The following is a 72,089-nucleotide window of genomic DNA, read 5'->3' as shown; positions in this document are numbered from 1 at the left end:
GTCTATGGTGATAGTAGATCCACCTATTCTATAGGTTTCAGAGGATGCCCCCTGTTTATAGTGATGGTAGAACCACCTCTCCTCTAGGTGTAGAGGATGCCCCCTGTCAATGGGGATGGTAGAACCTCCTCTCCTCTAGGTGTAGAGGATGTCCCCTGTCTATGGTGATGGTAGAACCTCCTCTCCTCTAGGTGTAGAGGATGCCCTCTGTCTATGGTGAAGGTATAACCTCCTATCATCTAGGTGTAGAGGATGACCCCTGTCTATGGTGATGGTAGAACTCCCTTTCCTCTAAAAGTAGAGGGTGCCCCTGTCTTTTGTGTTGGTAGAACCTCCTCTCTTCTAGGTGTAGAGGATGCCCCCTGTCTATGGTGATGATAGAACTGCCTCTCCTCTAGGTGTAGAGCATGCCCTCTGTCTTTGGTGATGGTAAAACCTCCTATCATCTAAGTGAAGAGGATACCCCTGTCTATGGTGATGATAGAACCTGCTCTCCTCTAGTTATAGAGGATGCCCTCTGTCTATGGTGATGATAGAACTGCCTCTCCTTTAGGTGTAGAGGATGCCCCCTGTCTATGGTGATGGTAGAACCTCCTGTCCTCTAGGTGTAGAGGATGCCCCCTGTCTATAGTGATAGTACAACCTCCTCTCCTCTAGGTGTAGGGGATGCCACCTGTCTATGGTGATGGTAGAACCTCCTCTCCTCTAGGTGTAGAGGATGCCCCTGTCTATGGTGATGGTAGAACTCCCTCTCCTCTAGGTGTAGAGGATGCCCCCTGTCTATGGTGATGGTAGAACCTGCTCTCCTCTAGTTATAGAGGATGCCCTCTGTCTATGGTGATGATAGAACCTGCTCTCCTCTAGTTATAGAGGATGCCCTCTGTCTATGGTGATGATATAACTGCCTCTCCTCTAGGTGTAGAGGACGCCCCCTGTCTATGGTGATGGTAGAACCTGCTCTCCTCTAGTTATAGAGGATGCCCTCTGTCTATGGTGATGATAGAACCTGCTCTCCTCTAGTTATAGAGGATGCCCTCTGTCTATGGTGATGATATAACTGCCTCTCCTCTAGGTGTAGAGGATGCCCCTGTCTTTGGTAATGGTAGAACTCCCTCTCCTCTAGGTGTAGAAGATGCCCTCTGTCTATGGTGATGATAGAACCTGCTCTCCTCTAGTTATAGAGGATGCCCTCTGTCTATGGTGATGATATAACTGCCTCTCCTTTAGGTGTAGAGAATGCCCCCTGTCTATGGTGATGGTAGAACCTCCTCTCCTCTAGGTGTAGGGGATGCCTCCTTTCTATGGTGATGGTAGAACCTCCTCTCCTCTAGGTTTAGAGGATGCCCCCTGTCTAAGGTGATGGTAGAACCTCCTCTCCTCTAGGTGTAGAGGATGCCCCCTGTCTATGGTGATGGTAGAACTCCCTCTCCTCTAGGTGTAGAGGATGCCCCCTGTCTATGGTGATGGTAGAACCTCCTCTCCTCTAGGTGTAGAGGATGCCTCCTGTCTATGGTGATGATATAACTGCCTCTCCTCTAGGTGTAGAGGAAGACCCCTGTCTATTGTGATGGTAGAACTCCCTCTCCTCTAGGTGTAGAGGATGTCCCCTGTCTATGGTGATGGTAGAACCTCCTCTCCTCTAGGTGTAGAGGATGCCCCCTGTCTATGGTGATGATATAACTGCCTCTCCTCTAGGTGTAGAGGATGCCCCCTGTCTATGGTGATGGTAGAACCTCCTCTCCTCTAGGTGTAGAGGATGCCCCCTGTCTATGGTGATGGTAGAACCTCCTCTCCTCTAGGTGTAGAGGATGCCCCCTGTCTATGGTGATGGTAGAACCTGCTCTCCTCTAGTTATAGAGGATGCCCTCTGTCTATGGTGATGATAGAACCTGCTCTCCTCTAGTTATAGAGGATGCCCTCTGTCTATGGTGATGATATAACTGCCTCTCCTCTAGGTGTAGAGGATGTCCCCTGTCTATGGTGATGGTAGAACGGCCTCTCCTCTAGGTGTAGAGGATGTCCCCTGTCTTTGGTGATGGTAGAACCTCTTCTCCTCTAGGTGTAGAGGATACCCCTGTCTATGGTGATTGTAGAACGGCCTCTCCTCTAGGTATAGAAGATGTCCCCTGTCTATGGTGATGGTAGAACCTCCTCCCCTCTAGGTGTAGAGGATGTCCCCTGTCTATGGTGATGGTAGAACCTCCTCTCCTCTAGGTGTAGAGGATGCCCCCTGTCTATGGTGATGGTAGAACCTCCTCTGCTCTAGGTGTAGAGGATGCCCCCTGTCTATGGTGATGGTAGAACCACCTCTCCTCTAGGTGTAGAGGATGCCCCCTGTCTATGGTGATGGTAGAACCTCCTCTCCTCTAGGTGTAGAGGATGTCCCCCGTCTATGGTGATGGTAGAACCTCCTCTCCTCTAGGTGTAGAGGATGCCCCCTGTCTATGGTGATGGTAGAACCTCCTCCCCTCTAGGTGTAGAGGATGCCCCCTGTCTATGGTAATGGTAGTGCCTCCTCTCCTCTAGGTGTATAGGATGCCCCCTGTCTATGGTGATGGTAGAACCTCCTCTCCTCTAGGTGTAGAGGATGCCCCCTGTCTATGGTGATGGTAGAATCGCCTCTCCTCTAGGTGTAGAGGATGCCCCCTGTCTATGGTAATGGTAGTGCCTCCTCTCCTCTAGGTGTAGGGGATGCCCCCTGTCTATGGTGATGTTAGAACCACCGCTGCTCTAGGCGTTGTGGAAGCCTCTGTCTATGGTGATGGTAGAAACTCCTCTCCTCTAGACATAGAGGATGTCCCCTGGTCCAGGCCACAGGCATAAAGATAACTAAACTCATAGAAGAAGAGGGGGATCCTTTATGGCAGGGCTTTCAACCTACAGTAGGGTAGGTGGAAACAATAGGTAGGTAGAAGATACATATTTGGTAGTGTGGTGCCAGCTGGGTCACTGTGTATTTTAGTTTGGACATTTGAGAAGAAAAAAGAGACGCCTATGGTCTTGTGAGGATCGTAAATTACATGTGGGACAATGTTGGGTGGTAAGTACTGAAATATGTGCAGAAGACATATGAGGAGGTAGATAACGATTCCCCCAGGACAACATTGGAAGAGAGTTAAGATTATTAAAATTACAAATAAAACAATGTAACGGAAACAAGATCAAAAAATGTTCTTCTGTTGTAGTTACAGAAACAGTATAAATAGTCTCAACTTGCAGCTTCACCTTTGTCCGGAGATTCCACCACCCTCCATCCTGTGGTCCATATGGCTTGTTATGTGGTTACTTTAAGCTCATATTAACCGGTTAATGAATCTATTGCTTTCGCTCCAGCCTTGGAGTGAGACCTCAAAATGTATCTGGTGGTAAAATCTATTATTAGACTTAATATAGATATTAGAATAATATTAGATTTAATATTAACCCCTTCATAACTACCAAAAGTCTATATATGCTGTATTTTCCCATGCCATGAGCAGATAGCATGTAAATGATATGTCATGATAGTGTCCCCGTGTAAAATATCACATCTCAATACATATCCAATATATATCAGGATTGTGTTTCTATGTGAAAGAGATATGGAGATATTCACTGATAAAGTTGCTATAAAAAAATGTGATTTTTAAATAGAAATCTGAATTCTGGACTAAGTATTACAAGTGCACATCTCCTGCTTTGTTTGACCTAGAAACACAATGGGAGGTTCTTCTCTTCAATTCGACAGAGAATTGTGTTTCTAGGTGCCAGGGATCCGGAGATCTGATTGTTAGCTGTGAGCCCTCTCCAACCTGTAAGCTGAAGGCAGAAAACCTGAGGTATTGCAGAAGAAACTTTGGAAAAGTACATGCACCCTCTGCGTCTGTCTCTGAACCAGGAACATGGTGATGGATTGACACTGTTCATATTTACACCATATTTTGATAAATGATTATAAAATGTTACTGTTTATTAAAAAAAAGTTTTTGATGGGAAAAATAACAGCATATTTTTTTACATGTTTAGTTATTTGTCTGCTTATTCCCAAAAAAATTATATGAATTAAATTAATTAAATTAATTATATGAATTAAATTAAATAAAATTATATGATTATTATGATATTATTACGATATTATGATATTAAATTAAATTATATTAAATTAAATTATATGAATATTAAATTAATTATATGAATTACATTTTTTCCATCAATTTAAAGTCTCATGTGTTAAGTAAAGATTGTCCTGGAGATTCAGGAACCAATGCCCTTCAGCCATGAAGAGGCTAACTCTCCCATCAAGAGACTCAGATTTGTTTTCATTGTTTGAGCTCCAGAATTAGATGTATGAACAAATGAACATTTTATTTTTACCTCCAAACAATACTTCCAAACTCTTTACTATGAAACCCCTGGGTGCACCATGACACACTATGGTTCTGTAAAGGGTGTATAAACCCAACTATGGCACCTGCACAGCAGTCACGATGTGTAATATCAGCCTGGGAGGTGCGGAAGGTTTGAAGTTGAAAATAAAAGTTTCAAGTTGCCATAAAAGTTTCCATTAAAAAAAAATTCTAATAATTATATAAGCAAATAAGATCATAAATAAATTAGGTACATAATCCCTGCATCCTGGGGAAGGGGGTGGGGAGGCACATCAGATCTGAAAGTGTGTGTGTAGATGAGATCTACTAGTGTATAGGTAGGGATCCCTGGGAATGAAGGATGGGATGCCCATGAGGGTGTACAGCCAGATCCAGGGATCACTCAGTGGCACTTTGGTGAAGTATAACTTACAGTTCTTTTATTGGAACAGGCAAAAGCCTTAACAGTAGCAAAACTTCAGCTGGAGGGAGGTAGCTGGTTGGAATTCAGGTCCTCAGGAGGGTGTGCATGCAGCCAGGTAAATAGCTTCAAGCTGGGCTGGTACAGATGGAACAGAGTCCTGATGTGGACCTCTGCTCTGGGGCTTAGTCTCCTGACTGGCCAGGGTGTCAGGCAGCTTGCTTGAGACACCTCTGCTTGCTGGGTTGACTTCTGAACTCCAAAATGACCTCTGCGCCGAGGTCTGCCGGAGTACATCATCCTATTCCTGGTGCATGTAAGTGTGTGTCAAGCGACACTTTTTTTTCAAAATAGCGCAATTTTTCCGAATCCGTCGGGTTTTCTGGTGGCCACGCCACCCGTTTTTCGTCGCATGCAAGTCGGCACCGATGCGACACGTGTGCCAAAAACCAGGGGCAATTCGACGCAAAACAGTAAAATTTGGAAAACCCGGCGGAAAAACGCGATTCGGAACTTTAGTAAAAGACCCCCATAATGTTCAATTGGATAATACAATTAACTCTTGACCTCCCAGGCAGAATCTTAAAGCTACAATTACCAAGTCATACTAGATACCTCCTAGTGAGTTGCACAGGCTCACCAGAGAGCTACCTATCCCATGCATCGGCAGGGGTGTTGCATATGTATGTATCTCATGAATCTCATCATCTCTCATGTTGGATCTGTCTCGTCCCTCTTTTTATGTGTCAGATACTAGTACAATGTTCAGAAGCTAAATAAAAGTGTAGATAAACCCTGTACCCTGCACATTGTTAGCTCACATCATCTCACAGCACAGAGGGATCAGAAAGTGTCTGCTCAGAGAGTCCTCTGGAATCTTACACTGACCATCACTGAGTGATAGGAGCTAAAAGAACAATAAAACTAGTAACATTGTAAAGTAAGGGGTTAAAATGATCTTTATTGTGTAAACACCACTAGGGGATTGATATTTGAGAATTTTCTATTATGGGTAAACCCCTTTAAAGGGGTTGGCCACTTTTTTAAATTTAAGTTACCTACTTAAGTGAATACACAGAGCATGGAACAAGAATCAGCACCATACTCTTTGTAGTGGCCAGAAAAGGTTACTGCAGATCAATCCCTAGATCAATCCACAGTGGCTGTTATGTGTTATTGTAGCTCAGTTATTATTCGTATATATAGGAACCAGTCTGGGTCACTACATAGAGACACATAGAGGCTGATCGATGAAGGGGCAGGGGTAAAACCTCTAATTAAGGGGGCAGGACAGATCCATAGAAACCCTTTAATATATCTATTACAAAAATTGCAACTTTTTAAAATTATTTTCTGTAAAGCACAATTATATTAATTATAACTTTATCTTTGATTATATAATTTCCTATTTCTATTACTGATTGTATCATTGTCATCATTGTATAGTATTGTTATTACTAATAAGGCTTCTTCCAATCCTGACCAATTACATTCATTTTGACGAAGACTGTGGAACTAGATGTGCACAGACCCCCGAGCAGAGGGGCTTCCTGTTTCCTGTGGAGATAACACTTAGTGATGTGTGGGTTGTTTCGGAAGTCACCCTGTGGTTATCAACCTGATATTTTTGGTCAAAGCTGTTAGAAACAATGAATGTAGATCTTTCCTTCAAAGTTTTATTTGTAAGTGAATAAAATAAAAAAACACAAAACTAAAAACCATAAAATATTAGTATCTCATCCAAAATAGTATCAAAAAGTCAAAATGTGTTAGCTATTAATCTAAAGGCAATTTCTCAAAGGTCGATGTGATTTGGAGCTCCATTTCTGTGCTGAAAACAACTAATACTTGGAGAGTCCTTGAGCGGGAATCCTGATATCCTTGCCCACCCAGGATGATTAAAAGAGGGAATCCTGATCACCCCGCCCACCCAGGATGATTGAGACTGAAAATCCTGATCACTCCACCCACTCAAGAGGACTACGATTGAAGATCTTGATCCCCCCGTCCACTTAGGATGATTGAGACTGAAGATCCTGATCACTCCACCCACTCAAGAGGACTACGAGTGAAGATCTTGATCACCCTGTCCACCCAGAATGATTGAGACTGAAGATCCTGATAACTCCACCCACTCAAGGGGACTACGAGTGAAGATCTTGATCACCCTGTCCACCCAGGATGATTGAGACTGAAGATCCTGATCACTCCACCCACTCAAGAGGACTACGAGTGAAGATCTTGATCACCCGGTCCACTTAGGATGATTGAGACTGAAGATCCTGATAACTCCACCCACTCAAGGGGACTACGAGTGAAGATCTTGATCACCCTGTCCACCCAGGATGATTGAGACTGAAGATCCTGATCACTCGTAATCCTTTTGAGTGGAAAGAATTATCAGGATCTTCAGTCTCAATCATCCTGGGTGGACAGGGTGATCAAGATCTTCACTCTTAGTCCTCTTGAGTGGGTGGATTGATCAGGATCTTCAGTCTCAATCATCCTGGGTGGACAGGGCGATCAAGATCTTCACTCGTAATCCTTTTGAGTGGGTGGAGTTAAGATCTTGATCACCCCGTCCACCCAGGATGATTGAGACTGAAGATCCTGATCACTCCACCCACTCAAGAGGACTACAAGTGAAGATCTTGATCACCCCGTCCACCCAGGATGATTGAGACTGAAGATCCTGATCACTCCATCCACTCAAGAGGACTATGAGTGACGATCATGATCACCCCATCTGCCCAGGATTTTTGCTCTAATAATCGCTGCTCACTGCATTGTTCATACACGACACAAGATGACCATCGTTTTAGATACAATCCTCTTGACTACTTCGTACATTATGGTGACTTGTAACTATTTAGCATATGATAATTTACACAAATTCTTGTCATGTGACTGCATTGTTACCATTTTTCTCCGTTTGGTGGAAGCATCTTTTTCTTCTTGTATATTACATACTACAATGTGATCTCACATTCCCTCGTAGCTCAGTGTGTTATCGGGTTGACTCCCAAGTAAAATGTTTGAATAGAGGAGAAGCCATGAAGAGGATTTCCCAAGAAAAGAGCAACAGCATCATCCAGCTCATCGATTGCGATCTCTCGGCCAAGAAAATGGTCAAACTTCCTCATCTGAGGACAAGGACATCTGAAGGACTACGAAATGTAGTCTGTCTATTGATTCCGAAGCCAAGACGTGGATGTCCAGGCAAAATATTGGAGTCAACAACTTTGGTTCATGAAAACTTCAGTTCTAGCTTGACCAACAAGGTTGTGGAGGCCGATCATATGCTACATGTGACGCCCAGTACTCAAGTTTGGAATGGTGACCCAAAGACTCGACTTCAATGTTGTCATAAGAAGCAAAAATGTACAAAAAGTTGACGTGGAAGATTCGAAATGGATGATTGGGGAGATGAGATGAAAATCAATATATTGGGGCTCATTTACTTACCCGGTCCATACGCGATCCAGCGGCGCGTTGTCTTACGTTGATTTGGGTCTGCCGGGATTCACTAAGGTCATGCACCCGATATCCGGTGTCGCTGCTGCGCTGAGGTCCGCCGGAGTTCACCTTCTTCGTCCTGGTGTATGTGAGTGCTATTCTTGCGACACAATTTTTTTTTAAAATTCCACATTTCTGACGGCCACGCTCCCCGATTTCTGTCGAGTGAAAGCCGGCGCCGATGTGCCACAATCCGATCCCGTGCGCCAAAATCCCGGGGCAATTCGGGGCAAATCGGAAATATTCAGGAAACCCGATGAAAATGCGCGATTCGGACCCTTAGTTAAAGAGCCCCATTGGGTTTTGATGGGTAGAAATGGGTCTGGAAGAACCAAGGGAAAAAGGGTCAATAAATCGAAGGGACTGTCAAGTTTGGTGGAGGACGTCTGATGATATGGGGTCGTTTCATAGCCAAAGGTGTTGGATACCTTAGCATGGGTGATGGTCTCAATACTAAGCTATAGGTGAGGATCCTACAAGAGGAGTTTCCTCATACACTTGAGCATTAGGTGTAAGACAAAGGTGACAAGTCTTCCAGCAGAACAACTACCTCGGCCACAGGGTGACATTAGATCTCAAACATAGGACCAGATTCCAGCTCCGCAGAGAAAGGCAGCAGGGAAGTGAAAATCCAAAACTTTATTTAAAATCCTTTAAAAATTAGCAAACGGCATGGAAACATGGAAAAAAATTTTAAAAAAAGCCCTAAAAGTAGGCAAGGCCTGTGCGTTTCGGGTTAGACCTTTTACAAGGCTTGAATAAGGTCGAATCTGAAACGCGTAGTCTCAGTCTACTTTTTGTGCTTTTTACTTTTTTCCATGTTTCCATGCCGTATGCTCATTTTTAAAGGATTTAAATAAAGATCTGGGATTTTCACTCCACTGCTGCTTTTCTCTGCGGAGCTGGAGTTGTTTCTAAGCTACAATCCTGGAATATAAAATATAACACAGTCCTGCTACTACTAACAACATACACGAAGGTCTGATTACAGATCTCTCCAGGGATAATACATAACACTGGCTGCAGGGAGCATAGAGCACAGCAGTGTGAGGACACACCCTCAATGCACTTGGGTGAACTACATTCCTGGAATTTAAATCCATATTTCACAGTCCTGCTGCTACTAACAACATACACAAAGGTCTGATTACACATCTCCCCTAGGACAATACATAGCACTGGCTGCAGTCTAGACCTGCTGACAGGTGCTTTTATATTTGAATGTATAATTTAGCACTTCGCAGAGTGAACATCTACAGGAAGAAGAAATAATAAAGTAACAAATGATGCCAGAATTATCTTCACACCTCTCCTTGGGGTTAGTGAGTCAGATAAATCCCCCCATGTAAGCGCCGTCCCCTCTTCCGGAGCAGCATGAGAGCGGAATATGAAAGTCATCGGGGATCGTAACGTTCATTGTATCAAAAACTACAATGTGTCCCATCGCTCATCATCGCAGCGTGAATGTTCTCTCTCCAGAATCCTTAGATAAACTATACATGACCCAACCAGAAAGTACTAATTACTAATTAACTTTCACTTTTACTTTCTAATTTTTGGTTTCAGATGATTTGTAGAAATTTTTTAAAACTTGGGCATGTTTAGGGCAATGAACACGGTGATCTTCCTATACTAAATGGCTTAAAGGAAATCTACCACCAGGATGAAGGATTGTAAACCAAGCACACTGACATACTGGTGTGTGTCCTCTCTGGCAGGATCTGCTCTTTTTTAAGCTTTTTTATTCTCTGCTTTTTACAGAAAAAGGCTTTAAAATTATGCAAATCAGCCTAAGAGGCTCCAGGCTCCATAGGTGTTAATGGAACCTGAAGCCCTCAGGCTCATTTGCATAATTATTAAAACCTTTTTTTCTTAAAAATGAGGGCATACAAAGTTTAAAGAAGAGCATATGCTGCCAGAGGGGACACACACCAGTATGCCAATGTGCTTGGTTTACAATCCTTCATCCTGGTGGTAGATTTCCTTTAAAGGGAGTTTATGAGCTGCCGATTCACCTCTAAAGTTTAACCAGCGTCAGGCAGAGCACTTTATCAGCTCTTCAGACATATACTTCCTGTTCTCCAAATATTTGTCAATATGGAGAAAATTCCATGTTCATTTCAATGCAAAAGGGGCGGGGCCATGCCTCCTGGTGATTCTGTTTTCTTCCCTTTTTACCTTCTCTCTACAAAGGATTTTAATCATTATGTAAAGAGGTGATGCACATGGATGCTGGACAACATAGAAAGACAGCAAAGTGGGCGGCGGTAAGTCTGGCCCCGCCCCTGGAGCACTTAGAAGCTCAATGTGCATCAGGAATTTTATCTAAATTGAAAGATCTGTTGGATACAGGAAAGGTAGGTCTGGTCAGCTTATAGACTGCTCTATACAACTGTGTTTGTACATGTGAGTAGATCGGGGAGGGTGAAGACCCCCTTTAAGAATCCAAAGGGATAAAAAACATACATATGGGTCAATTCAAAGGACATAATAAAACATAAAGAAGCTTAATTTGCTCCATATTATTCTGCAGATCAATCAATTGTATCAACATAGGAAGCCGCGGTCACTCACATCAGTCATCTGTTAGCAGCTAATTTTCTTAATTTATGGAATTGGAGGAATTTTTTGGGTGCTTATAAAAAACCATAAAGGGGGAATTTATTAGGGTCTAGACACTGGAGTAGAAGCCCTGATAGTGGGGATATCATGAGCGCTGACATATATCAAATAACCCCCATTAACACTATAAGACCATCCTACAGGTCAAAATCTAAAAAATTACAGTTTTTCATCGCCTTCACCATTTTTTTATATGTTTTTTTCCACCATCTTACAAAAAACTACTTATTATTATAATGAAACCACCCAGAGACTAAAATTAGAATGGTCCCTACTGTCAGATGGGTGGTCCTAGTGGTCCTAGAATGGAGATGAAAGCCTGATTGACAGGACATTACCGAAAATATTAAACATGTCATAGGAGAAAGGGGTTTCCTAATAAAGACAAATGTCTGTCCATATTCCCTTTTATGACCTATAGTCAGAGGGATGTCCCACTGAAACCAACCTCTCTGAGCTATAATAGTGACTGTATAAGAGAAGTTCTCCTCCTTAACGGTCACCATCAGGAGCGTAACTTCAGCGGTAGTAGCCATAGCAGTTTCTATGGGGCCCCGCAGTGACAGGGGGCCCGGCCAATAGATATGTCACACTAAGCAATGGAGGATGTGCACCTTTCATCTTTCACAGCACAGCTCAGATAACAATTGTTGGGGGAGCAGTATCTATCAACTACTCTTCCCATCATCTACTTCCTCCATGTGTTCAGCGGCCACTAGGATACATGAAGTCAGATCTGTTGCCTCTGATCTCCTGGCTGCTTGACAGTGAATACATACATGTGTGTATATGAGTGTATAAATTCACATAAACAACATATACACACATACAACAGAAACAGTATTTATGCTGTATTTATTCTGCTGTATGTGTGTGAATGTGTATATATGATGTACGTGTGTGCATTGTATTTATATACTGTGTGTGTGTGTATTTATACTGTGTTTCTGCTCTGTGTGTGTGTATATATGGTGTATGTGTATTTAGGATATATATATGCTGTATTTCTGTGTGTATGCGTATATATGATTTATGTGTGTGCATTGTATTTATATGCAGCGTGTAGGTGTGTATTTATGCCGCGTTTCTGCTGTATGTGTGTATATGTGTATATATGATTAGAGATGAGTGAGCACTAAAATGCTCGGGTGCTCGTTATTCGAGATGAACTTTTCCCGATGCTCGAGTGCTCGTCTCTAATAACAAGCCCCATTGAAGTCAATGGGAGACTCGAGCATTTTTCAAAGGGACCATGGTTCAGGAATAAAATGTGTTATTTAATTGAAAAAGAATGTCTTCTGATAAGTGATCAGATGTATGCAAACATCTGCAATCTATTCTTCACTGTTCTGCGCGTATATTATCTCCCGACAAGTTATCAGATGTGAAGAACAGTGAAGAATAGAATAAAAACAGTGAACACAGGATCATTTAAGTGAAAAACGCAGTGAAAAACACAGTGCAGAATAGATTACAGATGTTCGGCACATCTGCTTACTTGTCGGGAGATACGCTCCTCTTCTTCCACTGAAGTGTCCCCGATCTCTCTGCGCTGCTCCCCGATGTCTCTCCGTGCTGCCCCCCCCCGGTGTCTCTCCGTGCTGCCCCCCCCCGGTGTCTCTCCGTGCTGCCCCCCCCCGGTGTCTCTCCGTGCTGCCACCCAGGTGTCTCTCCGTGTTGCCGCCCCGGTGTCTCTCCGAGCTGCCGCCCCGTTGTCTCTCCGTGCTGCCACCCCGGTGTCTCCGTGCTGCTGCTCCCCGTTATCTCCGTGCTGCTGCTCCCCGTTATCTCCGTGCTGCTGCTCCCTGGTGTCTCTGTGCTGCTCCCCGGTGTCTCCGTGCTGCTGCTCCCTGGTGTCTCTGTGCTGCTCCCCCGGTGTCTCCGTGCTGCTGCTCCCCGGTGTCTCTGTGCTGCTCCCCCGGTGTCTCTGTGCTGCTCCACGATGTCTCCGTGCTGCTGCTGTTCCCCCGATGTCTCTGTGCTGCTCCCCCGGTGTCTCTGTGCTGCTCCCCCTGTGTCTCTGTGCTGCTCCCCGGTGTCTCTGTGCTGCTCCCCGGTGTCTCTGTGCTGCTCCCTGGTGTCTCTGTGCTGCTCCCCGTGTTCTTAAATGTGTTCTTCACACATTTTTTCGCACCGTTCCGCGCGTATCTCCCGACAAGTAAGCAGATGTGCCGAACATCTGTAATCTATTCTTCACTGTGTTCTTTACTGTGTTTTTCACTTAAATGATCCTGTGGTCACTGTGGTCACTGTGGTCACTGTTTTTATTCTATTCTTCATTGTTCTTCACTGTGTTTTTTTAATTAAATGCTCGATCTCGAGCAGGGGAAATACTCGTCCGAGCAACGAGCCGTTTCGAGTACCTTAATACTTGAACGAGCATCAAGCTCGGACGAGTATACTCGCTCATCTCTATATATGATGTATGTGTGTGTATATGTGTATATATGATGTATGTGTGTGTATATGTGTATATATGATGTATGTGTGTGTATATGTGTATATATGATGTATGTGTGTGTATATGTGTATATATGATGTATGTGTGTGTATATGTGTATATATGATGTATGTGTGTGTGTATGTGTATATATGATGTATGTGTGTGTGTATATGTGTATATATGATGTATGTGTGTGTGTATATGTGTATATATGATGTATGTGTGTGTATATGTGTATATATGATGTATGTGTGTGTATATGTGTATATATGATGTATGTGTGTGTATATGTGTATATATGATGTATGTGTGTGTGTATGTGTATATATGATGTATGTGAGTGTATGTGTATATATGATGTATGTGTGTGTATATGTGTATATATGATGTATGTGTGTGTATATGTGTATATATGATGTATGTGTGTGTGTATGTGTATATATGATGTATGTGTGTGTGTATGTGTATATATGATGTATGTGTGTGTATATGTGTATATATGATGTATGTGTGTGTATATGTGTATATATGATGTATGTGTGTGTGTATGTGTATATATGATGTATGTGTGTGTGTATGTGTATATATGATGTATGTGTGTGTATATGTGTATATATGATGTATGTGTGTGTATATGTGTATATATGATGTATGTGTGTGTATATGTGTATATATGATGTATGTGTGTGTATATGTGTATATATGATGTATGTGTGTGTATATGTGTATATATGATGTATGTGTGTGTATATGTGTATATATGATGTATGTGTGTGTGTATGTGTATATATGATGTATGTGTGTGTGTATGTGTATATATGATGTATGTGTGTGTATATGTGTATATATGATGTATGTGTGTGTATATGTGTATATATGATGTATGTGTGTGTGTATGTGTATATATGATGTATGTGTGTGTGTATGTGTATATATGATGTATGTGTGTGTATATGTGTATATATGATGTATGTGTGTGTATATGTTGTTTATGTGAAATTATATCTGTCTTCTCATTGCTTTTTTAAGACCATCTGATGACTGGGGAGACAACATTGTGATGGGGTCGTCTGTGATGTTGTACTGAGGTAGTCAAGATGATCGTGTAGGGAAAGAACATGCCATGGACAGAAGAAGACCAAGAAAATTCTCCAGTATAGTCCAGAGAGAAGTAACAATATAAATTGGAATGGAGGCTTTTCTTAGCAGTCTATTGCAGCTTTCGCTATGAATATTGAGGAAGAGGATTTTGGACACAGAGTGGTTCCTCTTCCACATCCTCTTTACCATTATGGCTGTAGCGTGGCCATCCTTGTATACAAGCCAGACATATGTTTGCATGTGGAAATGCAGTATATATGTATACATTTAGAAAAAACTGTACTTTTTAAACAACTTTTAGCTCCTTTTACTCTTTCTGCAGACTTTCCATAGATGTTCAGAGACCTCATCTGATACATTTTAGAGTGTAAAGGTGGGATCGAGGAGGGGGATAATGCTGCAGTCTTGGTGTAAAGGAGTGGTCAAGCCATTCTCAAACCCTACATAAGAAAAAGAGAAAATCAACCCCAAAGACTGCAAATATATAGACTTTTTCTTTAATACTACACCTAAAACAGGCCTCCAGAGGTGGAGGAAGTCCAGTCCTGGCTGATGCATCGTCTCTCCCCAATGTCTATGTCATGCATGAGATAACAAGATCGCAAGAAGAATGACCGCTTGAGCACTTTCACAGACTATTGTGTCATGTGCTCCTGTAGTGAGAGAGTGGAATAACCCATGACTACAAGATCCGACTACACATGGTTGGGAAAGGAGGGGTCTTCTGCTGGTTTTCAGTTCTGCATTGTGAGGACCTTTGTAGTATACATGAGCTGGCACACCACATGTATGAGGATTTCAGAGCTGGAGGTCCCTCTCTATGGTTTCTCTGCAGGGCACTTGGAGGGTAGAATGTGGTGGTCATGGGGCCCCTAGAAGTTTTGGGTCCCGGGCTGCAGATCAAACCTTCTATATTATAATCCACTACTGATCTTTAAATTTATCTCCATGTACCTCAGCACAGAAGCTGCATGCACAAAACGGTAGATGTTTCCAAATTAGGTTTAGACTTTTCCTAATACATTATATAAATATTATTTGCACACGTAATTTTCTGCATATTTTGAGACAAATACACGCCCTTAGATAATTGAGAGTAGATAAATCCAGTAACACACATTGCATCACATCGCTGTATACTTTTCCTATTATAGCATCGACTAACAGGAAGTGAAAGGTTACAGCGTTACATCAGGAACCGTGACACAACTGAAGAGAACATCACAGTGATTGTGAGAGATGTGAGCGGAGCAGCCAGTGCGGCCACCATGATCATCCTACTGCTGGTGGTCTACGCTCTCAGTCATAGGGTCTACGGGGGAGGTAGGATATTATTACATAATGGTATAGTATTGTATTACTTGTGTCATTATGTGATTTGTATTATTGTGTTATTTGTATCATTGCGTTATTTGTATCATTGTGTTATTTGTATCATTGTGTTATTTGTATCATTGTGTTATGTGTATCATTGTGTTATTTGTATCATTGTGTTATGTGTATCATTGTGTTATGTGTATCATTGTGTTACTTGTATCATTGTGTTATGTGTATCATTGTGTTATTTGTATCATTGTGTTATTTGTATCATTGTGTTATGTGTATCATTGTGTTATTTGTATCATTGTGTTATTTGTATCATTGTGTTATGTGTATCATTGTATTATGTGTATCATTGCGTTATTTGTATCATTGTGTTATGTGTATCATTGTGTTATGTGTATCATTGTGTTATTTGTATCATTGTGTTATTTGTATCATTGTGTTATGTGTATCATTGTATTATGTGTATCATTGCGTTATTTGTATCATTGTGTTATGTGTATCATTGTGTTATTTGTATCATTGTGTTATGTGTATCATTGTGTTATTTGTATCATTGTGTTATGTGTATCATTGTGTTATGTGTATCATTGTGTTATTTGTATCATTGTGTTATGTGTATCATTGTGTTATGTGTATCATTGTGTTATGTGTATCATTGTGTTATTTGTATCATTGTGTTATTTGTATCATTGTGTTATTTGTATCATTGTGTTATTTGTATCATTGTGTTACTTGTATCATTGTGTTATTTGTATCATTGTGTTATTTGTATCATTGTGTTATGTGTATCATTGTGTTATTTGTATCATTGTGTTATGTGTATCATTGTGTTATTTGTATCATTGTGTTATGTGTATCATTGTGTTATGTGTATCATTGTGTTATTTGTATCATTGTGTTATTTGTATCATTGTGTTATGTGTATCATTGTGTTATGTGTATCATTGTGTTATTTGTATCATTGTGTTATTTGTATCATTGTGTTATTTGTATCATTGTGTTATGTGTATCATTGTATTATGTGTATCATTGCGTTATTTGTATCATTGTGTTATGTGTATCATTGTGTTATTTGTATCATTGTGTTATGTGTATCATTGTGTTATTTGTATCATTGTGTTATGTGTATCATTGTGTTATGTGTATCATTGTGTTATTTGTATCATTGTGTTATGTGTATCATTGTGTTATGTGTATCATTGTGTTATGTGTATCATTGTGTTATTTGTATCATTGTGTTATGTGTATCATTGTGTTATTTGTATCATTGTGTTACTTGTATCATTGTGTTATTTGTATCATTGTGTTATGTGTATCATTGTGTTATGTGTATCATTGCGTTATTTGTATCATTGTGTTATGTGTATCATTGTGTTATTTGTATCATTGTGTTATGTGTATCATTGTGTTATTTGTATCATTGTGTTATGTGTATCATTGTATTATGTGTATCATTGCGTTATTTGTATCATTGTGTTATGTGTATCATTGTGTTATTTGTATCATTGTGTTATGTGTATCATTGTGTTATTTGTATCATTGTGTTATGTGTATCATTGTGTTATGTGTATCATTGTGTTATTTGTATCATTGTGTTATTTGTATCATTGTGTTATGTGTATCATTGTGTTATGTGTATCATTGTGTTATGTGTATCATTGTGTTATTTGTATCATTGTGTTATGTGTATCATTGTGTTATTTGTATCATTGTGTTACTTGTATCATTGTGTTATTTGTATCATTGTGTTATGTGTATCATTGTGTTATGTGTATCATTGTGTTATGTGTATCATTGTGTTATGTGTATCATTGTGTTATTTGTATCATTGTGTTATTTGTATTTTTGTATTATTTGTATCATTGTGTTATTTGTATCATTGTATTCCTTGTATCATTGCGTTATTTGTATCATTGTGTTATTTGTATCATTGTATTATTTGTATCATTGTATTATTTGTATCATTGTGTTATTTGTATCTTTGTGTTATTTGTATCATTGTATTCCTTGTATCATTGTATTATTTGTATCATTGTATTATTTGTATCATTGTGTTATTTGTATCATTGTATTATTTGTATCATTGTATTATTTGTATCATTGTGTTATTTGTATCATTGTGTTATTTATATCAATGTGTTATTTGTATCATTGTATTTCATGTACTATGTTGGATGTACATGTAACAGCGCTGAGTGTCTTGGTGCATCAAGATCTCATTCTGTGTTGTGCTTTTTAAGAACTATTTTGGTATAATTAGGACTTATTATTATTGGAATTATACATAATTAAGAAAATGGGGCTTATTTACTAAGGGCCCCCCAGCCGTATTTTCGTTGGGTTTTCCAACTTTTCGGGGATCGCATCGGGGACTGTGTCGCACACAATCGGATTTTGGCTCATCATGCAACAGAAATCGTGGGGGAGGTCGTCGGACAATCCAACAGATTTGGACAAACCGCGGGATTTAACTTTGAATTTGTGTCGCAAGATCAAGCACTTACATGCACCGGGAAGAAGAAGGTGAACTCCGGGGACCTGAGCGGGGAAGCCACACATGCAGGACATCGGGCGCACGATCTTAGTGAATCACGGCAGCTGTGCATTGGAGTTGGGGAACGCACCTTGGGGATGGCGCAGGGACGTGTAAGTAAATCTGCCCCAATATGTTAATTCATTCTGTATAATTTGTCGCCCTTCTGCCTCCTTTCTTATGCAGCCATCCCTTCTACAGGGGCGGATTTACTCATAAATCAAACAAGTCATTTCATGGGGCCCCAAAGATCAGGAGGGCCCCAGCAATTCTGGGCCAATAAGTGGGTGCTTACCTGCATGAACCCTTTGGTGCACATTACTAAGTGTCATGCTGCACTTTTGTCGGACTGTGCAGGTTCTTTGTGGCTAAAATGGCTTGCACAAATTTGCGATTTTGGCGAACGTGACCATTTTGTTGCGCAGCTGCGCTGCCTCCACGCGACACAAATTAGGGGACGGGCAGTTAGATGGTCCGACTGATACAGACTGAGTGCAGAATTTAACTTTCAAATTGTGTCGCACGCCCTATGTTAAAGGTGCATCACAAAAAAGATGGTGAACTCCGGGGACCTGAGCGGGGAAGCGACACATGCAGGATATCGGGGGCACGATCTTAGTGACTCCCTGCACAGCGCATTATACATGAACAATGCACTTACATGCACCAGGAAGAAGAAGGTGAACACCAGGGACCTGAGCGGGGAAGCGACACATGCAGGATATCGGGTGCAGGATCTTAGTGACTCCCCGCACAGCGCATTATACACGGACAATGCACTTACATGCACCAGGAAGAAGAAGGTGAACTCCGGGGACCTGAGCGGGGAAGTGACACATGCAGGATATCGGGCGCAGGATCTTAGTGACTCCCCGCACAGCACATTATACAAGGACAATGCACTTACATGCACCAGGAAGAAGAAGGTGAACTCCCGGGACCTGAGCGGGGAAGTGACACATGCAGGATATCGGGTGCAGGATCTTAGTGACTCCCCGCATAGCGCATTATACATGGACAATGCACTTACATGCACCAGGAAGAAGAAGGGGAACTCCAGGGACCTGAGCGGGGAAGCGACACATGCAGGATATCAGGCGCAGGATCTTAGTGACTCCCCGCACAGCGCATTATACACGGACAATGCACTTACATGCACCAGGAAGAAGAAGGTGAACTCCAGGGACCTGAGCGGGGAAGTGACACATGCAGGATATCGGGCGCACGATCTTAGTGACTCCCCGCACAGCGCATTATACACGGACAATGCACTTACATGCACCAAGAAGAAGAAGAAGGTGAACTCCAGGGACCTGAGCGGGGAAGCAACACATGCAGGATATCAGGAGCACGATCTTAGTGACTCCCCGCACAGCGCATTATACACGGACAATGCACTTACATGCACCAAGAAGAAGAAGAAGGTGAACTCCAGGGACCTGAGCGGGGAAGCAACACATGCAGGATATCGGGCGCAGGATCTTAGTGACTCCCTGCACAGAGCATTATACACGGACAATGCACTTTTAGTGAACTCGAGTGACTTTGTAAGTAAATGAGCCCCATTATGTTTTAATAATATCCTCTTGAGTTATTTCTCCACTGTTCTTGCATTAGCATTAACCCCTTCCCGGCGATGCCTTTTTCAATTATGCTTTTTCGTTTTTTGCTCCCCTTCTATAAAAATCCACTGACTTTTTATTTTTCCATGTACAGAGCCTCATAAGGGCTTGTTTTTAATGAAACCAGTTACACTTCCTAGTGCGCAGTATTTAATTTTCCATGCCGTGTACTTGGGAGCATGGAAAAAAATTCCAAAATGATGTGAAAATATGCAACAATTTCTTTTGGAATCTTTCACTGTGCACTCCAAATTACACCTCCCCTTTATTTTTTTGGATTAGCGCCATTACAATTACCGTATATATACTCAAGTACAAGCCGACCCAAGTATAAGCCGGGGCCCCTAATTTTACCACAAAAACCTGGTAAAACCTATATTTTTTACTCAGGTATAAGCCAAGTTTGGGTTTTCAGCACACTTTTTTGTGCTGAAAAACTAGGCTTATACTCGAGTATATATTGTGAAGAAGACGCATGTTTTTTTTTATATAGTATTGAAAACTGGTTTCCTGTAACTCTGGTTGTGGTCCATTAGTTTCCTGGTTGGTAACTTCTGTGTGAATGACTTCCTATTCTCCTTCTCTTATTAGGCCGCCCACCTAGTACTCTATTCTCTTCTGTCTAGTATCACCCCCCGGGAGCTGTGTACCAAAACCAGGGAATGTGCTGTTACAATGTAATATACTATGTAATATATGTTCTGTTCTACTTACCTGCAGCATGGTGGGTCTGCTGTGACCTTACAAGAGGCGCCAGCAGCAGCTCTGGTGTTTTATAGGGGAAGCTGCAGAGAATTGTGGGTATTTCAATTGTATAAAAGGTGTCACTGACCGGCAATCTGGGGGATTATGATTGTGGAGATTTGTGTTTTGCCTTCTGCTGGTCTGTGGAACTACAAGAGCCTGGTGTTTATTGAACCTATTGGGGCAGATTTACTTACCCGGTTCATTCACAATCCAGCGGCGCGTTCTCTGCGCTGGATTCGGGTCCGGCCGGGATTTATGATGGTAGTTCCTCCGCCGTCCACCAGGTGGCGCTGCTGCGCTGAAGTCTGCTGGAATGCCTCAAAATACACCGGCCTATTCTGGATGAAGGTGAGTGAAAATTTCGTGACACAATTTTTTTTTAAATGCGGCGGTTTTTCCGAATACGTCGGGTTTTCGTTCGGCCACGCCCCCCCGATTTCCGTTGCACGCATGCCGGCGCCGATGCGCCACAATCCGATCGCGTGGGCCAAAATCCCGGGGCAATTCAGGTACAATCGGCGCAAATCGGAAATATTCGGGTAACACGCCGGGAAAACGCGAATCGGGCCCTTAGTAAATGACCCCCATTGTGTTATATATGGACTTTTCAAAATAAACTCCTTTGGATTATTTTCATCAAGCAAAGCCTGGTTGTGCATTGAAAAGCCTATGCCTCACATATATGGTGTATGGTTTTATATGGTTTAAAAAAATAAAAAAATTAAAACATTTTGCAGAAAAAAAGGAATTTTTCATTTTTACATATTCTGGTACTAATAACGTTTTCATACTTTGGCGAATGGTGTTGTGTCTGGTATCGTTTTTTGTGGGATATGATGACATTTTCATTGCTACCATTTTGGGGACCGTACGGCCTTTTGACCACTTTTTACTCTTAGTTTTTTTATGTTTTGCAAAATTACAAAAAAATAGCATTTTGAATATTTGCCCACTATTTTATGTTCTGTTCCGCCATGAATGAAATGACGTATTTTTAGATCAGTTCTAGGCAAAGGGGGGGAAATTTAAACTTATTTATTTTTGCGACTGTATTTCTAGACTCCCTAGGATACCGTGACACTACAGTATTGTACAGTATATTGTAAATTCATCGGATCTGTACAGATCCTGCTATGACATAGAACCCTGAGTTTGGGTCTTGGCTGTCATAGCGCGCAGCTGCCGATGACATCAGTGGGGGCCCATCTGGTGCCCATTTGATAGGAGCACTTAAGTGGTTAACATGTGATCTCAATACATACATGTCACATGTTGCTAAGGAGTTAAGTATCCCCCCCCCCAGACGTTACATAGCTTGGGGCAACAGAAATTGCAAATTACGACCCTTCTGCCCATGACTTGTGTTTTTGTGCAGGAGTTGGTGAGAGTCGCCTGACATTACAGACTCTCTGGGATGGGAGAGGTGGAGGAGCAGGGCAGAAATGCCAAAAAAAGGTGCAAATAATTATCAGACAACTGAGCTCACAGGAGCTCATGTGACATAGACGGGAGCCTCTAAAGCTCATTTGCATAATTAAAGTTTAAAAACTAAGTTACAAGAAGGAAAAAGGAGATCAGATACAGTTTCAGGAGCCACACGCCGGCATGTAAGAGGCGCTGCATCCATGTGGTAGATATCCTTTTAAACCATTTCATGTGCGTAAGAGCCATTTAAGGAACTTTGAAGGTCCCGAAACTGCAGATTGAATGCTGAAGAAGAGACACATCCTCCATTCCCCAAGAAGCTGATTCTAGCACCAGATGTAGGAAGTGATTCCAGACTTGTAGTCCTTATAATATTTATACAGCGCAGGGCACATCCGCCCCTGAATCTACCTTTGGATCTACTTTGGTGAGTAGATTCCTGATGGTAGATTTCCTTTAACCTCTTCACTCTCTGCGGAGCTGCTACCTCTATTTGAAGAGGGCTCATGGGCTGAGTCCTTGTCATACAGAGGTGGGGTTTGCAGCATATTGCAGCAAACACCCAAACGATAGCAACAATTGCGAGTATTAACCCTGCGGAGCTGCTGGCGGCACGCCGCCACCTTTGTTAACATTGCTGCTCCTGATGTCATCGGGGAGTGGCTGAGCCCTCGTCATAAAGAGGTGGGGTTTGCAGCATATTGCAGCAAACACCCAAACGATAGCAACAATTGCAAGCATTAACCCTGCTGAGCTGCTGGCGGCATGCCGCCACCTTTGTTAACATTGCCGCTTAAACGTTATCGGGGAGTGGCGATTAGTTTCCATGACAGCCTCGGGTCTTTGCAAGACCCGAGGCTACATTGCATCGACAGATTCATTACAATGTGCAGGCGGCACTGCTATACAGTAATAGTAAATAGTAAAAAATAACAATAAACAAACAAAACAAAAGAAATTATAAAAAAAATTAAAATTCCTAAAAATTCAAATCAGCCTCTTTCCCTAGAACTGATATAAAACTTAATAAACAGTAAAAATCACAAACATGTTAGGTATCGCTACATCGCAAAATACCCGATCTATCAAATGTTTTTTCCTGGAGTTTAACCCCATAACGAAAAATAGAGCCCAAAACACCATTTTTACACCATTTTACATCACATAAAAAAGGGTCACACAGTCCTCAAAATAGTAGCAATGAAAACGTTGGCTTATCTTGCAAAAAATGACCCCGCACACAGCTCCGTGCACCGAGGTATGAAAAAGTTATTAGCGTCAGAAGATGGCGAAATTAGTTATTTTTTTCGTATACATTCGTTTAATTTTTGAAAATGTATTAGAACACAATAAAAACTATGTAAATTTGGTATCACCGCGATCATACCCAAAGACTAAAGCAGAGGTGTTATTCGGAGTGAAAGTCGTAAAAAACTGAGCCCACAAGAAACTGATGCAAATGAGTTTTTTTTTGCCAATTTCACCACATTTGGAATTTTTTTCCAGCTTCCCAGTACACGGCATTGAATAATAAATAACGTCACTGAGAAGTAAAATTTATTACACAGAAGATAAGCCCTCTGTACATGGAAAAAATGAAAAAGTTATGGATTTTTGAAGGTGGAGAGAGAGAAATAAGCGAAAAAACGCTGTGATACGAAGGGGCTCATACCTGTAGAAGACAATGGAGCCCAACTAAATGAAAAGCGTCAGTGCTACACAACTGAAATACAAAAACCATAATTACCTAATAAGTAACATCAACACAGTACAAAGTGACAACGTATTTGTTCACAATAGTAAATTATCAGCATTAACCCCTTAAGGACCAAGCCACTTTAGGACTTTCAGAACAAGCCCAATTTTTTTTAAAGCTTAAACACATCCAGGGGATTTTGAGAAGGTTTTCTTGTGACACATTGGGGGTCATTTACTAAGGGCCCGATTCGCGTTTTCCCGACGTGTTACCCGAATATTTCCGATTTGCGCCGATTGTACCTGAATTGCCCCGGGATTGTGGCGCACGCGATCGGATTGTGGCGCATCGGCGCCGGCATGCGCGCGACGGAAATCGGGGGGCGTGGCCGAACGAAAACCCGACGTATTCGGAAAAACCGCCGCATTTAAAAACCGAAAAAGTGTCACTTGGGGAGCGCTTACCTTCACCTGGTCCGAGGTGGTGCATTCCGGCGCGATGAGATGACTTTCAGCGCAGCAGCGCCACCTGGTGGACGGCGGAGGAACAACCTTCTTAAATCCCGGCCGGACCCGAATCCACCGCAGAGAACGCGCCGCTGGATAGCGAATGGGCCGGGTAAGTAAATCTGCCCCATTGTATCTTGAATTAGTTGAAACATTTGGATGATATCTTCTGCGTTTAGCCATGAAAAAAACTTAAATTTGGCAAAATTCTTTAACAATTCTCAATTTTCAAAGTTCTAAATGATCTGCTTTTCAGGCACATAGTGATAGCACCCATAACTAACATTCCCATTGTTCTATGTTGGCATTGTTTTTTATGCATCCTCTCATTTTTGTTTTATGCTATGGGGCTTTGTATTTTGGGTGCAGAGTTCAGAGTCGCGAGCATGCTATTGTGCATGCGCAGAATAGCAGCTTCACGGATTCACGGATGAGCACTACTGAGATCTGCACGCTGAAGACGGGAGGGTAGGAGCACTACTGTGACGTGGAATAACCGCAGCCTCCGCTCCACGGCGTGGCTACCTTGTAAGAAAATTTGCATGTATATTATATAAAGGAATTATAATGTTCTTGGGCACTAAACTATTAGCCAAAAAAAAAGGACAGGGCTGCCACCAAATCTACCTTATAAGGTAGATCCGTGATGGTAGGTTTCCTTTAAGAAGTTTGTAAACGCTTTAAGGGTTAAAACAAAATGGAGGTGGAATTTACAATTTGTAATTTTTTTTTTTTTGGGACGATACATTCATTTTGACCCGAAATGAAACATTCACAGTCACCAAAAGCTCCACAAGTTTGATACCCAATTTCCGTAATAGTGTTTGGTCCATGAGATTTTGGCGCACACGGTCCATGATTCACAGATCGAGGCCGTTCCTACTGGTTGTAGAAGTTGCTATATATTGTATATTGCATAATCGCAGCAATAAAGTATCGGTCGATATCACAGACTATTCTCACGCTCCATGTTATGACAATGTAAGTGTTACATACTCGCCACAGCCCGTCCCCTGCTAAGAAAAGCTGCGATTCTTGTAAGCTGTAGGCCTAGCGTGGGCGGCGGGGGAATCGGAGAGGATTTCTCTGCTCTATGGATGACTGTGCACAAAGACTTCACGAGCAAAATCATCTCAGGTGTAGACGAGGTTCATGTGTGGGAAGTGCTGCCCAACGTTACATAACGGAAACAGAAACCTCAATCGTCACCAGAAGAGAAGCCTCGAGTCATGTTCACATAAAGCAGCTAAAATGGGAGGTTTCCATATGCAAGGATTACATTACATGTTTAGGATTTACTTTGTGAATCCTTAAAGGAAACCTACTACTATGGATTTACCTATTAAGGTAGATCTGGTGGTAGGTGCATCTAACGTATGTATGGATAGACCTCTTTACTCCCCTCTATCTTGGCTAAATTTTAATCAGGGTAATATGCAAATTTTCTAAAGAGGCTACTGGGGCGTGGAGTAGGCGGAGCTGAGGCGACACAGCGCAGCTACTCCCCGCCCCAGTAGCCTCTTTGATCCATTTACCCAGACATCTTCAGCGTGCAGATACAAGAAGCTGCGCGCACTCACCCACATTCTGGAAATGTGCGCATGCGCAGTAGGTCCGGCTTTGGAGCCTAAAGTTTAGCAAAGATAGAGGGGAGTAAAAGATTAGCCCTAAAAAGGGCTATCCTTACAAACGTTAGATGCACCTACCACCGGATCTACCTTAATAGGTAGATCCGTAGTGGTAGGTTTCCTTTAAAGGAACACTCTTTGAAGAACTGATAACTATGATGCTTCATACAGTGACTGAGGGGGCGGGGCATGACTCAGGGCTTCCCTTTGTGTTATCTCATACATCAGACTCACACGACAAGTGATTTCAGAAAATAATCACAAGGTTGATCTTCCCTCCATAGATTTCCCATGACTACCATGACATATAGTAATTCTCTGATTCTAAATGTTTGAGCTTTTCTATGCTTAATAATCATTTTGGATATTCACGTACAATAGGATGCTCCTCCTACTCTGTTTTGTCCATAGACCTTAAAGGGAACCTGTCACCACATTTTTCACAAATACCTGTAGTGACAGGGTCCTATAGAGCTCTAATAACTATCCGACCCCCTTCCTTTAGCTAAAAATTGTTTCTCTCAGATGCCAATAAAATTGGAGTTATAAACTTACCTAGGGATCTATAGAGCGAGTCAGGAGGCGTGGCCTAATGTCATGTGACCAGGGTGACATTATCACAGGTCCTTTAGCCTCTTAACATTAGCAAACTGCACTTCATGAACATATCTGACCACATGAAATCACAGCAGCCTGCATGGATGTCTACTCCTCTCCATGCTGCTGCTATGAATTCATGTGATATGATTTGCTGTGATTTCATGAGATATGTGCTTGGTGCACAGTTTGCTAATGTTAGGAGGCTAAAGGACCTGAGATGATGTCACTTTGGTCAAATGACATTAATGCTTCATGCTGAGAAAGCATGGGGAGGAGCTGCTGGATTCAGCCCAAGGAGGCCACGTCCACCTCAACTCGCTATAGATATTCCTGGATACAAGGTAAAATTATAAAGTTTAATATAAGGGAATCTGAGTGGAACAATTTCTAGCTAAAAAAAAAGGGTGTCAGTTAGTTAATAAGGCTCTAGGGGAACCTGCAACTGGCTGTATATTTGCAAATGTGTTGACAGGTTCCCTTTAATAGTAAATGACTGTTCATACATGTCCCCTGTATTTCCCCCTGTGTGCCGACCTGAGGCTGTTTGCTCTTTAGTCCCGCCCTTCCTATGAGGGACAGTGGGGAGGACAAGGAGGGTCACCTTTAATTTGATTGTTTGATTATAAGGAGCTTGTTCTACTCTTTGGATAATAGTTTAAAGAACTTTTCCTCTAAATGAAATTTCTATTGAAAAAAACCCCTAGAATTTCCATTATATTTTATCCAATAGATCAGGTGCAAAGTTCCATCGGATCTTTGGGGCTGTACAGTTCTCCAAACTAGACCTAAGGGGAGTTTATAATTTAGGGGTGATTTATCACTATTTTCAGCTTTTTTGCGATTGGCTGATGGACTTTTTGCATACAATTTATTGCATACCAGATTTTGCTGTGAAATTAGAGACTTTTTCCGTCTGAAAAGTCCCATATGCCAAGCACTGATTGTGACTTTTTCCAAAAAAAGTCACAGAAAAACCCCCAGAATCTGCAAAATGAGCAAAATTAGACGCTGAACCACCCATCAATGAGAGATTTCTGTTTTAATTGAAATATTTGAAGCGCAAATCCCAGTTATTTCTGTGACAAAGTAACCATGTTGTGTAGATTAGTCATGTCTGGGAGGAGAACGGGGCGTGTGGGGAACAGGCAGGTCCGTGAACATCCCGGCACACTGCATTTAACCCCTTAAGGACGCAGGGTTTTTTCACTCATTTCTCACTCTCCAACTTCAAAAATCCATAACTTTTTCATTTTTCCGTGTACAGACCTGTGTGAGGGCTTATTTTGTGCGTAACAAATTTTACTTTCCCGTAATGTTATTTATTTTAGCATGCGGTGTACTGCGAAGCTGAAAAAAAATTCCAAATGTGGAAAAATTGAAAAAAAAACGAACGTTCTTGTGGGCTCAGTTTTTTCGAATTTGACTGTGCACTCAAAATAACACCTCTACTTTATTCTTTGGTTCGGTGCGATCGCGGTGATACCGGATTTATACGGGTTTTATTGTGTTTTAATACATTTTCAAAAATTAAACGAATGTGTACAAAAAGAGAAAAAAATTTGCCATATTCTGACGCTAATAACTTTTTCATACTTTGGCGCACGGAGATGTGTGAGGGGTCATTTTTTGCGAAATGAGACGACGTTTTCATTGCTACCATTTTGAGGTCTGTGCGACATTTTGATCATTTTTTATTTTATTTTTTATGTGATGTAAAAAGGTGTAAAAGTCGCATTTCGGACATTTGGGCGCCATTTCCCGTCTCGGAGGTCACCGCCGCCCGTAACCGTTTTTATATTTTGATTGGGCATTTTGGGACGCGGCGATACCTAATATGTCTGTGATTTTTACTGTTTATTATGTTTTATATCAGTTCTAGGGAAAGGGGGGTGATTTGAATTTTTAATATTTTATTAATTTTTTTAATTTTTAAACTTTTTTTTTTTTTTTTTTCACTATTCCTTAGACCATCTAGGGTACATTAACCCTAGATGCTCAGATCGTTCCTACCTTATACTGCAATACTTCTGTACTGCAATATATGGCATTTTTGCAGCTCATTCATTACAATGAGCCACTGGCTCATTGTAACGAAACTGCAGAAGCCATGTAGCCTCGAGTCAAAAGAAGACCCGGGGCTACCATGGCAACCGATCACCGCCCCCCGATGACGTTCGGGGGCGCGGCGATCGCAACAAAGATGGCGGTTTTTAAACGCCGCCGGTGGCTTTGCCGGCGGCAATGCCATGGTTAACAGCCGCGATCGGTGCAAGCACCGACCGCGGTTATTAGCGGTGGGGGTTTTCTGCAATATGCAAAAACCCCCACCTTTGTATGAAGAGGACTCAGCCCGTGAGCCCTCTTCATACACCCCTTATACCTCTGCGCCGTAGAGCTACGGCGCAGAGCGTTAAGGGGTTAATATAGTCTCTGCCAAAAAAAGCTGAAATCTTTTCCCGTTCAGACCTGGTCTAAACATTTAGGTCCTGACGGAAAAGAGGCTGAAGCTCGTTAGTAAATCTGGGACACCGGGGGGAATTTTAAGACTTTTTTTTTGCCTTATCATTGTGATATACTTTATATGAAATTATTAAATTTTATTGTTATTATTATTCTGTCATTTAACTGGTTTTGATATCCCATATATACTCGTGTATAAGCCAAGTTTTTCAGCACAAAAAATGTGCTGAAAAACCCAAACTCTGCTTATACTTGAGTGTCATAAGTGTCAAAACTCTCCTTTCTGGCACCCCCCACAGGTCTTCTGTGTGATCCGTCCATCAGCGGCAGGTCCATGCGGCGTCACAGGCTCTGACATCAGCCTCCACCATTGCAATAGTATTGTGTGTGCCGGCTGACGTCAGAGCGTGCAGCGCATGGACCTGCTGCTGAAGCACGGCTTGTACAGTAGACCTGTGGGGGCGCCTGAAAGGTGATGAGGGTAAAGGTTTATCTACACTTTCATTGAGCTTCTGGACATTATACTAGTATCTGACACATCGAAAAAGAGAGACATATCAGAGATGAGACATTGTCACGGGTGCACTTCTTACCAGTCCCCACTCCTGATTTCCTCCTGGCCCTTTCCCAGAATTCTATATAAATCTGCCTCTCCCTGCACACCCTGTTGGATCTTCGTGTCTTATACCTTAGAGAAAGCTTTGTCTCATGCCCTGCGCTGTTATTGTGATTTCCTGTTGTGACCCCGGGTTTCATTCCTGACTGCGTTCCTCCACTGCCTGCCTTGACCTATTGCTAAGTCCCCGACTCTGATCCCGTGCTGCCCATCCTGACCTCCTGCCTGTCCCCGACTATGATTTTGCTCAATGTCTTTGTACCTCGCCTCGGCTGCCACAGAGGACAAAGTCACACCTGTTGAACAACTTGGTGGTATCACGCCGAGCAAGTCCAACCTGCTTTGCGGCCGGCTCTGGTGAAAACCGTGTGCCACTTAGATTCCGATCCCAGATGTCGGCTTACGTCATCGTCCGCTGTGGACCAGAGGGTCCACTACCCCAGAAGTCAGAAGCAAGATCCAGCCAAGGTCTCGTGACCCGAACTGGCTAATCTTGCCACTGTCATCGTCAAGCAGTCCCGGCAGATTGCCACGCAAGGTAAACAGCTTGGTCAAGTCACCGCCATGTTGCAGCAATTGATGGCAACTCAGCAACAGCGTCAAGCTCCTGTGGCTTCTCCTGCTACTCCGGTTAGCCTACCTACTGCTGAACCTAGGCTGAGACTATCCATGCCATCTAAATATGATGGAGACCCCAAGTTGTGCAGGGGCTTCACTATTGCTCCTTGCACACTGAACTTATGCCAAGTCTTGGAACGGTCTGAGGTGGCATTTATCATCAGCCTCCTCTCCGGGAAGGCCCTGGCATGGACTACTCCCCTCTGGGACAAAGAAGACCTGGTTACAGCTAACATCACCTACTGCTTTGCTGAGTTCCAGTCGGTCTTTGAGGAACCTGCACGAGCGTCTTCAACTGAGACTGTACAACTGAACCTGCGTCAAGGGGACTCATCTGTTGGTGGCTTTGTGGTTCAGTTTTGTACTCTGGCCTCTGAGCTAGCCTGGAACAATGCTGCCCTGATTGAGACTTTTAAAAAGGGACTTTTGGGACAAGTTAAAGACGCGCTGTCTGCATGTGACCTGCCATCTACTCTGAGCAATCTCATCTCTCTGGCCTCTCGGATTGATATCCGGTTTAGGGAGAGCTCTGAGGAGCAACGTCTCGAGCAAGAACGGGTCCGACGTTTGCCTCTGCTGGCTCCTGCTTTCCAAAGACCGTTTCAGCCACCTGCAGTGAGCATACAGCTGGACAGGGCTTGGCTGTCCACCCAGAAACTTTCCCGGCGATGCCAGGAGAACCTCTGCCTTTATTGTGCCAGCCCGGAACATTTCCTTCAGTCCTGTCCACTTCATCCTCAGCATCCGGGAAACGCACGCACCTAGGGTTTTTGGGAGTAGCGTCCCTATGCGAGAACAAAGCTTCTCCTCGCCTGAACATACCTGTTTACTCAGCTCCGTGACAGGTAATCAGTTTCAAGCCTCTGCCTTCCTGGATTCTGGTTCGCAGGAAACTTTGTGGATGCCGCCCTGGTCTCTCAGTAACATCTTCCTGAGGTCCGTCTTGAGAAGCCGCTGGTTATCTCAGTCAGTGGGCAGATTCTCCAAGACCCGATCCGGTACCGCACTGAACCCCTATGCATACAAGTGGGGGTCTTGCATAAGGAGAGACTTTCCTTTTATTTGCTAATCCGGTGCAAGTCATCAGTTCTTCTGGGTCTTCTGTAGTTGCACCGCCACGCACCGGTGCTCGACTGGCAGACTGGTGAAGTTCTCCGCTGGGGACTGAATTTCCATGCTGTCTGGAGCTACCTTGTAACATCTCCACCGTCTCGCTTCCAACGTCATCCAAGCCTCTGGTGGGTCTCCCCGCTCCATATGTGGACTTTGCTGATGTTTTTTCAGAGAAGGAAGCAGAGACTTTGCCACTGCACCAACCCTACGATTGCCCAATTGCCTGCTGCCGGGCACATCTCCTCCACAGGGTCGGTTGTACCCACTGTCTGTGCCCGAAACCGCTGTGATGTCGGCCTACGTGAAAGAGAATCAGCAGAGGGGGGTTCATACGCAAGTCTTCTTTTCCTGCTAGTGTGGCGTTCTACTATGTGGCCAAAAAGGATGGGTCACTCCGTCCATGCATGGATTATTGTGGCCTAAACCAGAAATCGGTAAAGAACCGCTATCCCTTGCCGTTGATCACGGAACTCTTTAACCGCTTACATGGAGCCAAGGACTTCATCAAACTTGACCTCTATGGGGAGTATAACCTAATTCGGATCCGTAAAGGCGATGAGTGGAAGACCGCCATCAATACTCGTGATGGGCACTTCGAGTTCATGATCAGGCCATTTGGACTCAAATGGCATGATCATGTACAATGCACCAGCTGTTTTTCATGTGTTTGTCAACAACATTTTCAGAGACTTGCTGTAGACCTGTGTCGTAGTCTACCTCGATGATATCCTGGTGTTCTATACAGACCTTGAGTCCCATCAGTTCCACTTGTGGCAAACTTGAGGAGTACCAGTTCCACCAGAAGAATGTTCTCTTCCTCAGCTATATCATCTTTGACAAGGGTCTACAGATGGATCCTGCGAAGTTGTCTGCGGTTCTTCAATGGCCTCGCCATTGTTTTAGTTTCTGAATTTTGAATGTTGCCTCGTGAGCTCACTGCAAAAGGGCCTACTGAGGCTCTGACGCCCAGGGGCTTACTGAAACCTGGGGCCAACCCTGCATGAAATCCTCGAACATCTCTTTTGTTCTCAATACACATGTACACAAAAGCCTGTTCACGACCTTTGAAGATCCCCCAAGGTCCTGAAGTCACACATTGAAAGCAGGAAGATGAGACTAATTCTCCATTTCTCAAGAAGCTGATTCTAGTACCAGATCTAGGAAGTGATTCCAGACTTGTAGTGGCTATAATATTCCTACAGCCCAGGGCCCATGTACGTCCATCGTACAGCCCATCCACCCCTGGTCATCACATTGTTCTTGCCAACCTCAACTAAACAGCAGCAGAGGTTCTGTGATGGTGCCGGGAGTCAACAGCTTCATCCAGTATATTGCAATGTTATACAATGAAGTCCTTTAATTTAATATGTATTTCTACAACACATCAGACATCTCACTATCTGTGTGCTGCATATAAGTAACAGAATTATTATTATTGTTATTATTATTATTATGTTAATATTTCTCATCTTTTTCTCTCATTCCAGATGCGGTGCGGGTGCGGAGAGGTCAGTCTATTGTTCTGCCGTGTGACGCCGATCCTGGAGATACATTACTACTGGTCACATGGAAGCTTCATCTGTATAATTCATCCTGTATAATATCAGATAAACTAGAGGAAAACAACACAAAGACATCACACAGCTCCTGCAGTACAAGGATGAGGATACACAACACATCCCTGAGTATCAGTGATGCTGACGTAACTGATGGAGGACATTACAGATGTGAGGTTGTAAATGATAATGACACAGTCATCAGAAACATTTCACTCCAAGTATTAGGTGAGTAAGAATAAGTTAGAATCTTCTATACAAATTATATGAGTGACTCCTGCCATGAAATGTAGATTAATGAGTTCATAAGAACATTAACAGCAGCAGGAGAGGAATGTGCTGGACTTGGTGGAGACAGTGACCCGTCCAACTGCTATGTTAGTGAGATCAGCTGATCCTCCATAGGCACTGTTTTAGGAGAAAAAATATTGATGTTGGCTTTCCAGGCCAAGATTTATCAGTTTATACATTTTCTTTAATATAGTAAATTGGTCCTTGTCTATCGCATCTCAAGCAGCAGAGTAAGATTGTACACATTTACTGCAGTGAATAGACTATGGAGCTATGTGCTGCTGCCACAAGGTGGCTTCCCCTGAAAGATGATGAACCCCCACTTAGTCTTATAAGTGCTGTGTAAATCTACTCTGTATGCAGAGAGCTCCACCTAGTGGTGGCTTAAGGGTAACTCTAGTCTGAGGAAAGCAATTCTGGAAACACTTCATGGACATCACAGCGAGGGACTAGCTTTTCCTCTACGTGTCTAGAGATGAGGTCACTAGCAGCTCTATTAGGGGAACATGTCCCTGCAGGCACCTGATAGTTGTAGTTCTCTATTTTAAGTGGGACCCCACATTGTACTAGTAAATCAGCATCTGCTGCATCTAACACCTAAAAATATAAAATTAGTATCTTACAAGCAACAACAACTAATTTCCCTTCTATCAATCTGCCCCCATCACCCTCCTCCCAAAAAACACAAAACCCCGATTAAGTACAACCCATAGAGGAGCACCCATGGATTTATCACTCTCTTTAGCCATTTTTCATTTTCGATTTTTTTTTCTCCCCATCTTTAGCAAGTTTTAATTTTTTTGATTATTCTGTTTACAGAGAAATATGAGGGTTTGTCAGGAATATGGGCTGTAATTTAATATTTCATGCAATGCACTGGAAAGGGAAAAAATTCCAAATGTGCTGACGTTGACGTAGAAACACAGTTTTGCCATTTTCTCATTTGCTTTGTTTTTACGGCTTTCTGTGTGAGGTCAAAATGAAATCCCCTTCAAATTCCAAATTCATAGAGTTTTGTTGTGTCTTATAACCTTTGCAATCGTTTTTTTCTCTGTATCGTCAACACTCGTTACTTTTTTATGCATTGGTATCATAGTTTATACGGTTAAAAAAAGACACTTGTCCATCAAGTTCAACGAAGGAAGGGAAGGGATTGGATGAGGAAGGGATTTAGGGGAAACAATTCTATATAATATAACCATCAATGTTATTTAGGTGTAAAAAGGCATCTAGACCCTTCTTGAAGCTCTCTGCTGTCCCTGCTGTGACCAGCGCCTGAGCTCTCTGCTGTCCCTGCTGTGACCAGCGCCTGAGCTCTCTGCTGTCCCTGCTGTGGCCAGCGCCTGAGCTCTCTGCTGTCCCTGCTGTGACCAGCGCCCGAGCTCTCTGCTGTGACCAGTGCCCAAGCTCTCTGCTGTCCCTGCTGTGACCAGCGCCCGAGCTCTCTGCTGTCCCTGCTGTGACCAGAGCCTGAGCTCTCTGCTGTCCCTGCTGTGACCAGCGCCTGAGCAATCTGCTGTCCCTGCTGTGACCAGCGCCTGAGCTCTCTGCTGTCCCTGCTGTGACCAGCGCCTGAGCTCTCTGCTGTCCCTGCTGTGACCAGCGCCTGAGCTCGGCTATTCCACAGATTGACAGTTCTCATAGTAAAGAAGCCCTGTCGCCTCTGGTGATTAAACCTTGATTTCTACAGGCGGAGACAGTCCCCCCTCGTCTTTTTATTTGATTTAATCTGAATCTGGTGTATGGAACTTTGTAGTCTCTTTCTGCGGAACAAACTGAATTGTCCCCAGATATTTTGGGACATTTATAATCCTTTGTTAGTCACTGGTGTTGTCATTGTTTGGACCATGGCACTTAATAGAATACACTGCTACATTTGTTGCCATCACTGATTGTGTCAGTTGAAGTCAGGTGCTGTACAATACAGCTGACACACCTTCCCTCTATGGAGGGGGCTCAGCCCCGGAGCTCTCCCCAATTGTTCCATTGTGCAGTGCTACAGGTTTAAGACACAATCCATCTGCACCTTTGGCCCGTAAAAGTCCAGACAGACAACATATGAACCCCCCCTGACATACATATAAAGTTATCCACATTCACCTGGCCAAACCAGCTTTCTGCTATTCACTGATGAGAAGTAAAAACTTAGAAGCAGTGCTGTCTGCTGAAGTCATTTCACTATAGAATAGATTTTCTGTTTTGGCTTATTTTCCATACATGCCACATGTACCACCCCAAGAGAAACATAAGTCTTTGGCCTCTTCTTAGAACAAGTAGAATTTATTGAAGAGAGACTGAGAATAGGAAGTCCTTCACACTCTAAGCAAACTCCATTCTCCTCCCTAGCTCCTCCGTCTACGTATCTACGTCACAATAGCGATGGATCTGCAGAGTGTGGAGCCACCGGGGGGAATCCGCCTGCAGAAATCTCCTGGATCCCACATTCACATGATATAAATACTACAGTACTGGGAGAACCGGACCGGACCTGGTCAGTTATCAGCACATTTAGAAGAGGAAGGGTTAATGGGACATCAGTGACTTGTGTTGTGTCTCATCCAACGCTTCTACATCCATGGAGAGAAGACATTACCCTGAGAGGTAAGTGCTTATCTCATTGTATGCCCACAATTTATATAATTTTTAATTGGTCGTTGGGACTACCACTCATCACAAGAATCGGAAGCCCAATTCCTCTTATCGACAGAACTGTAGGTGGTCTGGGTGGTCTGCTACTCCATGTACTGGCCATATCCGCTATCCTGGCACTTTCTATCTTAAATATCCTCTCTGAGAGTGTTGGATACGCTGCTTGGCCATGAACAATCAATGGAGAATCAGAAAGCATCTTCGATCTGCTGGTTGATCTATAAGAGCAGTGATTTCCAAAAATTATGTGAGATCATTAGGTGAGATCTTTCTTTGGCACTCCTCCTACTTTTAGAAGTGCTCGACCTTAGACCTTTTACCCTTAACCATAATTGGCCTTGATTCTGCCATATTACTCCTCAACTCTTTATTTCCTCTCCTCCACTGCACAACACCTCTGCCTCATTTTATTTCCCTCCCCTGTTATTCCTCTGCTCCTATGCATTTTTTCCCTCCCTGTTAGGAATATGCAAATACATTTCCCACGGTGGGATAAGGAAAACTCTGTGATTTTTTTGCTACCCTGAAAGGCAGCTCCCTCTAGATCATGCATGACTTAGAAGAAGCCTAGTGACTTTATGTGGGATAATAACAAAACTAATATATATTCTACAAGAGGAACCACCACCCAATTGTGGACAGCGCTGTTTCAAGATCCTTGTGTCTCATCAGCACAGTGTAGGGAACGTTAATTCTGCTTGAAAGGCAGCTCCCTATACATCAAGAAGCCTAAGGACATGACGTGGGATAATATTCAAAATCGTATATATATTCCAAAAGGAATAGATTCCCAACTGTGGACAGTGTTGTTTCAATTTTGTTGCATTCATTAGCACAGTATCCCCTCCTGGAGACTCTGGCCTCATGATGTATCCAGTAGCTGGCTGTGGTGGGGTATAATTCTACACTAGAGTCATAGGCAATGAAGGAGGAACAACCAGTGCAGGTTCACACTGCCACCAGCCTTGCCCTCCTTCACAGCCCTCCATGCCTACAAGGCACGGAAGTAGAATAAAAGGGAAAATAATTGCAATTTCTGGTGGCTCACAAGGAATTTCTATTATTTCAGGGCTTGTAAGTTCGAAAACTGATGTACAAGTTCTGATAAATATTCCCAAAGGTTGCATTTTGATCATCTTTGCTGATGAGAGACAAAAACGCCAAAACAGTGCTGTCCACAACTGGTAATCTGGTGCTTTTGGAAAACATATACTGGTTCTGCTATTCTCCCATGTCTTGGCATCAGGCTTTAAGTCAGTCATGTATGATGTTAAGGGGATCACCTCTCAAGACATCAATGAGGCAAAGTCTTCATAATCCCACCTCCAATAATGCATTTGCATATTTCCTTCCCAGTATCTCCAGTGGAGCATACGAGGTCTTTAAAGGGGTTTGCCCATGAAAGAAAATTCTCAAATTTCAATCCCCTAGTAATGTTTGCACAATAAAGATAATTTTCAACTCTTTACTTTACAATTTTACTCAGTGTTATTGCTGTTTTAGCTCCTATCACTCAGTGATGATAGATCCCAGAGCATAAGATCCCAGAGTGTGAGCGGGTACTCCCTAAGCAGACACTTCATGATTCCTCTGTGCTATGAGATGCTTTGATTTGAAAATGTGCTTAGATTATCAGGGTACAGGTTTATATACACTTACATTTACCTTCTCAACATTGCACTAGTATCTGACACATAGAAAGAGAGATGAGACAGATCAGAGAAGAGAGATCCATGAGATGTCACCTGGGACTCTCTAAGCAGACACTTCATGATCCCTCTAGTGCTATGAGATGTCGTGTGCTGACAATGTGCTTAGATTAACAGGGTACAGGGTTTATATAAATTTTCATTAATCTTCTGCACATTGCACAAGTATCTGACATATAGAAAGAGAGAGATGAGACAGATCAGAGATGATGAGATCCAGAGATGCATATTACACACAATAACATTCTTAGCTCTGCTACATCTCTGCTCTGACAGATCTGAATTGCCTCCCTCCCCGTCCGACGGATAAAGAACTTGTAGCTCTCCTCAGGATGTGATGTGTTTGCCGGCAGGAAGTCAGTGGGTGTGAACTCATCCTGGAATGCAGGGGGGAGGGGCTAGAGGCAGAGAAGAGCTGAGCTCCACATCGTCTGAGAAGATGGCTGCCGACCGTAAAGTCAGAAGATCCAGGGCCAGAAACCAGGGACAACTGGAATTGTGTACACAAGGATTTACATGTTTATGATTTTATTTATTTCTATATGCGTACTAGGGAAAGGGAGTTTAATTGAACAATTTTATTTATTTTAGCCCTAGGGGTGTCATTGCTCTACTACTGTATATTCCAACCCCTGAATGTGAACAGTTGATAGAACCTAAAGTGATGAATTGTTTTTAGACAGAACACATTACTTAATTTTTTCACAAATTGAGATTATTTACTTCTCATAAGTTCTAATGTATCATTTAATATGTTTTCTCTCACCCTGCAGTAGGCAGAACATATGCGGAGGTTATAGGATCTGTGGTCGGTGTCGCTTTAATATTCCTAATAGGTCTGATCATCTGGAAACTGTCATATCTCAGGTAATAGTCTATAATCAATGCATAAAATATTATACTAAAGGGAACCTGTCAGCAGGTGTGAGCATAGACTCCAGCCAGTGTTACGTAGTGTCTCAGGGGGAAACATGTGTAATCAGGACTGTGATATATACGGATTTATATTCCAGGATTGTAGCTTCCTGAAGTGCACTGGTGGTGTCCTCACACTGCTGTGCTCTGTGCTCCCTGCAGACAGTGGCCGACATTTATCAAAAATAGTGCAGACTGTAGAGTCTGAGTAGAGTGTGCCATGTGCGACAGATTCAGGAATTGTAGAGCACATTCTTCATTGGTCTGGCGCCCCCTGCACTGCTCCAGCAGAATGCACCCTTATTTTGGGTGCCCTTGCTCCATGCTGTAGAATTGGGGTGCTCTGTCCGGCTAAGCAGTAACAGCCCATTTAGGTGGCATTTTTTCTTGTCTTGTCGGACAAGTCAGACAGAAAACTGGTGCAAACGCTTTAACAAATGTGGGCTAATTTTCCGGTTTTGCACCGCTGTGACAGGTATTTTACAGGGGATTGTGTTGCACGCGATCGGATTGTGGCGGAGCAGCACTGCTTTCATGCGATAGAAATCGGGGGGGTGGTCATCGGACGATCCGACTGACTCAGACGGAACACGGGATTTAACATTCAAATTGTGTCTCAAGACAATGCACTTACTTGCACCAGGAAGAAGAAGGTGAACTCCGGGGACCTGAGCGGGGAAGCGACACATGCAGGATATCGGGCGCACGATCTTAGTGACTCCCCGCACAGCGCATTATACACGGACAATGCACTTACATGCACCAGGAAGAAGAAGGAGAACTCCGGGGACCTGAGCGGGGAAGAGACACATGCAGGATATCGGGGGCATGATCTTAGTGACTCCCCGCACAGCGCATTATACACGGACAATGCACTTACATGCACCAGGAAGAAGAAGGTGAACTCCTGGGACCTGAGCGGGGAAGAGACACATGCAGGATATCGGGCGCACGATCTTAGTGACTCCCCGCACAGCGCATTATACACGGACAATGCACTTACATGCACCAGGAAGAAGAAGGTGAACTCCGGGGACCTGAGCGGGGAAGCGACACATGCAGGATATCGGGCGCGCGATCTTAGTGACTCCCCGCACAGCACATTATACACGGACAATGCACTTACATGCACCAGGAAGAAGAAGGTGAACTCCGGGGACCTGAGCGGGGAAGCGACACATGCAGGATATCGGGCGCAGGATCTTAGTGACTCCCCGCACAGCGCATTATACACAGACAATGCACTTACATGCACCAGGAAGAAGAAGGTGAACTCTGGGGACCTGAGCGGGGAAGCGACACATGCAGGATATCGGGTGCAGGATCTTAGTGACTCCCCGCACAGCGCATTATACACGGACAATGCACTTACATGCACCAGGAAGAAGAAGGTGAACTCCGGGGACCTGAGCGGGGAAGAGACACATGCAGGATATCGGGGGCAGGATCTTAGTGACTCCCCGCACAGCGCATTATACACGGACAATGCACTTACATGCACCAGGAAGAAGAAGGTAAACTCCGGGGACCTGAGCGGGGAAGTGACACATGCAGGATATTGGGTGCACGATCTTAGTGACTCTCCACACAGCGCATTATACACGGACAATGCACTTACATGCACCAGGAAGAAGAAGGAGAACTCCAGGGACCTGAGCGGGGAAGCGACACATGCAGGATATCTGGTGCATGATCCTAGTGACTCCCCGCACAGCGCATTATACACGGACAATGCACTTACATGCACCAGGAAGAAGAAGGTGAACTCCGGGGACCTGAGCGGGGAAGCGACACATGCAGGATATCGGACGCACGATCTTAGTGACTCCCCGCACAGCGCATTATACACGGACAATGCACTTACATGCACCAGGAAGAAGAAGGTGAACTCCGGGGACCTGAGCGGGGAAGCGACACATGCAGGATATCGGGCGCATGATCTTAGTGACTCCCCGCACAGCGCATTATACACGGACAATGCACTTACATGCAGCAGGAAGAAGAAGGTGAACTCCGGGGACCTGAGCGGGGAAGCGACACATGCAGGATATCGGGGGCAGGATCTTAGTGACTCCCCGCACAGCGCATTATACACGGACAATGCACTTACATGCACCAGGAAGAAGAAGGTGAACTCCGGGGACCTGAGCGGGGAAGCGACACATGCAGGATTTCGGGCGCAGGATCTTAGTGAATCGCGGCACAGCGCATTATACACGGACAATGCACTTTCTGTGAACTCCGCGGATGGGTAAGTAAATGAGCCCCAATGTTTCTTGATTTCAGCAGTGCTTTTACCTCTAATATTCCAGAGTTATTGGCCGATAAATAGGTTTATCCATAGACTGGAGATTCATCAATTGGATATTGAATTATCTGACAGTTGGACCACAGATGGCAGTGACCGGTCATGTGAGGTTTTGTCCAGTGTCGGAGATCCGCAGGGAACTGCTTTATCACATTGTGAATCCTGTGTTTATACTACAATGTGCCCGGTGAGATGCTCGGGTAACCATTGTAATATATGCGTGGATATGTGTTGTGTATTATTCTTACAATCTAGTTTATGTTATGTTTTTAATGTAGTATTTGGTTTTTTTTCCCCGAATTTGACAAATTCTTTTCCCCTTGGGGACAATAAATTCTTATTATTGTTACTATTATTATTACTTTCATGCAAGTCAGCGGCTGCATCTTTCCTGTGTGCATGTAAAATCAGCTCCGTAGCCCCCTGTATGGTGATGATGTCTGGACCTTCCTGGTGTGGGATAAACCGTCTTCTCCATAACTTCCTTTGATAGGGGCATTTGCCGATTCGCTTGGTGATGTTTGGGGCAGTGATTGTGTTAGATATGTGATAGTTTTGTGTTTTTTTATGTCCACCTTTAAGCCCCTTCCACACTTGTGTTTTTCACGCGCGTGTCCTGTGCGTGCTTTTGATGCGCAGAACTTGCATTGCACTCTGACCCATTGGGGCAGATTTATCAAGTTGTCTGAAAGTCAGAATATTTCTAGTTGCCCATGGCAACCAATCACAGCTCAGCTTTTATTTGACCAATGCTCATGCATATTTTAAAGGAGAGCTGTGATTGGTTGCCTTGGGCAACTAGAAATATTCTGACTTTCAGACAGCTTGATAAATCTGCCCCACTGTAATCAATGGGCTTTTTCACACTTGCAATTTTTTTTCACGCACACACGCGCATTTTTTTTTTTTAGCGCGTGTTTATGTCTCCACATGCTCTACTTTTGCAAGTCACGCGCGTGAAAAATGCACCATACAAGTTTATGGAGATGCATCAAAAACGCATCACACTCTGAGACACTTGCAAGTGCAATGCAAGGACAATGGGGGTCATTTAATAAGGGCCCGATTCGCAATTTCCCGACGTGTTACCCGAATATTTCCGATTTGCGTCGATTTTCCCTGAATTGCCCTGGGATTTTAGCGCACGCGATCGGATTGTGGCGCATCGGCGCTGGCATGCACACGACGGAAATGGGGGGGGCGTAGCCGAACGAAAACCTGACGTATTCAGAAAAACCGCCGCATTTAAAAAGCAAAAATGTGTCGCGAGACTCGCGCTTACCTTCACTCAGCCCGGCTCGGTGAATTCAAGTGCGTTTCGGGGAACTTCAGCGCAGCAGCGCCAACTGGTGGCCGTCGGAGGAACTACCTTAATAAATCCCGGCCGGACCCAAATCCAGCGCAGAAAACGTGCCACTGGATCGCGAATGGTCCGGGTAACTAAATCTGCCCCAACGCATTGAAATTGCATTGAAAACACGCGTGAAAAACTGAGACTCTGAACAAACTCTGACTAAAAACTGATCGCATTCTGATGCAAAATGTCAGTTTTTCACTGACCAAACCCTGATCGCCCCCTGATCAGACTCTGACGTGATCTGCAACGCAAGTGTGGAAGGGGCCTAACCCTTTTATTTTCTGGAAAACTAACACTTTTCCCCGTGGATCATCTACACATTTTTGTGTTGTAAAAGAAAAACTCAGAATAGGCTGCAATTCCCAACATAACCACTAGGTCACTCATAGACACCAGTAATAACTGCTGTATCGGGAGCAGATCCCCTTGTAGTCAGCGCACCGCGCTGAAGTCCGCCGAGGCCCGCCGAAATGCACTCAAGTTCACCGGCCTATTCCTAGTGAAGGTAAGTGCAAGTCTCGCAACACTTTTATTTTTTTAAAAGCGGCAGTTTTTCCGAATCCGTCGGGTTTTCGTTCGGCCACGCCCCCCGATTTCCATCGTGTGCATGTCAGCGCCGATGCGCCACAATCCGATCGCGTGCGCCAAAGTCCCGGGGCAATTCAGGGAAATCGGCGCAAATCGGAAATATTCGGGTAACACGTCGGGAAAACACGAATCGGGCCCTTAGTAAATGACCCCCATTATGTATAATTTTTACCTGAACCTTCCAAAATGAAGATTGGATGAAAGTAGTGAATGTAAATGAAAGTATTTATCTGTAGACTCGGCTTTAATGACTTTTTAAATATTTGTCTCTTTCCGCACTGCAGGAGATGCTTCAAGTCAATGATGAATGCAAACCCCAAGCAAAGACAAACCGACTGCGAGGAGGTAAGTACATTCACAATTCTAAAAATATTTTGTTGTTCATAGATAGTGATGAGAAGGTGTGAACTCATCAGCCAGAAGTTTGGGTTCTTCTCACACCCCGGTGCTGGCAAAGCGTTAACTGTTTAACATGCCTGCCACTATTTAAAGGGGTTGTCCGAGCCACCTTGGTACTTACCTCTGTGGTCCCTCCTGGTGTCCTGCGCTGTGATCTCTCCTGTCCGTGCCCCATGCAATCAAACAGGGGCTCAGAAGCCGTGCTGAATTTAGCTTTCGGACAGCTTAGGTGGCCTGCCACGCCATGTGCTTTATATGTGAGACGAGTGCCCGTGGCCCGCCACCTCAACCATTCGGAAGCTGAATGCAGTGCGGCTTCCGTGCCTATTCGTTTACATGGGGCACGGACCGGAGAGGTGGCTACGCAGGGCGAGCCGTGAGGGACTGTAGAGGTTAGTACATGTTTATTTTTTTACGCAGCCCCCTTCCCGGCCACCAAAGTTTTCTTTTTACAGTCTTGGACAACCCCTTTAAATGTCGGTGCTGTGCACGCACAATGTTATCGGGGAGCGACAATCCTCAGGAAAATGGCGTTTTCCCATTGTTGTAACTTATCCTTCATCCACAGAAGAAGGGTTAAATATGAGATCACACTGCGTCCAAAAAAACATGTCAGTCGTACCACAAGGGTCATCATGTTGCAATGTTACCAAAAGTAATAAGTTTGTGATAGACGGCTACTGTATATGTGACTACATAAACATGTTGCTTTCCAGTAGGGGGCGCCACATGCAAGTTCAGGGAGACTATTGCGCACAACTCGGTAAATCCCATCCACCAGGGAAGAGTAAAGTTAGACGGGGGTAACTTCTGCTGTTTACACTGATTTGGCAAGAACCTGTTCATTGTCCAAGTAAGGCAAAACCAACACACAATAGGGAATGGAAAGAACCCAAATCTACAGATGTGTAAGGCTTCTGCGCATCTGCCAAGGACAATATTAACCCCTTAATATTCAAGACTTTGCTGCATATTGCTAGCACCGATCGCGGGTGTTATCCCGTTGATTTGCCGGCGGCGGCTTCAAAAAGATGGTGGTGCTTGGGCGCCGCCATCTTGCTGACGATTGTTGCTCCCTGTGACATCATTGGTGAGCGGCAATCAGTCGCCATGACAGCCTTGGGTCTTCCAAAGACTCATGGAAATCTCATTTTAACCTTTTAATTACAATGTGCGATTTGCACATTGTAATGAATGAGGAGGTAAATCCCCATATACTGCTATTCTGTAGTATATGGTAGGATCAATCAGACAACCTAGGGTTAAAGTACCCTAGGGGGTCTGAAAAATAGTAAAAGTAAAAAAAAAAATTATAATAAAAAAACCTAAAAATCCAAATCACCCCCATTTCCCTAGAACTGATATAAATATAAATAAACAGTAAAACTCATAAACACTATGGGGGCAGATTTACTTACCCGGTCCATTCGCGATCCAGAGGTGCGTTCTCTGCGGTGGATTCAGGTCTTCCGGCGATTCACTAAGGCAGTTCCTCCGACGTCCACCAGATGTAGCTGCTGCGCTGAAGTTCCCCGAGGTCCGCCAGAATGCACGAGCCTATACCTGGTGAAGGTAAGCGCGAGTCCCGCAATACGGTTTTTCCGAATCCATCGGGTTTTCGTTTGGCCACGCCCCCAGATTTCCATCGCCTGCATGCCAGCGCCGATGCTCCACAATCCGATCACGTGCGCCAAAATCCCGGGGCAATACAGGGAAAAATCGGCGCAAATCGGAAATATTCGGGTAACACTTCGGGAAAACGCGAATCGGGCCCTTAGTAAATGACCCCCATTAGGTATTTCCGCATCTGAAAATGCCCGATCTATCAAAATGTTATAACGTTTTTTTTACTGCGTTTAGACCCGTAACAGGAAATAGCGCAATTTTTGAAAAATATAAAAAAATTCATTAAAAAGTGATCAAAAGGTCATCCAGTCCTAAAAATATGAAGCATTGAAAACGTCATCGAAAGTCACACAAAACGACACCACCCACAGCTCCGTGCACCAAAGTATGAAAAAGGTATTAGCGTCAGATGATGGAGAAATCAAAAATAAAATTTTGTACAGGAGGTTTTTAATTTTTTGTAAAAATAAAAAAATGAAAATAAAAAAGTTATAGATTTTTGAAGGTGGGGAGTGAAAAATGGAAATAAAAAAACCAAAAAGGGCCCGGTCGTTAAGGGGTTAAAGAGCACCCGGCAGAGGCTGCTGGTGTGCATGAGCCCCTATTCCCAACATTTCTGGCTCCGTTACATCTGATACACAATCAGGATGGAGGATTTGGGGACGAGGGATCTAATTGTGTCTCTTTTTCTTACACACAGAACAAACAGGAATGTGAACCCTACGAAACCTTCACCCAGCGCGAAAATGTCATTTACTCCATGGCGACTAAATTTGCTGAACCGCACGTAGTCTAAGGAACACAAGACAAGACACAAACGTATCCACCAGATTATCCTGAAAAATTATCATAGCTTTCCTCATATCCAGGTTATAAATATACTATATTAGTACTAATTGTAGTATAATTAGTAGGTAGGTAGCCCCAGAACACGCCCACCAGTAGATAGGTAGCCCCAGCACAGGCCTCCCAGTAGGTAGGTAGCCACAGCACATATCCCTAGTAGATAGGTAACCCCAGCACAGGCCTCCCAGTAGGTAGGTAGCCACAGCACATGCCCCCCAGTAGATAGGCAGCCACAGCACATATCCCCAGTAGATAGGTAACCCCAGCACAGGCCTCCCAGTAGGTAGGTAGCCACAGCACATATCCCCAGTAGATAGGCAGCCACAGCACATACCTCCCAGAAGATCGGTAGCCCCAGCACGTGCCTCCCAGTAGATAGGCAGCCACAGCACATGCCCCCCAGTAGATAGGCAGACCTAGCACATACCTCCCAGAATATAGTTAGCCACAGCACATGCCACCCAGGGGATAGGTAGCCACAGCACATGCCCCCAGTAGATAGGTAGCCCCAGCACATGCATCACAGTAGATAGGCAGCCCCAACACATGTCTCCCAGTAGATAGGCAGCCCCAGTCCATGCCTCACAGTAGATAGGCAGCCCCAGCACATGCCTCCCAGTAGATAGGTAGCCACAGCACATGCCTCACAGTAGATAGGCAGCAACAGCACATGCCCCCAGTAGATAGGTAGCCCCAGCACATATCCCCAGTAGATAGGCAGCCACAGCACATGCCCCCAGTAGATAGGCAGCCACAGCACATGCCCCCCAGTAGATAGGAAGCCCCAGCAAATGCCTCACAGTAGATAGGCAGCCACAGCACATGCCCCAAGTAGATAGGTAGCCCCAGCACATATCCCCAGTAGATAGGCAGCCACAGCACATGCCCCCAGTAGATAGGTAGCCACAGCACATGCTCCCAGTAGATAAGCAGCCACAGCACATGCCTCCCAGTAGATAGGCAGCCCCAGCACATGCCCCCAGTAGATAGGTAGCCCCAGCACATGCCCCCAGTAGATAGGTAGCCCCAGCACATGCCCCCAGTAGATAGGTAGCCACAGCACATGCCTCCCAGTAGATAGGTAGCCACAGCAAATATCCCCAGTAGATAGGTAGCCACAGCACATGCCTCCCAGCAGATAGGTAGCCATAGCACATGCCCCCAAGTAGATCGGTAGCCACAGCACATGCCCCCAAGTATGAATATTCACCTACCTACACTCCCTTTAGCCAGCTCCTCATCGCTCCCACGCTCTTCTCTTTGACCCAGGCTTAGACGATGGCCGTTATGGTGCTTGGGTCGTACAAAGGATGTAGGCAGCGGTAACATCGCTGCCTGTGTCCAGTGATCAGTATAAGACACACAGCAGCCATCACTATTCATTAAAGATCTGAAAGCCAGATGCAGGCAACAAAAGGGCCACATCTGCCTCCCGAACCATAGGTTCCCTCCTACTGCTTTAAAGGATCAGAATCCGTCCTGATAAACCAGGGACATTAATCCTAGATCCAGGCACCGGGACTGTGGTATCTTCTGATTTTTGTTATCCATGGCCAGTGGTAGGGGGAAGTTCCCCTTCACAGTGTAACAGCCTGTGAAGCTACAGCACAGAGAGGATCTGGTAATGCCCCTCATTAACATAATTTTAAAGTTGATTTCAGAAGGAAAAAGGCCATAGATAACAAATATAAGAAGATACCACAGTCCCGGTGCCTGGATCTATGAGTAATGTCCCTGGTTTTTTTCAGGATCTTTATTTCTCAGTTTGAACAAAATGTATTATTTAATGGCACAGAAATGATGTAAAACAATTGTCTATTTTTGTAACATTGTTTTTATCTGTATAATACGAGATGATCATGAGGATGTAACATATGTATATTCTATTGTTTATAGTTTTTATTTAATAAAAAAAAAAATTACATTTTTTTTTTATAGGACTCTTTAACTTTCAATGCAAATCATTTCCACCCACACTTTTTATTTGACCTTTGTGTGTAAAAGCAGATCATGCAGACACATGAAATAGCATTTTGCTGAATTTTTTTTAACCACTTCCTCACCAGATCCTTTCCAGTTTTTGAATTTCCATTTTTTTCATGTTCCACATTCCAATTGCTAAATTTCCGTTCACATCAGGGCTCCATGAGGGCTTGCTGTCTGCGAGAAAACAATTGTACTTAAATACAATTGTACACTTGCACTAGCACCACTTAAAGTGAACCTGTCACCAGCCCTATGATTACTGCCACTACTTTATAAAACTTTATTTCGCATTACCCTGCCAGCAGCGTGTGATAAGTCCTAGGGGGGAGGGTGGGGCAACTGTGTTTTTTTGCCAATTCCACCACATTTGGAATTTTTTTCCAGCACATGGCACAGAATATTACATGGTGCCAGTAGAAAATACAAATTGTCTCGCAGAAAACAAGCCCTCGTACAGCTGTGTAAAAGCTAAAAATTCTAAAAGTTAAATGGAAAAATGGAAACACATAAAAACTTGGTCTTGAAGAAGTTAAACTAAAATTTCAAATAGGTAATATAAAAGAGAAACCACAAAGGAAATAGCAAGAACGTGCAAACAATAAAACAATGAGCCTAACGCTCTGGTATTAACACTTCACCTCGGAAAATACGGCAAAAATAAGCACAAAATAATCTGTAAGGATATAAAAAGAGATACAAAAACTTACAGAAGATTTAATTTATTATATTACAGGTAAAAAAACATTGACCTCAATACCTTTAGCCACAGAATCGCCACCTACACATCCGCTGCGCTGCGGCTGCTGCAGCGATGGAGCTCAATGAGACCATGTAATATGGACAGTACAGAGGACGGAAATGCAGATGTTTACATGATAGGAAGGCGAAGTCAAGAAAATTCGGAGAAATGTACGAGCGGGGTCTAACCCGGCAGAGATCAGAGATTTTCAAGAGTTAATACACAAAAATTGTAACAGGAAGCAGACAGCGCCACTGTCGTTGTAGTGGCTAAAGCGAGTCACTGCAGGATTCAAGTCCTGATCTGCAGTAACTGGACTGACCAGCACAGTGAGAACGGCGCTGTCTGCATACTCTGCTTATCAGTCACTGAGAACAGATGATTTGTGTGGGTGATAGATGGATGACCAAACCCCCCCCCCCCCATCCTCCCGAAATTGTGATTTCGAAGATCTACTCCATGGATAGGTTATAGATTGTTAAGCCCTGAAAACTCCATACATTTTTGGGTTCAAATCACTGAAAAACATTTGCAAAATGTCAGCTTTATCACTGAAAATATCCAAAATGATCAAAATAATTAATTTAGATGAGTGAATCTATTTGCTGCTTAATGGATTTGGTAAGAATTTGGCATTTTTCAGGCATCCAATGGAATCTGAATCTTTTCTGATTCGATTTGGACAAATATATCTAAATGCTGCCTAAAAGTGTCATTCACCCCAGTGCTTAAAGCGAACCTATCACCAGGAATGTAATTTTTAGCTGGTGACCGGTTCCTATAGCCTACGCTATGCTCATTTTTAAAATGCCATTGTCAGCATTCTGAATCATTTCAGTAGTTTATAAAAGTTTATTTTACATCACCTCGCTCCCTGCCAGCAGCGAGTGGTGAGTCCTGAGGGAAGGGGAGGGAGCAGCTGCAGTCTCAGTCTCCTGTTGCATTCTTCCTCTCCTCCACATCATCCCCCTCCCCTGCCTGCTCAATGCACATGACAGGAAGTGGGGAGCAGGAAGTAGCTGCAGTCTGTGTCTCAGTCTCCCGGTGCATTCTTCCTCTCCTCCATACCTTCCCCCTCCCCTGCCTGCTCAATGCACATGACAGGAAGTGGGGAGCAGGAAGTAGCTGCAGTCTGTGTCTCAGTCTCCTGGTGCATTCTTCCTCTCCTCCACACCTTCCCCCTCCCTCCCCTGCTCAATGCACATGACAGGAAGTGGGGAGCAGGAAGTAGCTGCAGTCTGTGTCTCAGTCTCCTGGTGCAATCTTCCTCTCCTCCACACCTTCCCCCTCCCTCCCCTGCTCAATGCACATGACAGGAAGTGGGGAGCAGGAAGTAGCTGCATGAGTGTGAAGGAGAGGAGACAGGCACACACATGCTGCTGGTAGTTCATGTGAAATAGACATCAGCAGAGCATAGGCTATTGGAACCTGTCATCAGCTAATAGTTACATTCCTGCTGATAGGTTCACTTTAAAGGAAATCTCCAATCAAAATCCATCATGCTAAACCAGGGACTCTTCCTCATAGATTCAGGCACCGGAACTGTGGTAATATTCTTATATTTGTTATCCATGGTCGCCTTTCTTGTAAAATACACTTTTAAAATTATGCTAATGGTCAACGTTTTCGAGTCCTAAAACAGGAAACTTTCATCACTCCATTCCTGAATTATTATCCCTGTCTTGTTTATGACCTACAATCCAATGTTACCTACCTCAACTCCCTGACCGATTCTTAATTTTACACTCCAGACCTTGGCCTGTCTTTAGCAACTCTTCTGCCTGACCCCATTGCCTTTATACATCAGTATCTCTTGGCTAGTTGCTACAAACACTGGGACCCCCTCCAGCATTAGTGGGCTTCTAAACTTCCAACAGCAAATGCCAGTTTGCTTTAGAGGGGTGACAGGATGAAGGGTGGTTAGCTCCAAAGTCAATCCAGTGATATAGTACATTGGGGGAGATGTATCAATCTGTCTACACCAAAATACTGGAGTAATTTGAACCTGAAATGCACCACATTTATTGAAGTTTTAGAACATTTTTAGCCATTTTTCCAACTCTTCCAAAAAAAAGGGCGTGTTCTCAGTAACCAGGGGTCAAAGCTTAGATAACACAAAATACATTTCCAGTCTATTGTCATGGAGACACATAGATCTGCAAAGTAAATACTCAAAATGGAAGGAGATTCTTTATTTTTCAGACTGTCAAAAAAAATTGAAAAAAAAGTCAAAGTCGCAGGTTAGTGCACAGGAGAGGAAGTGACCCGTGTAGAGGGCTGAGTCATTGTCTCGGCTCTACATAGTCCTGAAACGTTTTTTTTTAACTCTTTGGAGTATTTGTTTTGTTCTATAGTAGAAGTTCACTCAATCGTTTGCCTTTTTTTGCTTAAGTCATCGTACACAGGAAATTCTGTAAAAGAGAATTTCCCTTGTCTGTGCTCAAATATTCCCTCGGACATGACAAGTCTTATCATACGGAGCAGCAAATGGAGAAGTTATTTTTACCCTGAGGGTGGTGATCAAAAATGACAAGTGTCTTCTCTGTGTCCATGCAGTCAGCGAGGAGGCTGCCAGACCAAAGATGAAATTTTGGGAGAAGACTTGCTGCATTTTTCAGCTTTTTTTGGGTGTTTTTGTGGCCAAGGTCAAGTCAGGTAAGACGTACTGCGCTGCCGCCTTTACATTTTAACAAATTTTAGCTTTTGAAAGCTGATGTACCCAATTGGGAAGAAATAATATAGTTTTTAGCTGGTGATCCTACAGTTGAAACAATAAATTATAATTTTGTATGACTTTTGACAAACCATTGTTTTATGGGCAGAAGGTGTTTTTATTTTTTTTTTCCCACTCGAGTATAAGCCTAGTTTTTCAGCACACAAAAAATGTGCTGAAAACCCAAACTCAGCTTAAACTCGAGTAAAAAAAATATATAAGGTTTTACCTGGTTTTTGTGGTAAAATTAGGGGCCTCGGCTTATACTTGGGTCGGCTTATACTCGAGTATATACAGTATTTACTTAAGGTTTATTTTTGGCCATTGCTTGTTGAAAAAGGATTCTCCAAAAGATTGTTTCATTCCATCTGTTTGTCTGCCTGCACATCCAAACAATTGACAACGGTGGGTGCACATTTTCCAGGGGTTTTTTTATATATCCATAGAAATCTATATAGATAAATAAAAGAGAATCCTTCAACTCCTCACACATATACCAGCACTTGACTAGTGATCAGCGGGTTGGTAAAAATTTAGGTTCAACCGGTTCATTGGAAATTTGCGATAAAACTTTGTTCGGGACTTCGGCCCAAACTTTGACCCAAACACAAACCCCATTGAAGTTAATAGGGACCCGGAGTTCAACACCCAAAAATGACTTTAAAATGGGAATAGTAAATTCTAAAGGGCGGAAAATGGTGGAAATAACAGGGCAGTTGCCCTGCCCACAATAGACTGGGGAAAGTACTTGAAATAATCCTATGGTGGTGGAGGTTGGGGAGAAGCTAATATGGCTGTAATGTTTTTAAAAAATTAAAAAAACATTAATTGCAATATAAAACACAATAATACAAGGAAAAAGCAAGAAAAATCAAAATCAAGATACCAGAAACATAAAAAAGTCTCAGGGCAGGCCGGCAATACAGTTGGTGTTCCAGCGCAAGCTGGCAGTATAGCTAGTGCTCTAGGGCAGGCTGACAGGTAGCTGGTGCTCTAGGGCTGGCTGGCAGTTTATCTGGTGGTCCAGGGCAGGCTGGCAGGGTAGCTGGTGTTCCAGGAGAGACTGACAGGATAGCTGTTGCTCCAGGGCAAGCTGGCAGGATAGCTGGTGATCCAAGGAGAGCTGGCAGAGTAGCAGGTGCTCTAGGCAAGCTGGCAGGGTAGCTGCTGCTCTAGGGCAGGCTGGAAGGATAGCTGGTTCTCTATGGAAGGCTGGTGGTATAGCTGGTGCTGTAGGGCAGGCTGGGAGGATAGCTGCTGCTCTAGGGTAGGCTGGCAAGGTAGTTGGTGCTCTAGGGCAGGATTGCAGGATAGCTGGTGCTCTAGGGCAGGCTGACAGGATAACTGGTGCTCCAGGGCAGTTTGGCAGAATAACTAGTACTCTAGGCCAGCCTGACAGGATAACTGTTGCTCCAGGGCAGGCTGGCAGGATAGCTGGTACTCTAGGGCAGGTTGGCAGGATAGCTAGTACTCCAGGGCAGGCTGGCAGGATAGGTGGTACTCCAGGGCAGGCTGGCAGGATAGCTGGAGCTGTAGGGAAGGCTGGGAGGATAGCTGGTGCTCTAGGGAAGGCTGGCAGGGTAGTTGGTGCTCTAGGGCAGGATTGCAGGATAGCTGGTGCTCTAGGGCAGGCTGACAGGATAACTGGTGCTCCAGGGCAGTTTGGCAGAATAGCTAGTACTCTAGGCCAGGCTGACAGGATAACTGTTGCTCCAGGGCAGGCTGGCAGGATAGCTGGTACTCTAGGGCAGGTTGGAAGGATAGCTAGTACTCCAGGGCAGGCTGGCAGGATAGGTGGTACTCCAGGGCAGGCTGGCAGGATAGCTGGTGCTGTAGGGAAGGCTGGAAGGATAGCTGGTGCTCTAGGGAAGGCTGGCAGGGTAGTTGGTGCTCTAGGGCAGGATTGCAGGATAGCTGGTGCTCTAGGGCAGGCTGGCAGGATAACTGGTGCTCCAGGGCAGTTTGGCAGAATGGCTAGTACTCTAGGCCAGGCTGACAGGATAACTGTTGCTCCAGGGCAGGCTGGCAGGATAGCTGGTACTCTAGGGCAGGTTGGCAGGATAACTGGTGCTCCAGGGCAGGCTGGCAGGATAGCTGGTGTTCCAGGGCAGGTTGGCAGGATATCTGGTGCTCCAGGGCAGGCTGGCAGGATAGCTGGTGCTCCAGGGCAGGTTGGAAGGATAGCTGGTGCTCCAGGGCACGTTTGCAGGATAGCTGGTGCTCCAGGGCAGGTTGGCAGGATAGCTGGTGCTCCAGGGCAGGCTGGCAGGATAGCTGGTGCTCCAGGGCAGGTTGGAAGGATAGCTGGTGCTCCAGGGCACGTTTGCAGGATAGCTGGTGCTCCAGGGCAGGTTGGCAGGATAGCTGGTGCTCCAAGGCAGGCTGGCAGGATAGCTGGTGCTCCAGGGCAGGTTGGCAGGCTAGCTGGTGCTCCAGGGCAGGCTGGCAGGATAGCTGGTGCTCCAGGGCAGGTTGGCAGGATAGCTGGTGCTCCAGGGCAGGCTGGCAGGATAGCTGGTGCTCCAGGGCAGGTTGTCAGGATAGTTGGTGCTCCAGGGCAGGCTGGCAGGATAGCTGGTGCTCCAGGGCAGGTTGGCAGGATAGCTAGATGTAGAGTTCCCGGACCACTGGCGGGATGGCAGTATGCCGGGTTTCAGAGCCGCTGGTTGGAAGGCAGGATTTCAGGTTCCAGGGTCACTGGAAACATGCTCAAATAGAAGGGTTCCAGCACTGGCAAGGTCATTGCCCACTGTGGCCATGATACTCTTTGTGCTTCGACTTCTTCCACCTCTTCCAATGCTTTATGCACCTCCAAATTCTCCCTTATTTGTTTTTCTATTTTTTTTATTATTTCTTTATTTAATTTTATATTAATTTTTATTTAGAAGTACTTTGCTTGACACAATTTTTCTGCCTTGTTTAGAGATAAACGGACCAAAAATGTGTCTGGATAACCTTGTGTCTTTAATATCAGCGAGAGGAAGGGCCTGGTGTTTCCCATTGTGTCCTTTATGGCAGTGAGAAGAACTCCACTAGTGGCGGAGCTCTCATCTGACATTGGTGGTTCAGTGGCAGTTACAGAGGACTATGCTCCCCTCCTGGACATTACAGATCCCACATGCATCATACATTACAGTTTCCCTGAATATGTTGGTGTGTTCACCTGATTTCTTTGATTGATTATTTTCAGTGTAAAATTGATAATGGAGGATGACCACTATTCAAGGGCCAAATCTGTTTTACTAATGACAGAGAAACATGTAAGCCACGCCATTAATTTACTGAAAAGCTCTAGCCCTGAACTCATCGCTACCTCAGGGCTTGTTGAAGGCCTGGGAAAACAAGATGTATGATAAGGAGCTTTGTTAGTATCTTAAAAGCTTTGGATCCTACAAAGTCATGAAAATGAGCAGAGAAAAGTCATATTTACCTGATGAGTGAAGTGTAGAGTCTGCAGGAGGAGGATCACTCCAAACATTAAGCATAAGTAGCACTTATTTTAGATTGTGTTAGGTTTGTGGTTTTTTAAATTTACACAACCGGACAAACAAGCAGTTAAATACAAACTTGTAAATGCGACTGACGATAAAAATCCAATTCACGACATGTTTTAACTGTCTGTATCTGTAGTAGCTCCATTTCCCTATGAGAGTGCTGGGGCAGATGAGTGAGGTAGGTGCTGGGCAATTTCCAATGCTCAATTTCCTGGAGTATCTCACTGTGCACAACCTTATAACCCAGCGTCAGCATGGGTTTATGAGAGATCGCTCCTGTCAGACTAATCTGATTGGTTTCTACGAGGAGGTAAGTTCAAGACTGGATCTGGGGGACGCTGTGGATGTTGTATATCTGGACTTTTCAAAGGCATTTGACACCGTGCCACATAAAAGGTTGGTATATAAAATGAGACTGCTGGGAGTAGGAGAAAATCTGTGTATTTGGGTAAGTAATTGGCTTAGTGATAGAAAACAGAGGGTGGTCATTAATGGCACATTTTCAGATTGGGTTGACGTTACCAGTGGAGTGCCACAGGGGTCAGTATTGGGGCCACTCCTTTTTAATATTTTTATTAATGACCTTGTAGTGGGTTTACACAGTCAAGTTTCAATATTTGCAGATGATACTAAGCTGTGTAAAGTAATAAATACTGAGGTCGATAGTTTAGCATTACAGAGGGATTTGTGGAAGCTTGAGGGATGGGCAGAGAAATGGTTGATGAGGTTTAATGTAGATAAATGTAAAGTTATGCACTTGGGCCATGGAAACAAAAAGTATAATTATGTTCTAAACGGTCAATTACTTAGTAAAACTGAAGCTGAAAAGGACTTGGGGGTATTGGTGGATGGTAAACTTAATTTTAGTGACCAGAGCCAATAAAATAATGGGATGTATCAAGAGAGGAATAGATTCTCATGATAAAGACATAGTTTTGCCCTTATACAAATCCCTGGTCAGACCACACATGGAATATTGTGTACAGTTTTGGGCACCAGTGTATAAAAAGGATATAGTAGAGCTGGAACGGGTGCAGAGGAGAGCAACCAGGATTATTAGGGGAATGGGGGAACTAGAATACAATGACAGATTACAAAATTTGGGATTATTCAGTTTAGAAAAAAGACGACTGAGGGGAGACCTCATTACAATGTACAAATACCTGAACGGACAGTACAAGGATCTCTCCAAAGATCTTTTTATACCTCGGCCTGTGACCAGGACAAGGGGGCATCCTCTACGCTTAGAGGAGAGGCGATTCTACCATCACCATAGACAGGGGCATCCTCTACACCTAGAGGAGAGGTTGTTCTACCATCACCATAGACAGGGGCATCCTCTACACCTAGAGGAGAGGAGGTTCTACCATCACCATAGACAGGGGGCATCCTCTACACCTAGAGGAGAGGAGGTTCTACCATCACCATAGACAGGGGGCATCCTCTACGGCTAGAGGAGAGGAGGATCTACCATCACCATAGACAAAGGTTCTTTACTGTAAGAGCAGTGAGACTATGGAACTCTCTGCCGCAGGAGGTTGTTATGGCGGACTCTATGTACATGTGCAGGAGAGGCCTGGATGACTTTCTGGAGAGAAAAAATATCACGGGTTATGGGGATAAAACATTTATTTAATTCTTAAAGGTTGGACTTGATGGACTTGCGTCTCCTTCCAGCCTTATATACTATGATACTATGATACTATGAATATTGAATGGAGCGACATTACACTCCCCGACCTACCGCCCCATCAATTAGTGCGAACAGGACCCCCATTCTCCTGATCGGTGGGGGCCATTTTTGTGGTCTTTGGAGGTCCCAGCAGTTGAACCTCCTGTAGATGACTGCTAGACGAAAACCACAAAATTTGGCACAATCCTTTAAGTCAAACACATCTTACATGTTAAACATTCAAATTTCACCCAAATCTTTCTGCAAAGTAATTAAGGAAACAACACAATCATGACAATTGTTTTATTCACCAGCAGATGCTGACTAAGCCCGAGGTGCCCGATCCGTGGTTACAAAAAGTCTAAAGCACAGTCAAATTTCCCCTTTTCAGACAACTGTGCCTGGTTTCAGTTTCCCCCATGACCGTATGATCCTGTCCTCTTATGGTTGAGGGCGATAATATTTCACTAATCTGATCTCTTTAGATGTCTAGACTCATGTCTGAATATGCAGATTAGACAACTGCATTTAATTGTGAATAAAAGAAAAACTAAAGAAAAACACAAAAAGAACTCAAGATCATCGACCCAAGTGGTAACAGCAGCTCCCCACTATTGTGGATTTATTGGTTCCTAGAGTAATTTGCACATGTGAAAACTGTCTGCACACGTATTTATGAACTGTTTGCGGCAATTTTGTGTTGCGGCTGCACTGTGTCCTCCGCACCACAGAGTTGTGCACCTAAAGGGGCGTTTGGGTGCGGATCCATACCAGCCTCCACATTTAAGTCCCGACATAATTGTAACACACACCCGTTAAACTGAGGGTGTCCCAGATTATTGGAGAACTGTGCGCAGGTCTTCAGTAATCCACCACACCGTACACATTAATGAGGCAAAGTGCACAAAGTGCCTCACTGTATGACTAATGACAAATCTGGGCCATTGGGGCTTATTTACTAAGGGTCCCGCGGATGCAATTTCGCCGGGTTTCCCGACTTTTCGGGGATTGCGTCGGGGATTGTGTCGCATGCGATCGAATTGTGTCGGAATTGTGCCGGCTTTCACATGACTGAAATCGGGGGCGGGCCGTCGTACAATCCAATAGATTCGGACTGAGTGCGGAATTTAACATTTAAATTTGTGTCGCAAGATCAAGCACTTACATGCACCGGGAAGAAGAAGGTGAACTCCGGCGGACCTGATCGATATCGGGCACATGATCGTAGTGAATCGCGGCAGCTGTGAATTTGAGACGGGGAACGCACCTCTGGGATCACGCAGGGACGGGTAAGTAAATCTGCCTCATTGGGGCAGATTCACTTACCCGGCCCATTCACGATCCAGCGGCGCGTTCTCTGTGCTGGATTCGGGTCTGGCCGGGATTTATGAAGGTAGTTCCTCCACCGTCCACCAGGTGGCGCTGCTGCGCTGAAGTTCCCGGAGGCGCGCCGAAATGCCCTGAAATTCACCGGCCTATCCTGGATGAAGGTAAGCACAATTTTCGCGACACATTTTTTTAAAAAAATGCGTCGGGTTTTCCGAATCCGTCGGGTTTCTGTTTGGCCACGCCCCCCCCATTTCCATCGCGCGCATGCCGGCGCCGATGCGCCACAATCCGATCCCGGGGCAATTCAGGTACAATCGGCGCAAATTGGAAATATTCGGGTAACGCGTCGGGAAAACGCGAATCGGGCCCTTAGTAAATGACCCCCATTATGTTCATACAAAGAGGCACCTAGAGTTCACCTTCGAAGCAAACTTTGCAGGTTCGGGTTCCCCAGATCGGATCCCGAACTTCATTGTAAGTTTGGTTCCGGTTCGGCTCACCCTCCCCTCACCATTTTTTAGTGCTGGCAAAGTCACTGTGCTGTCGCTGCCATGCTGGCAGGGTGCCGCCATCTTGGGGAGGATCGTCGATTCCGATAACGTCATTGAATTACAACATTGGAAGCAACGACCTTCCACCAAAATAGCAGTATGTAATCATGCATGCATCCAGCAAGTGTGGGAACGGTTGCCTGGTGCCAAAAGTGGATTCACCTGTCTACTGTTGGCCCATTATGAGCCTGAACACGGGAAAGGGGGGGGGGATAGCCCAAATTTTATTATGTAGATAAATCCTTTCTAGTTATGCTCCTGCCCTTACCATAATGTTCCCAGGCTGATATCTAGTAGGAGATCCCCTTTGTGCAACTTCCTCATTAAAAAAAGATTTAACATATAACATTTGGAGGTGTGGCCCATGTCTTCTCCGTGCTGATTCTCTTCCTGTCCAAGAGTTTTAGCAGAATCTGATTAGAATATTGGGAATGCTACAATTTTTCTGTGAATGGTGCATTGGAATAAGTTGTATTCAGTGGGGTGAATCTTATACTTTCAATGATAATAAGTTCTTATGGGGTAGATGCACTCCTCACAGTCAGGTGCTAAGCTTTCAGCCATCTGCTTGAGCACATAGGGGCACATTTACTTACCCGGGCGCTGGAGTTCACCGAAAGTGCATTGTCCGACCATAATGCACTCTGCCGCGATTCACTAAGATTGTGCTCCCGATATCCTGCATGTATCACTTCCCTGCTCAGGTCCCTGGAGTTCACCTTCTTCTTCCTGGTGCATGTAAGTGCATTGTCCGTGTATAATGCGCTGTGCGGGGAGTCACTAAGATCCTGCGCCCGATATCCTGCATGTGTCACTTCCCCGCTCAGGTCCCCGGAGTTCACCTTCTTCTTCCTGGTGCATGTAAGTGCATTGTCCGTGTATAATGCGCTGTGCGGGGAGTCACTAAGATCGTGCGCCCGATATCCTGCATGTGTCTCTTCCCCGCTCAGGTCCCTGGAGTTCACCTTCTTCTTCCTGGTGCATGTAAGTGCATTGTCCGTGTATAATGCGCTGTGCGGGAAGTCACTAAGATCGTGCCCCCGATATCCTGCATGTGTCGCTTCCCCGCTCAGGTCCCCGGAGTTCACCTTCTTCTTCCTGGTGCATGTAAGTGCATTGTCCGTGTATAATGCGCTGTGCGGGGAGTCACTAAGATCGTGCGCCCGATATCCTGCATGTGTCGCTTCCCCGCTCAGGTCCCCGGAGTTCACCTTCTTCTTCCTGGTGCATGTAAGTGCATTGTCCGTGTATAATGCGCTGTGCGGGGAGTCACTAAGATCGTGCACCCGATATCCTGCATGTGTCTCTTCCCCGCTCAGGTCCCTGGAGTTCACCTTCTTCTTCCTGGTGCATGTAAGTGTATTGTCCTGCAACACAATTCGCGCTCAGTCCGAATCAGTTGGAACGTCCGACGTCACGAACCCCGATTTCTGTCGCATGAAATCTGATCGGGTGCAACAGAATCCCCAGTTAAGTCACAGCAGCGCAAATCACAAAAATGACAGAAAATCTGACTAAAGTGCGGCCGCGGACCCTTAGTAAATAAGCCCCACTGTCTCTCTGAAGGTGAATATTTTGTAGCCCATGGTCAGCCATCGTAAGCATGGCTTACACTATGGCCCTATCTAAGTCCCCGAGTGTCACATTTTTATAACTCGTCCTAATCACCTCTACGGACAGCTAATGGTACCCGCTGTCTACCAGCTCAGCATTTATATCTGCCCCATGTAGGCACCTTATCCATAGTAGAGTAGAGTAGGTAACATTTCATTAGCACACATGTGGTCTCCACCATCACACTTCCACATCTGTGCCCTACAATTCACACAACATCAATATACATGATTTACTGTATATACACAGACACTTCCTTCCTTGTCCATTAGTGGCAGGATGATGGCAGAACATTTAAAGAGGATTAAACCTAACTAATACAAACATGACACGGATGGCGATATATAACATGGCATCACATAACATACAATTTCTGATACATGTCCACAGTGGACATTTTGTGTGTATATTGCTTATTGGTAGGTTGTCCTTCTTTCCAACTGTACTGACCCAACTCAAAAGACTGAGTTGGTCCTGAGTAGATGTCCACATGCACCGTGTAGTATAGACTGGCTAAGCAGAGGATATACAGTATATAGTGACACTGAGTAAGCATCACTTTTGTAAGGAGGTACTAAGGCATCCACCACACTATGAGGGTAGCCCCAAGAGGACGTCTTTGCTGTGTTGGACTTACTAAGGGGGTGTTAGTATTGTAAGGAAGGTATTATGGAGCCATCTTCCACTGAGATGCCAAAACTACTGGGAGGCGTATGATGGTGGTCTGCAGCTCATGTCTAGATCTACCGTGTGTCCTGACATGAGTGTTACAGTGTGAGTACAATGGGGCTCATTTACTAACCCGGTCTATTCGCGATCCCACGGTGCGTTGTCCGACGTTGATTTGGAGCTTGCCGGGATTCACTAAGGTCATGCGCCCGATATCCACCAGGTGTCGCTGCTACGCTGAAGTCCGCCGGAGTTCACCTTCTTCATCTCGCTGTATGTGAGTGCTATTCCTGCAACACAAATTTTTCTACAAATTCCGTCAGGTTTTCCGATGGTCACGTCCCCCAATTTCTGTTGCGTGAAAGCCGGCACCGATGTGCCACAATCCAATCGCGTGTGCCAAAATCCCAGGGCAATTCGACGCAAATCAGAAATATTTGGGAAACCCGACGAAAATTTCAGACCCGATTCAGACCCTTAGTAAATGAGCCCCAATGAGTTCTCGTTGTATGACCCATACACAATTCTTGCTTGTAGTGTTTAACAGTTGATACATTATCTAAAGGGAAGAATAAAGAGGAGCGTGCTCCCAAAGGTGTCCTACACCCTCTCCTTACCCTCATGGTTAAGGCTATGCAGAAAGATATAACACTTGTATGTCCGGGATCCTCAGGTTGGATCAGGTTGGTGGACACATACGGTAGATATTGGTGGTTTGGTGAAACAAACTCACCACATAGTCAGGAATCAAATTCTAAGCTCTTGAAGTTCAGTTAAAAAGTTCTTATTTTGAAGCTGAATTAGCTCCGGGTCACCAGTATTTTACCTGATACACAATGATGTTGTGTTCCCTGTAGATGCAGCAGCCTGGCATTGAGTCAAATTCATTACATTATTGATATAGAGGTCATTCCTTCCATAAGTATAGGGCAGATTACTGTAGAATATGTGTATAAAGTGGACAGGACCGGTTTACATTGGGAACCGTCACTTCCATGAAGATTCTCCTCTCTCTTCCAGATGTCTCCACTGTTGGAAGTGCCACCACCCTACACTGTAACCATTCAATAGTGAACTTCACCATGGTCACCTGGAGGGTGAAGCTCCCGAATCAGTCTTCCTGTTTTCTCTCAACTCGCGGAAATGTTATTGAGAGAAACTGCAGCCATCGGATTCAACTGGATCTGGATAAAGAGCGGACATCTCTCAGGATACATGACATCGTGCTCCTCGATGAAGGAAATTATACCTGTGAGATTGTCAATAGAACCGGAACCTTTCGAGATACAGTTTCATTACAGGTACTAGGTAAGAGATCACTTGAACCGATACTCTGTATCCTCTTATAGTGTTATAGGGGGTCTCTGTACCCCACTTGTAGGAGCAGCAAAGAATAAAAAACATTACGTCCAGGTGGTTTTCTATATATTCACCCAATAGTTCACAGGATCATCGTGAATGTCCATATATCCGGGCAATGCAAGTTGAAAGTTTAAACAGAGCTGATCAGGTGATCTTGTCATGGCGCGGCCCCTTCTACGTATGTTTTTACAGCAATATATTTTAAATATAGTAACACAGTGGGGCAGATTTACTTACCAGGTCCATTCGCGATCCAGCGGCGCGTTCTCTGCGGTGGATTCGGGTTTTCGGCGATTCACTAAGGCAGTTCCTCCGACGTCCACCAGGTGTCGCTGCTGCGCAGAAGTCCGCGGAGGCCCGCCGGAGTTCACGATCCTATTCTTGGTGAAGGTAAGCGCGTGTCCAGTGACACCGTTTTTTAAAAAATGCAGCGGTTTTTCGGAATCCGTCGGGTTTTTGTTCGGCCACGCCCCCCCGATTTCCATCGCGTGCATGCCGGCGCCGATGCGCCACAATCCGATCGCGTGCGCCAAAAACCTGGGGCAATTCAGGAAAAATTGCCACAAAACGGAAATGTTTGGGTAACACGTTGGGAAAATGCGAATCGGGCCCTTAGTAAATGACCCCCAGTAATTCAAAAGGCTAAAAACAACAACAAATCAGTCATTGTACATACTGATACCGAGGAGCAGGAAGAAGAGAAGGGGGGTGAAAGCCATAGGGGTAACCACAGTATACTATTTGTATGTAAGTTGTATGTAAGTTGAAACTGTATATTTTATAGTTGTAGCTCTAGACAAATTTTTTTCTTTTTGGCCCAGTGACAATTGGATTTTCAAAATATTTTGCTGTAATTTGGACCAAGGATTATGAATAAAGCTTCATTACAGACACCTTACAGCTGATCATTGCAGCCTGGGACTATAGTAACATCCAGAGAGAACACCAGAGGTCACAGGGGGCAGAGGGGTCCGTCTGTAACTATGGGTCGTCTGTAAGTTGGGTGTCTTAAAGTAGGGGACCGCCTGTATACAGTATATGTATTCTACTATATTGTGCGTTATTGGAAATCTTATCCCTTACAGGACTCAGCCCTTTTTTCGTTTTTGCATTTCTGTTTTTTACTCCCCTGATTTCAAAAGTGATAATGTTTTTGTTTTTACATTTACAGTGATGCGTGGGGGTTATCTGCGGGACAAATTGTACAATTCAGTGGCGCCATTTATTTTATGCAGTGTTCTGAAAGATTTTTAAAAAATGTCAATCATTTTTTCACACTTTGGTTTACGGAGCTGTTTAAGGTGTTATTTTTTGTGGTACGTGCTGGTATATTAATTTAAATACATTTGGGACCTATGGCATCATTTTTTATTCAAATATTCATTAATGAAAAAATGGCAAAAAAAAGCTGATTGAGACATTTGGGCGCTATATTCTGTTACAGTGTTCAACGTAGACCGAATACCGTCATCTTTTTATATTTTGAGGGATCGGGCATTTTGGACCGTGGCAACATCTATCATTGATAAATATTTTGTAAAATATTTTTTTAACTATTATTTTAGACCCTCTAGGGTACTTTAACCCTGCAGGGTCTGATTGCTAATACTATATGCTGTAATATTTCTGCATTGCAGTATGTAGCAACTTTATAGATGATCTGTAGTAGCCTGCCATTACACGAGGACTACGAGTCTCTATTAAACTGTATTGGCTGTACTGATCGCCACCCACCCATGACATCATGGGGAGAGGTGATTGTCCATCCATGATGGCGGCAGGGTGCAAAGTCGTAAAGCAAACAATAGTCAAAGATACAAGCAAGGGTCAGGAACACATTTGTGGGATTTATCAAGACTGGAATATTATGATTAAAATTCCCCTGCCGGCACCAATAAGAGGCTCCAGCCTCGGGTGGATCGGGTGCAAACTCCATAAGTTTGGACCTAAGACTAAGTCTGATCTGGTGGATCTGTTATAGTCTCAGTTGGTTTTTATGTCTTGCTCCCCATTATGCTGGTAGGTGAAATATGAGGCAAGGAGCGGATTTTAGAGCTTTCACTGTGTGCTTCACCTTATAGATTTTATTAGGTTTTAATAGATTTTAAAAAATGAAACAGCAAAAAATTACTTCACTTTGCTATATTCTGGTGCTAACTATTTTTAATACTTTGATGTATGGAGCTGTGTAAGGTGTCATTTTTTGGGTGACTAGATCACAATTTCATTGCTACCATTTTGGGGACCACATGACCTTTTAAACACTTTTATTCCAATTTTTATAAGTTGCAAAATTTCCAAAAAGTGGCGATTCGGACATTGGGCACTATTTTCCATTACAGTTTTTATATTTGAATAGATTAGGACTTTTAGAATGCAGAGATATCTAACATGGATTTTTTTTTTATAGCAGTTCTAGGGAAAGGAGTAAAATTTAATTTTTATTTATTTTTTTAATTTATTTCTATATTTTTGCTTTTTTATCTTTATTTATCATATTTTTGGATCCTATAAAGTAATTTAACTCTAGGAGATCTACTCACTCCTGCCACATACTGAAAAACTATTGTAGGGTGATTTTGTTAACAATCCGTATCAGTGTGCCAGTGGCACACTGTAACAGATCAGCCTGAAATTACAGGCCCTGGAATCTTATATTGACACAAGGCTGTAATCCAAATGGATTGTCGCTCCTCAATGATGACACAGGATGTCACAGGATGTCACAGCTGTCCGGCTGTGTGAGAGTTAGTATCTGCGCATGCGCGATAGGTGCCGAGAGCTTGGTGACGTCACGGCTCTCGGCACCCGAAGGAAACGGCTACAATGAAGGAGGCGTGAATAATTAAAGATCGGAAGACATCTCCCTTCCGAAGATGACGTAGGGGTAGCACCGGAGGAATATTTTCATAGGTAAGTAAAACATTTTTTTATCTAAACGATCGCCGTGCCTAACTAAAGTATGTGCCGGCATCAGTATTAAATAGCCTACCAGGTGGTCTGCTCGCATGATTTTATCATGCCAGCAGTGGTAGGTTTCCTTTAAGTCCTGTCTCTAACACATTTACTTCCTGTAATATTACAAACATCAAAGAAGCCGTGTGAGTGATGAGAGGAGACTGTCCCTTGTGTCTTAAAGAAACCTCCCGACAAGAAGAGATTGCAAAAAAATTAACACAAGTATCTCATACATTACATATGTCCATGCTACAGCCCCATCATCTCCTGTACGTGTACCCCAGAATAGCAATAATTTATTATTTTATTTTTGTTTTTAGCTCAACCTTATGTAGCAATAACAGTGGATGAGAATGGGCATCCAAAGTGCCAAGCCAACAGGGGAAGACCAGCAGCAAATATATCATGGAACCCAATGTCTACGGATCAAATAACGACTCAGATACATACAAATGATGATGGAACCGTGACAGTGACCAGCTCATACAACACATCCATGGCCACAGAGGTCACCTGCATAGTGTCACACCCGACTTTATCACGACCTATAGAAAAACGCTTAGAGACACTTCCTTTGGGTTTGTATCTTTTGTAGCTCCATGAATTTCTACATTGTATCCAAAAGATAGCAACTAAACCGAGAACAAAATGATGGACAAAAAAGTTTTCTTACCATTTCTTGCTTCTTTTAGAAGATTTAACCCTAAATAGTACGTGAAGAGCCTCAGTATTTTTAGGGATGGTGAGGGCAAAGTGGCAAATAGCCAAAAAGCTGCACTTTTGGGATACCGGCAGTTCAAGGAGTTTTCCAAGCTGCTCAACTACCCAAGGACTTACCCATTGGATAGGTCATTAGTAGTAGTACTAGAGCAGACCCCTGGCATAGGTTCAGGTTCGGCACATAGATACTTGCCAGGATAGAACATGAGGTTTTGGTCACAAATCCAAACAACAAAATTTGTTGTTATTCTTTTTCGTACAGTTGCAGAAGGACATAACATCTACCTGATTCTCGGGGGAACTATAGTCTTCGTGCTGCTTCTTGGAATCTTTTTATTTTGGAAGAGATCTAATATCAGGTATTTACAATTCATTATAATATTTATTAGAATACATGTATTACTGCATTGTAGGGAAGCTATAAATAAATGTTACTCTAGATCATAGGTCATAGATAAGTGATGAGTGGGAGTGTAAGATTTAGCTGCTGTCCCCAGTGGTGGATTAAGTGTCTCATGGGTCCTGGGCTGTTCACATGACTAGGATTCCCCCCCCCCCCCCCCCAGCGTTCAAACCAACCTCGCGCCTAGATGTTTGGACTTGAGTGCTACTCTATATTCTCTACATCCTCTATATCCTCTATACTTATATACCTTATATACTCTATATCCTCTATACATATATACCCTATATACTCTACATCCTCTATACATATATACCTTATATACTCTACATCCTCTATACATATATACCTTATATACTCTATATCCTCTATACATATATACCCTATATACTCTACATCCTCTATACATATATACCTTATATACTCTACATCCTCTATACATATATACCCTATATACTCTACATCCTCTATACATATATACCCTATATACTCTACATTCTCTATATCCTCTATACATATATACCCTATATACTCTACATCCTCTATATCCTCTATACATATATACCTTATATACTCTATTTCCTCTATACATATATACCCTATATACTCTACATCCTCTATACATATATACCCTATATACTCTACATTCTCTATATCCTCTATACATATATACCCTATATACTCTACATCCTCTATATCCTCTATACATATATACCTTATATACTCTATTTCCTCTATACATATATACCCTATATACTCTACACCCTCTATATCCTCTATACACTCTATATCCTTCCTTAATCTTGTACTGTACATAAAAGTAATTTAAACTACAACTGTGCTTTTATAACCCATTTATTTAAGAAAAGCCAATCACATTCATGAAACCCTCCACCCCGACTACTGTCCAGACCAGATCTCTCAGACAGTGCAGGTAATGAGGATGCTGCCCCTGGCTGCCCCCGGCCTCTGCACTCCGCAGCTGATCTCCCCCTCATACAGTAAATACTCGTGTATAAGCCGCAGCTCCTAACTTTACCACAAAAAAAAAAAAAATGGCAAAAGTTATTGACTTGAGTATAATCCCTAGGAGGGATTCAGCAGATCCCCCCTTTTAATGAGATGTCCACAGAAGATGCCCCCCTTTAATGACATTTCCACAGCAGGGTACTCTTGAAAAAAAATCTCTATACTCACCACCGTCTTCTTCTCCCCGTGGCTCCGTCTTCTCCTCTTCCTGCCCGCACGGCGGATTCACTATGACGTCACATGGCCGTGACACCGCCAAATCATAGTGTGTGCGCCCAGGCCGGAAAGAGAAGATGAAGCCGTGGGGCCGGGAAGAAGAAGCCAGAAGGTGAGTATAGATTTTTTTTTAAGACTGATGACAGATCTTCATATAGACGGTATAGGGGCTTTCAAAGGGCCCACACCCGCCCATACCACCTATATGAAGATCCACCATTGGCTGTCTGAGATCACTGCGGGTGGTTCGAGGGGCCCATAGCACCTATTTGAAGATCCACCATTGGCTGTCTGAGATCACTGCGGGTGGTTCGAGGGGCCCATACCGCCTATTTGAAGATCCACCATTGGCTGTCTGAGATCACCGTGAGTGGTTCATGGGGCCCATACCACCTATATGAAGATCTACCATTGGCTGTCTGAGATGACTGTGGGTGGTGCTCTCATGTACTTCAGTGGGAACTTTCACCCAATACCATCACCTTGGATAGAGCTGTCTGCTTTTGACGCTAATTGTTGTATGCATTGATGGGAGTGTTGCGTGTCACACAACTACCGATTACTGATTAACAGGGTTGGACATCTTATTTAAATTTTTTGTTTTGTATTAGGGGCGTTATATTAAGCAACTTGCCAATATACATATATTCAAATAAAGTCATTGAGAAATCCCTTCCTGCAGCTCCCATCCACAAGACGGCTGGAGATGGAGGAGCATGTGACCTTACACTCCAATGAGCACCCACTCCCATACAGCGTCCTGTGAGCTACCTGTGCAGTGATCTCCCTTTCCTGTTACACCGCCTGTCATGGCTACTTCACAGGCGGCTGTTATAGTGTCCCCCTCATAATAACTCTTTAAGTCTCCCAAATAATTTTGGACTACCCTACAGGAAGCCACTTGGTTGCTACATCTTGGAGTCCTACTAGCTTCCTTTTGGAGTAGTCTTTGTTTAGTGATCCAGGTGTTGGGTGAGTAGCAAAGGGGGAGAGAAGAAACAGGCTGAGGTTAGTGAATGGGAAAGATTTTGAGCGAAACATATGATTGAAAAATTGTGAAACCAAAAAAAAATCCTCAAAAATTTACCAATATGTTCTGTCCTTCAGAAATTGCCTCAGTGTGAAAAAGGACAATCCGGACACAAGAGAAAATCCTGACATGGTAAGAAATGAAATATATTATTGAAGTTTATTATTATCAGATACTGAGATGCATGAGGCTGATATCTTTACGTTTTTGGCACCTTGAGATCTAGAGGCAACAAATCTGTTTTGTACTGATCCATGATAGGCCAGCAATAGATGTCCATGAATCTACTAATGTTCCTCAGATTTCCACCGATACTATACAAATGTATGTACGGAGTAAGTTAGGATACATAGCCTCTAGTAGAACATCTCTCTTTAGTACACAATCCAAAGAAATGATCCAGCGCGTGAGTTAGGAAGAAATTCTCCTTGACAAAGAGCGTGTGTATGCGCTCGAAACGCGTAGGCTGGATACTGTAGTCCACTACATGGACGCAGTGCTACGGTTTATGTGATGTCAATATTTTTTTATGGAAGTCAAATAAAAAGTTCAGAGAATTTCTTCCTAACTCACGCGCTGGATCATTTCTTTGGATTGTCTGCTGTTTCACACGCTGGTCACGTGGGATCCGAACTGCCTTGCTGGAAGTCTCCTCAGGACGAACCTGGTCGGGTGAGCGTAATCTACCTTCCATTTCACACTTTATTCATATCTCTTTAGTACAACTGCCATGCAAGTCCCACCAAACTCGGGTTATCCCCGATCCACAAAAGGGTCTCTGAGGTTTGATTTCTTTTGGATCCCTCATCAATTGGGAGAAAGTGGGACTAACGGTCTCCCAGAAACTGGAGGTCTGGTGCACATGTATAAGTTTTGCTCAATTGACTCCTAGAGCAAAATAAAACAAGGTTCTAGCAGAGCCAAGGCGTGGGCGGTGAATTAATGACAGTCTTCCGATTGCTCTTCAATTACTCTTCTTTTCTTCCAGAATTCCCGTTATCCCATTTCCTCTAGATAGGATCATCCAACAGACTTTTATAGTGATGGCAATATCAAGGTCATAGGAGCCTCTGAGAGTCTCCAAACTGTTATAGCTAGTGGTGCTCCAATTAGAGATGAGCGAGCACTAAAATGCTCGGGTGCTCGAGACAAACTTTTCCAGATGCTCGAGTGCTCGTCTCGAATAACGAGCCCCATTGAAGTCAATGGGAGACCCGAGCATTTATTTGCTAAAACAGAACAGTAAAAGAACACAGTGCTTAATTACATATTCCAGATGTTTTGCTTGTTAGAACACATTGAAATAACACTATTCTTCACATTGCAGGTGTGCCCGTGTGTCTCCCGGTTCGGAGATACGCACGCTCATCTACAAAGTGAAGAATAGAATTAAAACATTAAAAACAGTGACTACAGGAGCATTTAAGTGCAGAACACATTGAAAGAACAATATTCTTCACATTCCAGATGTTCCGAACATCTCCGAACCTAGCGGGAGATACGCGCGCACACCTGCAATGTGAGGAATAGTGTTATTTCAATGTGTTCTAACAAGCAAAACATCAGGAAACATCTGTAATATTTTATTAAACAATAAAAACACTGTTCTTCACTTAATTTAATGCTCGATCGCGAGCAGGGGAAATACTCGTCCGAGTAACGAGCCGGTCCGAGTATGCTAATACTCCACCCAGCAGTATACTCGCTCATCTCTAGCTCCAATGGCATCATGGGGGCAACAATTGGGTGAAAAATGGCAGCACCTATGTACCTCCAACCTTTTAATAGATAACAACTCTGGTCAGTGCCAGCCGCGATCAAGGTTGTTCACGGTTTTCTCAACTGTATGTAGATGACCTATTCTGTGAGTCCTCACCATGAAGGGGTTAATGACCCTGTGCTTTAAATGTATGATGTGTGTCATTAAAGGAAACCTGTCAGTAGAACTAAACCGCACTTACTAAACATAGAGTTGAAAGCTGCTATTACACAGCAGTACAACTATCCCTATATTGTTATTCCCATGCCTGAAAATTTCCATTGTCAGTTTGTAAAATTGACTCGCCATCTAGATGAAGAGAATTCAGCTCACTCCTCTCTCAGGAATTCTCTTCACTGAGGAGGCGTGGTTGAGCATGAATATACTGGGTAAAGATCAGAGAAGATGTGGACTCACTTTGGGGTAATTTGTACTGCTGTATAATATGATCCTATGATCTTTAAATAATGTTTTGTACAAATCTAAATAAATATTTTGGGGAACATTTACTAAGGGTCCGTCGGACGCATTTCCGTCGGGTTTCCCGAATATTTCCCTGAATTACCCCTGGTTTTTGGCGCGTTTGGATTTTGGTGCATCGGCGGCGGCTTCCGTGCGACACAAATCGGGGGCGTGGCCGTCGACAACCCGACTGATTTGAACAAACTGCGAAATTTAACTTTCAAAATTGTGTCGCAAGATCAGCAGTCACATACACCTGGAAGAAGAAGGTGAGCTCCGGCGGACCTGAGCGGGGAAGCGACACATGCAGGAAATTGGACGCACGATCTAAGTGAATCACGGGAGCTCCGAATCCTCGTCGGACATTCCGGACAGGTCAACGGGACAGGTAAGTAAATGTGCCCCAATGTGTAGTTCAAAATATACGCATTAAATATCAGATTTCAATTTTTCTATCTCTTTTTTTTTAGATTGTGGAGGAAGTGGAGCCTTACGCAAGTTTTACGGAAACAGTGAACACCATATATGATTCCATCCAGGACCTTCCCGATTATAAAGCGACAAACCTACATCCAATGCAAAAAGCTTAACGTCTTCTAGATTGAGCCATTAATTTATTTCAGGGTTTTTTTTTTCCTACTCCAGAAGATTAAAAAATAATGAAAGAAAATAATAATACTAATATTTATCACATAAGGAAAATACATTTTCTTTACTTTTACATTTTCCCAGCCCTTGATTAGAATGTGATGTGCACTTTTTACTGATTTATAGCATTAAAAACGTCAAAAATACACGTTATCTGTTGATTTAGCACAGGAAGCTCAGGATTGGCTCAGCAGTCCCCGGGTCCTGCTTAGGACCATGAAGGCCACAGAGATGTTTAGAGCTGTAAGTGCAGTTTTACAGGTGGTTTCCTCACTTCTCTGGGTCTTTGAGCTCTACTCCTAATATCCATAGTTCTATAGGCAGTTCTCTCCTCAAGTCTTTGAACTCTTCAGGCAGTTCTCTCCCCCACATCTCCTTGAGGTCTAAAGGCAGTTCTCTTCTACTCAAGTCTTTGAACTCTATAAACAGTTTTTTGCTCTTCATGTCTCTGAAATGTATAGGTGAAGATAAAAACTCCTGGGTTCTACAGACAGTTCTCTCCTCCTCCTGTCTATGAACTTTGCAGGCAGTACTCTCATCCTGTCTCTGAACTCTGCAGGCAGTACTCTCATCCTGTCTCTGAACTCTGCAGGCAGTTCTCTCCTCCTCCTGTCTCTGAACTCTGCAGACAGTGCTCTCATCCTGTCTCTGAACTCTGCGGGCAGTACTCTCATCCTGTCTCTGAACTCTGCAGGCAGTACTCTCATCCTGTCTCTGAACTCTGCAGGCAAAACTCTCATCCTGTCTCTGAACTCAGCAGGCAGTTCTCTCCTCCTCCTGTCTCTGAACTCTGCAGACAGTGCTCTCATCCTGTCTCTGAACTCTACAGGCAGTTCTCTCCTCCCCGCTGTCTCTGAACTCCGCAGGCAGTACTCTATAGGCATTTATCCTCTGTGTATTTCGGAGCTCCGTAGCTTGACCTCTCCTCTTCATGTCTCTGAGCTTTACAGGCTGTTCTCTCCACTTCATATCTCTGTGCTTTATAGGCAGTTCTCTGCCCCTTCTGTCTCTGAACTCTGCAGGCAGTACTCTCATCCTGTTTCTGAACTCTACAGGCAGTTCTCTCCTCCTCCTGTCTCTGAACTCCGCAGGCAGTACTCTCCTCCTGTCTCTGAGCTCTATAGGCAGTTCTCTGCTCCTCAGGTCTCTGAG

At 43.8% G+C, this 72,089-nt stretch overlaps 2 protein-coding genes across 3 annotated transcripts; both read left to right on the top strand.

Moving 5' to 3' along the window:
* Window positions 1-15,670: 15,670 nt before the first annotated feature.
* Window positions 15,671-47,445, top strand: LOC140119636 (cell surface glycoprotein CD200 receptor 1-like). Its single transcript, XM_072138866.1, has 6 exons — window positions 15,671-15,772; window positions 32,827-33,123; window positions 35,533-35,787; window positions 38,318-38,411; window positions 42,997-43,057; window positions 45,438-47,445. Exons 1-6 carry the CDS (start codon window positions 15,718-15,720, stop codon window positions 45,531-45,533), a joined length of 858 nt encoding a protein of 285 aa, XP_071994967.1. The 5' UTR covers window positions 15,671-15,717; the 3' UTR covers window positions 45,534-47,445.
* Window positions 47,446-50,641: 3,196 nt separating this feature from the next.
* Window positions 50,642-70,928, top strand: LOC140116821 (cell surface glycoprotein CD200 receptor 1-B-like). Of its 2 annotated transcripts, XM_072133251.1 has the most exons (6): window positions 50,646-50,963; window positions 61,371-61,658; window positions 64,991-65,248; window positions 65,653-65,749; window positions 68,146-68,200; window positions 70,760-70,928. In XM_072133251.1, exons 1-6 carry the CDS (start codon window positions 50,891-50,893, stop codon window positions 70,877-70,879), a joined length of 891 nt encoding a protein of 296 aa, XP_071989352.1. In that variant the 5' UTR covers window positions 50,646-50,890; the 3' UTR covers window positions 70,880-70,928. The 2 variants fall into 2 exon arrangements, with proteins under 2 accessions (XP_071989353.1, XP_071989352.1); XM_072133252.1 differs by lacking the exon at window positions 64,991-65,248 and having other exon boundaries at window positions 50,642-50,963.
* The last annotated feature ends 1,161 nt before the right edge of the window (window positions 70,929-72,089 follow it).

Source organism: Engystomops pustulosus, chromosome 2 (genome assembly GCF_040894005.1).
Source record: "Engystomops pustulosus chromosome 2, aEngPut4.maternal, whole genome shotgun sequence".
NCBI classification, from domain to species: domain Eukaryota; kingdom Metazoa; phylum Chordata; class Amphibia; order Anura; family Leptodactylidae; genus Engystomops; species Engystomops pustulosus.
This window is presented reverse-complemented; position numbering and strand designations above follow the sequence as displayed.

Excerpts from the sequence above, each read along its gene's own strand:
- LOC140116821 (XM_072133251.1), top strand. The coding sequence starts at position 50,891 with ATGAAATTTTGGGAGAAGACTTGCTGCATTTTTCAGCTTTTTTTGGGT. Across the intron at positions 65,750-68,145 it reads TGGAAGAGATCTAATATCAG|AAATTGCCTCAGTGTGAAAA; the intron begins GTATTTACAATT and ends TCTGTCCTTCAG. Across the intron at positions 68,201-70,759 it reads CAAGAGAAAATCCTGACATG|ATTGTGGAGGAAGTGGAGCC; the intron begins GTAAGAAATGAA and ends CTTTTTTTTTAG.
- LOC140119636 (XM_072138866.1), top strand. The coding sequence starts at position 15,718 with ATGATCATCCTACTGCTGGTGGTCTACGCTCTCAGTCATAGGGTCTAC. Across the intron at positions 15,773-32,826 it reads TCATAGGGTCTACGGGGGAG|ATGCGGTGCGGGTGCGGAGA; the intron begins GTAGGATATTAT and ends CTCTCATTCCAG. Across the intron at positions 33,124-35,532 it reads CATTTCACTCCAAGTATTAG|CTCCTCCGTCTACGTATCTA; the intron begins GTGAGTAAGAAT and ends TCTCCTCCCTAG.